At 46.2% G+C, this 71,089-nt stretch overlaps 3 protein-coding genes across 4 annotated transcripts; all 3 read right to left on the bottom strand.

Annotated features, from left to right (window-relative positions):
• Positions 1–29,852: 29,852 nt before the first annotated feature.
• On the bottom strand, positions 29,853–43,341 carry BUB3 (BUB3 mitotic checkpoint protein). Of its 2 annotated transcripts, XM_055814086.1 has the most exons (9): positions 43,196–43,341; positions 42,681–42,844; positions 40,305–40,499; positions 39,084–39,153; positions 37,567–37,718; positions 34,360–34,518; positions 32,771–32,948; positions 32,195–32,411; positions 29,853–30,189 (listed from the first exon to the last, which is right to left on the bottom strand). In XM_055814086.1, the coding sequence occupies exons 2-9, from the start codon at positions 42,687–42,689 to the stop codon at positions 30,180–30,182; spliced, it is 990 nt and encodes a 329-aa protein (XP_055670061.1). In that variant the 5' UTR covers positions 42,690–42,844; positions 43,196–43,341; the 3' UTR covers positions 29,853–30,179. The 2 variants fall into 2 exon arrangements, with proteins under 2 accessions (XP_055670061.1, XP_055670069.1); XM_055814094.1 differs by lacking the exon at positions 29,853–30,189 and having other exon boundaries at positions 32,191–32,411.
• A 1,337-nt stretch (positions 43,342–44,678) lies between these two features.
• On the bottom strand, positions 44,679–46,690 carry HMX2 (H6 family homeobox 2). Its single transcript, XM_055814106.1, has 2 exons — positions 46,124–46,690; positions 44,679–45,425 (listed from the first exon to the last, which is right to left on the bottom strand). Exons 1-2 carry the CDS (start codon positions 46,398–46,400, stop codon positions 44,878–44,880), a joined length of 825 nt encoding a protein of 274 aa, XP_055670081.1. The 5' UTR covers positions 46,401–46,690; the 3' UTR covers positions 44,679–44,877.
• Positions 46,691–53,791: 7,101 nt separating this feature from the next.
• HMX3 (H6 family homeobox 3) lies at positions 53,792–56,940 on the bottom strand. Its single transcript, XM_055794023.1, has 3 exons — positions 56,049–56,940; positions 55,206–55,870; positions 53,792–54,852 (listed from the first exon to the last, which is right to left on the bottom strand). Exons 1-2 carry the CDS (start codon positions 56,362–56,364, stop codon positions 55,263–55,265), a joined length of 924 nt encoding a protein of 307 aa, XP_055649998.1. The 5' UTR covers positions 56,365–56,940; the 3' UTR covers positions 53,792–54,852; positions 55,206–55,262.
• Between the last annotated feature and the right edge of the window lie 14,149 nt (positions 56,941–71,089).

Here is a 71,089-nt window from a genome sequence, read left to right on the forward strand (position 1 = left end):
TATATTTAAAATCTTTTTCCTTTTCTTTCTTTATGGCACAGGATATGCCAAAAACATTCCAAAACAAAACCTGATGTTTCTGTTACTTGCAGCCACCGCTGTATCCCACGGCATATGGGCTGCCACCACTACTAAAGACTTCATTATAACCTTTTTGCCTACAGCTGCCTTTCAAAAGCAATGAAAATGTCCACTGGGGCCATGAAAATTCTGCAATGAGATACAGTACGAGAGCAGTTTATTTCAGATTACCCCCAAAACTGACAAAGGGCTCCACCTCTCCAGCTATTTTCCAAGACATTGTCTGTGTCCTGACAGCAGCTCATATGCCCTTGTCTTGAGGAAAAGCACCCACAGCATTTTCCCTTGTAAATATGAAGAAAGAAATCTTGGAATAACAGGCAGCCAGCTAGGAGATCCCTTCCAAAACTATGGTTCTCCTGAAAATGCCACCAAACTGCACAGTGACCAGTGGTTTCTAGCTCTGCTGTTAGAAAAGTCCTTTAAACTATTCCTGCCTCAGTTACCTTCACTCATAACAGAGGAAAGGTGGTATCACCTTTTTCAAAGCAAGAGGAGTTTTACTACTGAAAAGTTACATCACTTTTGCTCTTTGCAGTAAAGATTAAATACACAGCAATCTCTGAACATACAGAGTAAGAAAAAATATGTTTGCTGTATCTGCAAAAATGCAAAAACTTTAAGAACAACTCATGCAAATTCTCTTAAGAAATAAAAATAACCACCTCTTCTCCCAAATCCAAGAAAGAGATTGGAATCCTGCAACAAAATTCAATGGAAAATTTTAAAACCACAATGTTCTTACTGGCTGTCCTGCTTGATTATGTATTAAATGATAAAGCGCCGAATAAATAGCAAGGAAATCCTACCCGAAATGCAAGCATTAAATACACAAGAAGGCGACAATGGATATTCCCAGCTATCTTCTTCATACAGGAATCTTTCCTCTGGCCACTTTGAAACCATGTAACATAACCTTCAAAGCAGGGAAGATGTGTTGTAGAGGTTCTGCTTAGCTAACCATGAATACTAATTGCAGGAAGAACGATCTGCCCGGGGCCGGAGGGCATGAGCTCAACCGAGGGACACAAAAGTTTCACGGTGCTGCTGGGAACAATGGAGCAGGGCTGCTCGGCCGCCTAGAACAGCCTCCTGGAAAGGGGACACCTCCCAGACCTTCACAAAACTCTGGAGGGTAAGAAGAAATCTTATCAAACTAGCCTTGGAAAAGATAGGATGAATAACGAGGGTTTTCAAGTGTGCGTATCCATCCCTTTGCACGTGCCTATCCCCGCACCGCAGGCAGCACTTCTGTTACTCCGCCGGACCACGCAAAACACAGCTGGCCCCCGTCCAGCCGAGCATCCTGGTTCCTCTGCTGATGGGAGGGACGAGCCACTGCAGCTATTCCTGTGGGATTATCAAAAGCTCAGCAGTCCCTCCACCACATCCCACTGATTTCTTCTTCATTGGGAAGGTCGTACACAGGGGTACCTCCACCGCAGAAGGCGGTGCTGGCGCTGAGCAGAGCTTTGGCCGCAGCAGCCAAGTCTGGATTTGTACGTGTGCACGAAGGAAACTGAGTCACAAGTCAGCATCGCTGCCAAGGAAACACGACTAACAACCATCACCAGGCCAAACAAAACACCAAAGCTACAACCCCATCGCACCCAACGTTTAGTAAATAGGACCAGATCTGTGGATACAAGATCTGCCCCAAGCCCTCCTACGGTCCTGCCTGCTCCTCTGGCCCAGAGCTCACCAGACCTGGACTACCAGATCTGCTAACTTCAGCTAGCCTAAGGTCAAGCTTTTTCCAGACAGCTTGTTCACCTCGGTCAAAGGGAAGGAGGTGCATCACTTGCTTTGGGACCTTCAGAGACCCTTCTCCAGGATAAAGCCTAGGAGCCCTGGTGGGGATGGCCACCTGTTAGCAGCATCTGAACTGAAACACTTCAGCCCAATGCCAGCTGTGGGGAGACGGGATGATACTCCAACCCAGGTGGAAAAAGGAGATTGACATGAAATTTTCGCAATAAATATGTGAGCCAGAGGTAAAGCAAACCTAGAAAAATCAGGAGCCAGTGAACTAAAACTGTTCTTTCAGCCTGTAGCCCAGCAAACAGAACGAGCAATGCAGTGACCTACAGGGATGGCCACCAGGTCCTGTTTGCTTGGTTTACCATAGGTTTGCCTCCAAGACCAACCCATGGCAAAGCTGGTCTGGTTTATGATGTCCCTGTACTGGCAGGTGAGACACCCGTGGTTAGTACCTGGTCTCCAAGTGCATTTTTAAGTGGCTTTCTGCACCAAGGGCAGAAATGGATGTTCTTTGCTTGGTAACTCAGGCGAAAATACTCTCCCTTTCAACTTGCAAGATGATGTGGCTGGCAGCTGCATTACGCACCTTGAAGCCAATAGATGTCACCATATCAATCCCACCCGCTCGTTAGGGGCTCTGCACGTCATGCAGGCAGGGCAGGACAGATGTCACATCAGCACCCTGCGATAACACGGGCAGTCCAGGCTCTGAGGCTGGGGCGAGGGGAGGAAGACAAGGCAGCTTTCAGATCTGAGGACACCAGCTCCAGATCACAAAATCTCTGGACTCTGAGGTGGTGGAAGGGTACTGGGGACAGGGGGTGGCTGTGTCCTTGCGCCAGTGTACGCTACACCCTACGAGCTGCTGCTGACGATGGGGATGTTGGGCTCAGTGGACCTTAGGAAGACAGCATTCATCTTTCTTACAAATGACTCAGTTCTGCCTTGAGACAAGGAATGAGCTCAATGACCTATTTTCTAGAGCTCCATTAATTTGACAGTGCCAGATGAGAGGACAGTTTTAAAAGGTTTGATGTTCCTAGAGGGAGTTGCTCTCATTGTTTCGGATTCTTCTGTCCAGCGTTCAGAACTGCAGGACTCAAAAGCACATTGGAAACACCTGAAACACTTCCACAATTTTCTAATGAGTTTAATAATAATACTACTGGTAGCAGCCGTGTGATGCCTGCCAACCAACACAAAACGGCAATACTATCAGGAAAAAAAAAAAGGAAGCTTCTATCTCTGGATCAGAGGATGTGGAAAAAAATCAGGGGAACTGTGCCTGGAAAGCCAGCCTGTAATTTTTCAAAAGCAATGCAAGTGTTCTCTGGACCTTATTTTCTAACATAGATTGGGATGGAATTCGCTGTGCCCTGGCTAAACCCTGCTCCCACTGAAAGCAAGAACAAACCCATGCTGAGTGCTTTTGGAAAGCGCAGCTATATTTTTAGTTTCCATTTGGGATGTCTGCAATGGGACTTGGGAGAAGCCAAAGCCAGACTTTCAGGCAATGACTAGGAAGTGAAGCAAACAAACACATAAACAAACCAAATATCCTGCTCGTCTAAAACAATACTAAAAGGGGTTTTGTTTTCTTTTCCTGCAAAGCTGGTGCTTGGGCAGAGAAACAGAGAGGATGGGAGAAGCTGGGGAGCAGAGTGTGTATCCCACCCCAGGAAAACCGTGCAAGTCAGTAGTTTTTATTGTGTAGGGCTCCTGGTGATCACGTAGGCAGATTAACGGACCAAGCCTGGCAGAAATATTTTGTGCTAGAGCTTTCCTATGAGATAAACAGCAAACTGGGAAGCACACTGTGACGACGCTGCCCACCATCAAAAGAACGGAAAACCTAATTAGAGAGAGAAACATCCTGGGATAAAGTCGATTCCCCTGACAAAACGTCCAGCTGCCCGTGGAAATGATATGCATGAAGGTTAGCGGGATAATGTTGTTAACTTAACCTGCTCAAACACATCTTCATAGAACTTTGCTTTTTATTTGTTATTAAGAAAAATTGCAGCTGAGGTTTTTCCTCGTTCCTTGTAGTACTTGGATCTGTACAATTGAACTACTTAAAATGACATTTATATGACTGCTAGCAATGGTTGATCAGTTAGTGTGACATGGTACAGATAAAAGCTCCAATTAGGCCTTAACTGTTTACTTAATAGAAAGACCTGTTAGGAACAAGAAGGATTGCCTGTTAGCAGAAGAACAGAACTTTTTCATATGGCAGATTATCAGTATTCTTTAGATTCACACATAAACAAGGCTGAAATGCAATTACATTTTCCACAAGGACCCAAATGCTTTTAACCTTTTCAAGGTAAAAAGAGAGGGAAAAAAAATGCTGAAACTGCTGTTGAATTAGGTCCAGCTAGCTTTTTTTTTTTTTTTTTTTAAGTTTTTGTTTCATTTTAATAATGGTTTGGTCTGTTTCACAGCCTGTGGCCTCTTCAAACCTGTTATTTTTAAAGATATAGCAGATGCTTCCTAAATGGAAAGGAAATTGTAATGATGCAAATCCCTATTCACATGATTTTCCAAATAGATTTAAGCACTACAAGCTGTATAGGGCAGGTGGGGTAGTGTTACTGACAACCAAAAAAGGTAAACTTGAATACAAATAGACAAATCAAGCACACGTGTTCGTTTGGAAGTTTGCAGTCAGCTCCCCAATCTGCATCCCAGAAAATAAGCTATTACCGGCATTGAGTGTCCTTCTCAGCATCAGAAAGCTAGAAATTAATTTAATTGCTGAACTGCACCTAAAATCATCTGCTTTAAACATTTCAATTTGGCTTTAGTGTCATCAAAATCCCAAATATGTTAAAATTCTAATTTGCAAATGTGCTAAATTAACACTTTGAAACCACAATATTTAACCTGTCGGCTAATCTGATGTCAAGTGAAAACAAGTCAAACAACACAGAAATCATATATGGTACAAAAAGCCGTAGCAATTTACCTAAAAATCTTTCGTATGTGGGTGCCATCAGGAATTCTGAAGTTTGGTTTCATCACAAACCCTATTATGTCTTTCCTCAACCCAATAATACATATAATCTGAAGGTTTTTTCATTTAGGAGTTTGTTGAAACATTCTTTGCTTTAGAAACATAATTTTGCGAACCTTTGCAGTTTTACATGAGCAGCAGGTTTGCACCCGAAAGCAAATTGGCTTCGTTTGGTGACGCACGCAGACATCACACAGCCCGACTGTGTGCCCAGTGCTGTCTTTGAGATGCGTGCTGCTCTGAGTGGTTAGTTGTCAGACTGGCCAGAATACTAGTTAAAATACACACACACCCCAATTCCTCTCCTCCCAAGTGTAATCTGACTTCATACCGACAGATAAGATGCTTCTTTTTTGGGGGGAATGGGAAGCAAAAAGGCAAAACACAACAAAACCCAAACATGCATTAGCTGGCCAGGAGTGATACTGGCATCAGTAGAAGGTATTCTCACATCAAAAAGGAATTACAAAAAAAAATAAAACATGGAGCATTAGCCAAAAATGTCACTTTACAGAGGGTGTTTATAATTGCTATTTCTATGTAATATTAAGATCTTGAAGGAAGCAAGCAAGACAGAAACTCAGCTTAAGGCTTTTGATAAACTTTTCTCAAAGCCACTCAGAAGAGGTTGTTATAAAAGGCAGTGAAAGGTGAGAAGTAACATATTGCTGTGGATCAGAAAGTCATTTGCACTGATCAAGTTCAAAGAAATATCAGAGAGACCTAGTAAGCAGATAAATTGACTACATGACAGCAGTGACAGCCAATATTGATGAATGCAAGGCACAGGAAAAGCCATTTGAATTCATACGGAGAATTGTCTGTAAACACACACCTTATACTAAATTACCTGTGTTTAAAAAAAAAAAACAAAAAAAAACACTATGCAGTACACAATCAACAGTGGTGCTAAAACCTTTTGGTTTAGACCATTGACTCTGTGTTCTTCAAGATCCTCGTGCAAGCTGGGGCTAAAAAATAACCTCTATTTTGCCATTTTCCAAGGGCCATAGCTGGCTGTACCGCTCTTCTTTGCTGAGCCACACGCCTCTGAAGGAACAAAAACAGTGACGGCTTCGTTTGTTTTTAACGTGAACATGGAATTGGATTATTGGTGTGTGCAAGTGATGATCATTAAAAAGTTGCGCAGGCAATTTTGGGGAAGAACAGAAACAGCACAACGAACGTCCATCCTAACTGCTCAAAACGAAGCCTGTATTTCACTCAAAGACCAAGTAAAACTAATTAACATCAAATAGTTTAGCAACAAAATCTTTAACAACTACAAGAGAGCTTTTGTTAACCAAAACTTTTTAGCATTTTGTAGTTTTTAAGCTGGAGGTGCCCAGGCAGACAATTCATATAATCTCATTAAATTGTTTTCCTATTCAGTAAGTTTGCATAATAATTGTAATTAAATATGTAAACAAGCAGTAAGGAAAATATAAACATTTACCTTACTGGTTAGAAACAGGTAGGATCCCAGTGCTCTGGAAACGTAGCACATCACATCCCTGTATAGCCAACCATATTTTCGTAGAAAATCTTATTTTTACTTTACTATTCTAGATGCAAAACAGCAGCAAAAACGAGGTCTACTACAAATGCAGATGTTCCTGCCATCTAACCTTATGCAAACAAATAGTTTCTAGCACATGTGGCATCACACACGGGCACGTAACCGTGGGCAGAATCAGGCTTGTAGAAAGGAAATAAGAGTCAAAAAAGAAAAACGTCTGTGAACTCTTGATCGGCCACTACAGACAAGACAATGTCCACAACTCGTTGCCTTTCAGATCTTGTTGTTTCCTCTAACATCTAACTAAACGTTTTCCAGCTTTTATTTATAGGGTTCTGTGAGACTGAATGTTTCTCTATCAAATGTAGCAATACCAACAGGAAATTGTTTTCTGGGGAAAATATTTGTGTTTATTTCAAATTTTATCATTTTTCATTAAGCAGCCTTAAATAGGAAGCTTACTATAGACAGAATTTACACATTTAGAAGGGAATTAATAAAGTTTGCAGTTTCATAACTTACGTTGAACTTGTATTGACAGGACATATTAATAGAACGTATTTAATCTGCTACAGCTGCTTGGTTTGTTTGGGCTTCTGCTTTTACAACAGATTTCGGACTGTTCCTTATTACCCTCTGGCATCTGAACACTGACAAGAGAAATGGCTTTTTGACTGAAATACGACAGAAGACCTCTAGTTCTAAGTACTTCTAATTAGTTTCTAATGTAATGGTGCCATTAATGGAAGGATGCTTCCTTAGCCTAAAAACCTCTTCCCAGAAAATTTTCAGGGAAAAGGGAGTTGCAAAGTCTGGAGCCGGTGCTGAGCTGGGGAGCAGCTTGGGTTCCCCTTCAGACTGACATGATTCACGACCAGCAGGGCTGGAGAGGCACCATCCCTCCTCTGGCAGCCCCCACCTTGCCAGGGTGGGATGCGAAGGGCCAGAGTACCCCCATCACAAAACATGACACCCAACTAATGGTTACAAATGTGTTTTCAAGATGAAGGAGGGGGGAAAAGGGCTTTAGAAAAGCTTCTATTCTACTGTATGGGAGAGCTTTTGTCTTTTTAAAGCAGCTTTTTTTTTAATCATCTCTAGAAATACCCCTGTTCAAGACTACATTAGAAACGCTGGCTCAAATAGCACAGTTCATTTCTTATGCCAAAATCAACAGCAGCGTTTCGCAAGTGGTGGCCAAATAAAACAAGGCAAGGATTAAATCAATTTAACACCTTCTAGGGTTTCTACCAAGCGCTCCTAGAGAAAAGCATGGTTTTGTTTTCCTGGCTGTCTGCTTCCTTCGGTCTCTCTCTAATTTCACCATGCCTTCTCTGCTGTGACTGCTCAGTGTTGTGAACGCAGCTGGGCAGACCCGAGACAACAAATCCCACCCACAGGAACAGGGGGCTGCATCCTCACCGAGAGGGAGATTGTGCCTGGGCTGCCACAAAGCCCAGCCAAGGAGAGAGCTGTGCAAGAGTCCAGCGGGACGAGGGGGCCGGGACCATGCCCCCATGCCCCAGCTCGCTGCCTGACGTGCCAGGTGGAGGTGGCCAAGGCTGGCACTGGGGTCAGGCTTCTCCTTCCAGCCTCCAGCTACTCCTGCCGCGAGCAGGAATGGGAAGGAAGGGCGCTGCTGTGCAGCGGCTCCGCCAGCTTCCAAAAACCATCTTGATTTTGTCTGTCACAGAGCATGTCTGTGCTGGGACAGCAGCTACTTTTCATAGACCCACGTTGCAATCACCAGCACCCACTAACTCAACCCCACAAGGCTTTCACCCTATTGGATAGCCATCTACTTAAAATCAGACACTTTCACATGCCACAAACATGGGCGTAAGCAGAGACAGTCTGTAATGACAGAGCACAGTAGTTTACTTCTTTTCACTTGATGCCAAAAGTAAAATAAGTCAGAATCCAGACCCAAAAATATGTGCAGTACCCCTAGTTTTCTTTAAATTCCCAGCAATAATAACATTGGCTTCCTTTTCCAAATGAAGAAATTTCCCAATATTGGCTCAGATGAGACATCTGGCTCTGTCCAAGTGGCTTCATGCTGATCCAGAGCATTTCAGTGAGAGCGGAGCCCACCTAAGGACGCACCTCTGCTTTCAGCGAGGTCTGGACCATGCGATCTTCTAAATGAAATCGTTCTGTGATTCGATACAAACGCAACATCAGGAATGGGTGACAACCTTTCCTTCATGCTTACTCAATGCAAAGACCACCAATACACAACGTATGCCTGGAATTTAGCACCTGCCTGGGCCCCTGGCAACTGAAATTCCTGATGTTATGCACTTCCACCTAGCTCTTGCCTCACGTTTACCTCCTGAGTAGGTCTGATAAGGTTCCCACTTCTTTTTAAAGCTGTCTTGGTTGAGGTTAAGGCACCTCTCTGCACCAGGGAGTAGATGATGAAGACCTTCCCTTAATAATGTGTTGTCTTTCCTTTCACAAATTCTTTTCGAAAAATACATTGCTTATCTGCATATTTAATAACATACTAACAATACATTCTATATATGTTAATTTGCTGTTAAAGAAACACTTTATGAATTAAGTGTGGGGGGGGGGGTAAGTCGGGGGGTGGGGTCATTCATGCTTGTTTCTTTACCGATAACACCTCTGGTTTCTATGAAGATAAGAATTAATACTAGGTCAACTATGAAGTTAGCTCTCAACATAGAAATTACAAAATATTCCCTCCCCCCAGGTGCTTATATCGTCCCTGTAAAGTTAGTTGGAAGGATTTCACCCCGTAGTTTGCGACTTTCTAAGACATTAAGAAATAAAGAAGCAAGTCTTCAGCAGGAACGCATAGAGAGCATCACCCTGTAGTCAGTGGAGATGGAGCCGTTACAGGAGCTGGTGATGTGAAATAGGAGCCAGCAGGTAACGCTGGCTCACCACCGCTGGAACCACCCCAGCCCCCCAGCCTGAGGGCACAACTCATCTGCTCTCCTGGCTTCTGTCCTCAGCACAGAGGCATGAGAAGGAGCCTTGACTTAGATCCCCTGAACACAACAGGAGGAAGAGGGTTTGACGAGTCATACTTGGTTATACACCAAGCAATGAGCCGATTAGGGCATGAGAAAAGGTTTTCCTCCTTTCTTCCTCGCTAGACCGAACCTCCCCTTGAGGCAGAAGTCTCTGCTTGAAAAGGAATGCACCGTGCAAACCCGTGCTCCAGGTAGTGCATTCGCAATGAGATGTAAAGTGACATCCATCTTGATTTAATGCGTCCTAAGAGCCATCAGGATTCTGAGCAGCACTTGGACACAATCCAAAGGTGATGATTATGCATTGCAGGCCTTAGAAACATGTCCCAAGACCACAGCTCTCTCCTTCCCACCAGTAAGTAAAATATATCCCAGAGGCTTCTTTTGTTATACAGCAATCAGGTTCTCCAAATCCATTTGCTGGCTGCAGTGCATCTCATTTCCCCGTTTCTTTCTCTTCCACCATGCTCACTGATTATATTCAGTCCTAACAGCTGCACCTCAGCCAAAAATCAAACTTTCTGCCGAGAAGCTAGGCTTCAGAGATGAGAAGGCGGCATAAGAAATATCAAAGACAAAAGGCAACCAAACCTTTTGCTCCTGCCTTAGCGTCAACATGATAAATCAGATCCAAGCGCTGCCTCTCACGCTTCCCTACGCTTCTTCCCACAAGTAATATTTGGATTAAACTAACTCATACACATCTTATTATTTTCTTTCAAGCTCTTAGTCTGGCTTTGGGGGGAAAAAAAGCGGGGGGAGGGGGGCGCAGGGATGTGGTTCTGACACTTTCAACCAGACAGAGCCGGCCATGGGGTAGCACCGGACTCTGAATTTCTTCTGCTGTAAATGTACCTCATAATTGAGTAAGCATAAGGGGAGGGAGGCACAGGTTTGTGTGCATCTGTGTGCAAGGGTACACATGAACTTTCCTCTTGTCTTAGCTTTAAACTGCTAGAGAAAATCTTCAAAATGGGCAACAGTCGCAATGCAATCAGACAGTCTGTCTGCAGCAGAACGATTTAATTTGGTCCTGTTGCCCCTTCTGAAAAATGATGTCGACAGAAGATAAGGAGACAGAGAGTTTAAAATTGTTCTATCAGAACCAGTTGCCTGTTAGGAAGCTTATTTGAGGCAATTCAAAATTGTTCAGTTTTTTTTATAAGGCGGTTGCCCATCAAGAAGACTGTTTGTAACTCAAGTAAAAGCTAAAATGGTTTACATAGCAGGAATAGGTACCGTGGATTTGTACATATTCTGTACAACAGGCCCTCGTGTGCATATTTCCCTTATCTTGTTTTATTGTTTCTTCTGTTTACTGCTGAAGTTTTTCCTTCCTGAGAGCCTGTTTATTAGCTGAATATAACAGGAGCTGCTTCATTTTTATTTTCCAAGGCAGGCAATTCAAATAATCTCAGAAAATTGTTTCCCTATTCAGTTAGGCTATATAATAACGCAAGACCAAATCTCGTCATTTACTAATGAGCTGAGATGGATTTACTAGGGGAAGACTAAGAGGCTGATATGGCTCTAGCTCATCCTCTTCAGCGCCACACAGAGCGGCATGTGCTTGGCATAGGGACCGCCATCAGCCAAGGATGAGGGCACTCATTACTAAATGCAACCATTCCCTCCTAACCCGTACCTTACGATGGTCATTTTATTGTTTTGATATTATTTACACACCTGTGCTTGTTCGTGTTAAAGAAAGTAGACCGGAGATACTCAGTGTATTATTCTATAAGAAGCAATGGCATTTGGCAGCATCCGTGCCCGGCCAGCCCAGTCCTCTGACTCTCTGGGGCATGTCTCAGCAGCTGAAGGAGAGCTGTGGGTAATGCCAGCCAGCAGAGCCTGAGGAGCTTTCTTCCCATCAGGAACTGGCCAAAGAAAAGAGGTGAAGCCAAAAGTCGGGAACGGCCTTGCACCCTCCAACCTTTCTTTGTTCGTTTCCTATTGCTGTTTTCTCTGTCCAGTTCCCTTTCAGTGGAACATCACCTCGAAGCTTTGGGGGGCTCACAAAAAAAAAAAAAAAAAATCATTATTTTGTTAAAAGTAGAGTTGGAAAGAGCAAAGCCAAAGTAATTAATCTCTTATATTAGCAGAGGTCTTTTCCATCTGCAGGTCTTTACATCTGAGCTCCTCCATTAAGTTCTTAGTAGACCACAACACCCAGATCCCAACTGCCACCAGCACTGTTCTTCCACCCGTCTTGGCCATCTGAAGGCAACGTGCCTCTGCTGAGCGAGGACTGGATAGAGACTTCTTTCAAGACCCATTTTGCATCTGCGCATTAAAGGGAACATGAACTGACGGAGGAGCAAGGTAACCCAGACAGCAGGTGTTTGCCAGAGTGTTTGCTCATGGAGATAATCCAGGGGCTGCGCTGCGGGACCCCCAGCCAGCCCCACTGCGGCTCCCTCACCCGTGTCCCTGGCAGGGCACCAAACCAGCCGGGATGCTGCCAGCACGCTCCCGCCCTGCTGCGATCACAGGGATTTCCACACCGACTCACAGAAAAATAAAAAAAATGCTCTTGTGGACCAGCTCTTCCTCCAGAAAATGTACTTCTCAAAGTTAACCAGTTCAAGGAAAACCCCTGCAAGGGCATTTCATCCACATAAACACAGACCAGCAGGTGCGACACCACCTCTGCTGCCTCATGAAATGTATTTGCCCAGAAATTAATGACTTCTGCAGAGCGTGTTACGTTACAGGCTAGCTAACCCCATCGGCAGAAAATGCAAAGATCTGTGCTGTCCTGTTGAACTAAGGCTGAGCATCTTCAACTTTAATGGAGCACGATTTGTGCCTAGAAAGGATAACAGCTATTAAGTAAAAGACTAATGTTTATCAACCGAAGTAATTTCTATTGATGCTTATTAGCCATTCAAGACTATATGGCCTACCCAGATATATTTTATTGTCTAATGCAATAAAATTTTCTGTATCAGATCTTACCATTCAATAAAATTGTTCTTTAAAGAAGATTCGTTTTATAAAGTTAGTCCACTAAAACTGAATAAGGCATGAGACACTGGTGAGGCCATTCAGATTCAGACCAGTTACAGACCTGTAACTCAGTTTGTGTGTAGATCGTAGACATCAGTTATGGGTTTGATCTGTGCATGTTTGGAATATCAGTGGAGAGACAGCCGTGAAAACATTATCATACACGCTGCCCCACACCGACATGTTCTTCATAAAGGGGGAGTCCTAGGTGGATTTTGTGGCTGTGAACGGCACACAGGAGAAACAAGGTACCAAAGAGCAAGGTCTCCTCACTGGTCAGCAGTCTCCTGTTCAGCAAAACAAGAGGAACTGTAGTTCCACACACAGGTTTGCTTTTAAGGACCTCACAGCGACGGTTGTCTAAGTTCCTGGTCAGTACAGCCACACCGAGCCAGAGGACAACTATTCAAGAAAGCCTGCAAATAGGGGCCAGCGCCTCCCTGATTTAGGGCAGCCCTGTGTCCATCTCCCTGCTCAGGGCTGCACCGGAGCCCCTTAATCCACCCACAGAGAGCGTGTGTAGAAGTGACATCAGCCCTTGGTCACCACTCCTCACGCCTGGATTTAAGGCAGCGAGCACGATGCTTTCTTCACCTCTTCATCCCTGAAGTCCTTAAGCATTTCCCTCCCCTGCCAAAAAGCTGAGTGCTGAAGGTTTCTCTATGACCAAGCACAGAGCAATGCCAGAATGAGGGAAGTGCAAAAGTGGCTCGCATAGACTCATGGAAAGGAACATTATTAGATCACCAAGTCCACCCTTTTTCAGAGGACAACACAGAATTTTGTACAGAGTATATTGAACCTAATAATTTGTGTTTGACAAAGCCTTGCAGCAAGAAGCTGAAGCCAGATCCATCCACGTTTGAAGGAAGAGCCCGGCTGGCTGCTGGAGCTTATGACAGAAAGGTGTGGCGGATTGCCTGGCTCTTTGCATTTCCAACCATGTCTGATCATCTCCCAAAGACTAGCACTAACCAAACACAAGTCATTTGCCTTAATTCAAAACAGGCTGAAGTTCTCTGTAGCCTGTTTTACACAGGATGACCTAATCAAGAAGATAACCTCATTCTGCACCTTATCCTACAAACATCACCAGCATATCCTATGGCAAAGGCTGCCACAAATTGGTGCAATATCACTGTTCAAGGCATGAACGTGGAAGAGCCCAGGGTCTGATCCTGCATCTCACAAGGCCAACGCACGCTTTTGTCGTTGGATTCAATGTGAGCAGAAATGACGCTAAGATGTTTCCAGTTCAGATGTCAGCTATTAATTTGGATGATGGTTATTTGATTCCAAAGAAAGTCAGTGGAATCAAGTTAAAAAGACAGAGATATATTCATATATCCTTAAACCGGGAGACACCACAACTCACTGATAACCTAAATTAGATTGAGCTAGTGCTATCTCTAATTAGGATCTTTCCCTATGAACAAGGGAAGAGGACAAAGTGAATTACCAAAGGAAGCAGCACATACATTGGCTCAAAACAATAACCAGAAATGTTAGCTTCCACGTCAAGATGTCAAGGATGGAGAAAAAATGTTTCAAAAATTATGCCACTAAGAAAAATCTGAAACTCTTCAGAATTAGAGAGACTCACTAGAAATGTTGGTGATATTTATTAACTAATTAGCTAAATGACCTTTGCGTCATTTATACACACAGTTTTCTTTCATAAATATTTCATGAATTACATGTAATTATTAGTAACATCAACTTTAGTGAATTAATTACTGCCAATTCCTATTAATAAAATGCATCTTGTAATAAATAATGTTAGTTTATTACAGAGTATTGGTCTCGGAGGTATTCACATCTGTCAGTTGCCTTCTACTTCAGGCTAAAAGAAAGGTAATCAAATAACTGTAATTATTGTACTAAATATATCACCGTTTGTTTAAAACGTCAATGGGAATGGATAAAGGCATTTGTAACAATCTGAACCGAGTATACTAATCCGCAGTGGTGTAAGTGCACATGACAGAGCGCCACACTGCCATCAGGGTACGGCTGGTGGCTGGGGCTAACAGACAGAAATGTCAACAAATGGTTATTTCTGATTTACTAATGGGGGGTCTGCCTATAGGCCTTGGCTTGGAGCTACTCTGAGAAAGTAACAGGGAATTTCATCTGATGGCTCCTAACGAGCCCTTGTGAAAGAGGTTGTCGTGGTTTAACCCCGGCCGGCAACCCAGCCCCACGCAGCCGCTTGCTTACTGCCCCTCACCCAGAGGGATGGGGAGAACAATCGGAAAGGAGTGTAAAACTCAAGGGTTGAGGTAAGAACAATTTAATGGGTAAAGCAAAAGCCACACAACAAGCAAAGCAAAGCAAGGAATTCATTCACTGCTTCCCACGGGCAGGCAGGTGTCCGGCCATCCCCAGGGCAGCCGGGCTCCACCACACGTAACGGCTACTCGGGAAGACAAACACCACAATGCCAAATGTCCCCCCCTTCCTTCTTCTTCCCCCAGTTTAGACACTCAGCATGATGCCGTATGGTATGGAATGTCCCTTTGGCCAGTTGGGGTCACCTGTCCTGGCTGTGTCCCTTCCCAATCTCTTGTGCACCCCAGCCCTCTGGCTGGCAGGGCCCAAGAAACCAAAAAGTCCTTGATTTAGTATAAACATCACCCAGCAACAGCTAAAAACATCAGCGATTTATCACCATTGTTCTCACATCAGAGCCAAAACACAGCACTGTACTGGCTACTCAGACGAACGTTAACTCCATCCCAGCTGAAACCAGGACGGGTTGCCACGTACTGACTGACGCTACCACAACTGGTAGCATCCGAACCAAAGTCCACCTTCCTCCTGCCTTGCAGATGACTACCAGGCTTTCACCAAGCCTGCATGCAACCTGCGATTCCCCAGGCTGAGGCCAGGCTGCAAGGCTCACCCTCAAGCAACGCTGCTGCTTCTTCACGCTGCCCCGGCAGGTGGACCCTTCCACAAACAGCTGCTCCTGGCCTGGCACATCTGGCAGGCACGGAGAGCAACCGTCCTGCCAGCTGGCTCAGCCGCGGCATAGAGTCCCCCAGCACAAACAGGGAGTTTGGGTCTGTTGATCGCTGTTTCCACACAAGAATAAAGTAAAGTTTACAAAAGTAAGTCTCCAGCACTATACTGTTCAGGACTGCTCATTGTACATATCAGCTTGCCCAAATGCTGGCAAGCAAGACAAGCTCAACTTGGTGACACCCATGAACATTTAAACCATAAATCACTGTCATTTTTCATGTTTTTATACTGAAGCCTTCCAATATGGTTTTATCTGAAAAGGACAATATGAGCAATTGGTATAGATTGGGTTCCCATCCTCTTTTACTTTTTTCCTTCATCAGATTCCTAGAGCAAAACAAAAAGGAAAACTAAGATGGAGACCAAAATGGAAAATCCAAACACTGTACCTCAGGAAAAAATAGTACTTGAAAAATAGCAAAACACGTACTGGTAAGCCCAGCCCCCTCTATCAGTCTAACTGACTTTGTTCCCTTTCTGCTCCCCAGGTGCATCTCAGCGGTTGCACACACCCCCTACACCGCGCTGCTGCGTGGTTACTGTGATTGATGCTTCCATCCCCAGCCAGCTACATGATGAAGCTGTTGTAATCCCTGTGCTACCATCCCTCAGACTTCTACTGGTAGGAAACACTACACAGAGAAAACTGCAAAGAGGACAGCAGAACTTCCAAATTTCCCTGAATTTAGCTTCTGGCACAGGGATATTTGCAATGCCAGCATTCCCATGGCAAACGTGGCCTCATCCCCCGAGTCTCTAGAGCTTCGTGGGAGCCTCTGCCAAAACCATATCCTTTGGTTCTGCCCTCCCCTCGACTGCTCATCATTTATTCTGAACAAATCCTGCAGTAATTCAGAAGGGGAAGGGATAATTACTGCTTGGACAGGAAAGCCCACTGTCTCAGGATCATCTTTCCCGCCCTGTGCCTAAAGAGGTGCAGAAAGCAGCACAGCTCAGCCTGCGGCACCCTGCTCCCTGGGCGCACCAGGCAGCCAGCCTGCCTCCAGCCCTCCTGCAGCGGGGGGCAGGCGGGCACCAGCCAGATCCCACCCACTTGGGAACTCTCTGTTCCCAGAAAATGGTCGATGCACCCAAATGCCTGGGACTCCGGACTCATCTCTTGTGGCGTAGGGACGCGCCTGGCTCAGCTCTGTTTGGGTACCAGCTCCTTCATCAGCGACAGTCCAAGAATATCGAAGCGGACTATGGCCACCTAGGAAAGCTTCCAGTGGGAATGAGCAGGTGACATGCTCAGGAGATCTTCTGGAGCCTGGGAAAAACTGGCAGATACTCCTGTTCTGGGGTCAGCAGCTCGACACACACCAGGCAACATAAGGAGTGCTTGCAGATTTGCAGCAGTGTGAAACGGTAGCAAAATAAGCCTGACTATTTTTAAATGTGAAAGCAAATCAGTTGTGGTGCTGATCATTACCTCCCATATCATACCTGCTACCTTGATAAAGCTCTGCACGTCAACAGTTGTGGCAGCATCAAGTCCTTCCAGCAGAGTTCACAGCTGAATGTGGGTCACCACAGCCGAGACGGGTAGAAGCTTCTCCACTAGAAGCTTTTTGTTGTTGTTGTTTTAAGAGAAAATTGCATATATTAGGCAGGCTTTGAAGTTACTACCAGACCGTGACAACTGGAAGACATGAGCAGAACATTAGAGTTTGTTTTAAAGACGAGGCAGGTGTTGACCTGCTCAGGTCTATCAAAGTGCTTTGGCTTTCAGAAACTTTGAGAAACTTAAGAGAAAGTAAAGCACCATCAGATTTAGGTACCTCCCAAAGTACTGCAGCAGTTGAGAGGGTGTTTACATTCCTCATGAATACCGCTTAACACAAGTGCACTAGTAAGAGAAGGCACTTTCTCAGAGCGTTACTTCTGAGACTGACTGGTAAGAATAATTCCCATCACCAGTATCATCTGGTCTGAGTGTAAATTCCTCTGTTTGGGTGCTGCCTTGGTGGGGTTTTGTAGTTGGAGCACAGATCTCCACCAGGACTTCCCAAACTGTTGTTGCAAAAGCAACAGCTGATGGACAACACCTGTAAATCGGACTTTGTATTTTGAAATTTATCTCATTGAACCTCGGTATTATAAGGATGTGGTTGCCTCATTTGTTGAAACGCAATAAGCTTTTAATGAATGCGTGTCCTGCCTTCCTGAGACTATTGAGGGAACGTTTTTACTCAAAGTTGACACCCATGAAGTATAACCACCAGGCAGCAGGTTCCCCTTCCCAGCAGGTCCGAGTCTCTGCTCAGAGCTGCAGCAGATGGAGGTAACCGGTCATAGCCAGACAGCTTGAAATCACGTAACACAAACGTACCCAACTTGTTTCTTTTACCCATCAACCTCACTAGGGCAATGTCTTAATGCTCAGGTTTCATTTATTCATTCCCTGTTCTTTGAGGTAGCCTTCCTCTATATTTATATACGGTGGTGCAGGCAGGAATAGGAGATTTTACCGCTGCATGGTAAAGAATTTTTTCAGGAGCTTCTTTAATTTCCCCGCACATTGTAGAATAGTACACTGCAAAATTGAGAGGCACATTTCTGAAAGTTTGAGGGAAAGAACTAGGAAGAAAATGGAGAAAATCTAGCTTAACGACTCTTTCAATTTTGAAAATTGCAATTTGACAGCAATCCTGTGGGCTGGGAAATAAACGTTCATGCCTTTGCCTCTATAGTCACTTGATTGATGTCAAATTGCTTAAGATGAAATAAAGAGTGAGATGCAGTCATATTTTTCCAGCTTCCTTCTACAGAATTGGGGTCACAGTATTTGGGATCAAAAAGTTATTTATGACATTTATTTTCTACCGCTGATTGCACTTTAGCCTCTCAAAATCTTGGTTTTATCATGAAGATGGGCCTTTATATTTAGAACTTCCCAGCACCATGGTTTCTTAGACAGAAAAAGTACACTTCTGATGCGGGAGCCCACCGTTTTTGAGACAATCCTTCCACCACTACACATTCTGATGCTGACCCTACAAAACTCTCAAATGAACATATCTGAAAGCACGTCGGTGGCTCGTTGACTTCAAAGAACGTACATGCCATGCAGTCACGTACAGGAATATATGTCTTCATATCAATAGAAGTTCTCCCATGGCCTCCTCTTACCAATACTTCTGTGTAGTTGCCACGATGAGCAGGGCAAGTCTTCCCAACTGATTGCAAAATAAAAATCTCTTCCAAAGAGAGCGAGCGAGCAACTTTGGTCACACTTTGGTGACAAACGTCGCCGTCCTTTCTCACGTTCCCGCCACAGCCATGCCTGCTAGACAACAAGGTTTTCCCCTGTACAACCAGATTTTTATCTTATTTTATTTCCTCCTGCAAGGTGAGTGCAGAGAGGAGCTGTGCCTTGCACATAAGGCCAGGAGTAACGTTTCTTGCGAAGGCGTTCAAAACTTACAACAATGCTGAGCCTGGCCACTCTATATTAATTTCAGCCTGCAGCTTTCACAGGGCTTTGCGGAGGAAATGGCTGTCATTAACGCCATTATTGATGGAGACTGATGTGGAGAAGGTAAAGTGACTTGCCCGAAGTCCACCGGCAAACCAGAGACACCCAGAACCCAGGTATCGCTCATTACCAGGCATCAAAAGCTGTACGGCTTATCTCAAGCCACAGCAGAAGCGGGGGGGGGGGGGGGGGGAGGGCAGAACCCAAGACAAAAAAGAATTAACAGGAATGCTGTGACCAATACCCTTCATATAAGTTTCTTGCACAAACAGGTGTTTATTTTACAATACTTCAAAAACCGGCCATAGTTTTTAGAACAGAATTAGATGTATAGAATTAGAACAGAAGCCTAGGCGGCTTCCTCATTTAGACTAAAAAACTTGGGTTTGGATAGCTAAAGGTAGGTGTGATAAATCCATCCCTAGATTTCCTATAAGAATTAGACAACTAAATGGGGTTTTTTAAATGGCAATTCAACTCCTAACGCAGAGATAAAAAACAATTTTATCCTCAGATGCTATTCCATTCATAATTTTTACAGCATTTGGAATTCAAAAACAAAAAAGCAGACAACAATCACCTTATCAGAATAACAGGAAGAAAATGAGACCAACAAAAGACAGGAAATTCAGAGTAATTAAAATTACTGTTGATTCTATTTTTACTGAAGTGAAATGTTGCATTATTGTTGTTCACTTCATGCATCCTACAGCTTTTCATTCATTCCAATACCCTAAATGTTATTCAAATGCAAGAAATTTAAGAAAGAAAAGCCATCCCGAACTGAAAACAAAAAGCCCCACAGCATTTAATATCAGAAAATGCCTAAAAACAAATTTAATTAGTCACCAAGGGGGGGGGGGGGGGGGGGCAGAGGGAAGTGTTACTAAAACTTTATAAAGATAATTACCTGATATAAAAAGCAAGTGACAAGACCATTCTGCATCGGATACTATCCAGAAAAAAAATTAAACCTATGTTTCTGCTTCAATACCATCTAATACTAGGAATTGGCAGAAAAACATCTATTCTATGAATAATAGCTCAACAGTCCCAAAGGACATCAATAAATGAATAAGAAAAAAAAAAAAATCTCAAGCCTTTCTAAAATGGTGCTAATGCTCCACTGAAACTTAATTTTATAATTTACTGGCAGTCAAGATGGCAGGAAATAAAATAATTTGCTATATATTCTGCACAACAAACCCGCTGCTTTTCCTGGGAAGGGTAATTATTCCTAAAAAAAAAAAAAAAACAAAAAAAAAAAAAAAAAAAAACGACATCTCATATTAAGCTAAAGTCTCATCAAGAAGAGAAAGAGTGCCTCATTACATGTAATTACCAGGGAATTAGAAACATCATTTAACTAAATGAGCGAATAATGCTCAGGATATTGAAGAAACTTGCCTGCACTTCTGCAGAGCACTCTAAGTCCCATTACAAAAATTGCACCTCTTTAATGGAATAATTTTAGGCCTTGTCTGCCTTGCTTTAAAAATAAAGAGCCTCAGAGAGGCAGAAAGAGGCTGAAACTACCATAAACAACTGTTGAAAAGAGCTGCAGAGTAGGAGTAGTCTCTACTGGATACCATGATTTAAAATGACTCATAATCTAACATAATCATGAAAATTAAACCTAAGGACTTGGGTGGGAGGATGGGAGAGAGGGAGGGAAACGAATTACCCTTTTTAATTGTACTTACTCAAGACTACAATGTATTTATAATTATACATTATAGATAACGGGTGAAATATTCTAGGTTAAAGGTAAATCTTACATAGAGGGATGAAAGGTTGCTGCATTAGAAGCCAGCTCAAAAAAAAACCAAGCCTATCTGCTGATAGATACTTACTGTCCTGCAATGCAATTCTTTTCTAACGGTAAAGAGTTACTAGGGGAATTAATAATGGCCACGATAATGCATTACATGCAAATTACATAAACCACAACCTCTATTTTAGGAATACCGTATCCGCCTGTAAAGGTGATTCTGATGCTGCAGTAACAAAAAACCTGGAAAATCTTGTTTGCCACCATTTTGACACAGGGGTTGATCCTGTGCCAAGAGAAACAAGGTTTTCCTCACTGATTTTAGCCAGAGGCATTGTCTCCAAGCCTTAAAGCAAGTCACTAAATTGAAAAGATCTCCCTCAAGTTCAAAAAGTTTTGGTCAGGGTATGATTCCTGGTTCCACATCACTCTCTGAGGAGCTAAATAACTGAAGTGGTGTTATAACATAAGTCCCACCAAAATGTCTTCAAGTTGATGCACAGGAAAAGCATCACTTTCTTTTTAATAAAACATCCTTAGAGAAATGAAAAATGTAGAGAAGTAAAACAAGAATAAGAGGATACATATCATACATCATCTGAAACATGTATGCTTCCTCTATTAAAATTTTCATCCTTCATTTCCTTCTCTCAAAAAAAAAAAAAAAATAAAAAAAAAAATCCCACACCATAGAGATTCTAGGGAAATAAGGGTGCCTCTTTCTCTACTGTAAACAGTTCCACAGCAGAACAAGATGTTAGCAAAACAAATACTGAAACAGAGGAAGAAAAAGGAACTCTAGCCCCAAAGTGTTGGATCTGGACATCTCCACTGAGTAAAGCAGGACAGCAGAAAATTGATGACTGCTGCTGCCTTTGAGATCATAAACATTTCAGGCTGCTTGCACAGGCTTGGTTTGCAATCAGAACAGCAAAAAAAAAAAATCTTTGGCTTTTTTTTTTTGTTCTAGTTTGGGATTTTGATGGTGATTTAGAAGACAGTCCAGAAAACAGCTTGTGAAAACATGAAGGTTTTACTCAATGTCTCAATATGCCTGCCACTTAGAAGTTATATTTGAATTATTTCCGATTGTAGGAATAGAGGCTGAATGAAATGTTAAATATTTAAACAAAAAATTGTCAGTGACGTGGGGAGGGAGGGTAAACAGAATTATTTGGAAACCAGTGAAATTTCCAGAATGTGGAAGAAGCAAGATAACCACGGATGCCAAGGGAGAAGGGACTGGCTAATGCGCAGCGTTAGATGACCAAGGTCATCTGAAGCTGGAACAAAAGCACGGGTGGGACCGCGTGCCCTGGGAGTAGCCCAGCGTGTAGGGAACTCCTGATGCTGGAAAAGGCACATGATGAGATGCACTAACCAGCACCCTCGTGCTCCCTGGCAGCCCAGCGGGCGTAAGCCCCTGTGTAAAGCTGCTGCATGCTCGGGGTGCGCACCGTTACCTTCTGCCCCGAGAGATGCAGCGGTGATGCGGTGGTGTCTCTCTGGGGGAAACAGCTTTTCAGGTGCATCCTAAAACTGCAGCATCTGAAATTTCAGTTGCAATTTAATTGCCATCAAGAACAAAGCGATGGCAAAAGTAGCCCTGAAGCGCACCAGGGCGGTGTGGAACACCAGCATTAGGCTCACCAAAGGGAATAAAGAAGGTGGGTTGCATCCTTTTGAACCTACGTGACCAAACTGCGACCTGCAGCGGGCGAGTCCTGACACTGCTAAAGGCTCTGCAACCTCAGCTACTGCTTAGAGAAAAGCCAGGTTTTACCCTGTATTTGGACACTTGCAAATAACGGCTGAAGTTTCATCCTATGCTGAACTGACCAAGATCTTGTCTATCATGGATACCTCAGCAAAAGGCATTGTCCTTACAAAGTAATTGAAGAAGGCTACTGGAGGGTCTTAACCTTAATTGATTTTTTTTTTTAATTCCAGTTCCCTAAGGAAATGAGATTTGTGCAATGAAATTGTCTCTGTCTGTCTGCCCCGTCCCCTTCTCCTCTCATCCCGCTAATAACTTCGGGACTGATTGACCAATTACAGCTGAGTTGGACAGAGGAAGGAGGTCTCGAAGAGATCAGATTCCTGTATCCCTCCTGAAAGCAGGCAGTCAAGCAGAGGAGACAGCCTTTAATAACGTGCCCAGGAGGGCTGGGCCAGGAAATAGACCTGGGAGAAGTTTCCTCCTGATTATGGAAGAGTTTAAGTCTGAACTTGATTTCTCAGGTGTCTGAGAAGGAACAACCACACCACCCAACTATGCAGAAAATCAGACTTTGTTCTGCGACTCGCTGAATTACTTATTCGCTCTCTACATCAATTCAGTTTTTCTACGGATGATCTCGATGCCAATACAAGAAGAAAGAAGACACGGTAGAGATCAGGAAAGAAATATGACTTTGATTTGCAATTGCAGCCTCCATATCGATTTCCACCTCCACCAAAAAAAGATGTAATTCCAAAAATTTCCTTCCCCACCCCATCCTTAAATATCTCACTTCTAACCCCATTATCTGCCTAATTAAATTTTGGATGTATAAAACTGTTAGACCCATCTTTCGGGAGACTGTACGCTTTAATCGCAATTACATGCTGCATATTTCATGATATATATCTTTTGCGTATAATTAGGAATAAAAAATGTAATCCCAAAAAGATGTTTAATAATTTAAATCCTGAGGATTTGATTAAAAGGATTTGAGGATTGCAGATGACAGGGAAAGAACAGTGACTCCATTATAACCAAGGGGGAAATTCAAGGATTTAAGCACTTCTTTTATTTTTCAAACCAAGCACTATGGTCTTAAAACCCAAAGATTTTAAACAGGAACGGATAGATACATTTCCCCAGATATATTCCTGCCATTTAGTTTATGGTATAGGACCAAGGTTTTTGCACAAAAAGCCAGATGTTTCATTTGAAAAGTTTGTCTACAAATATTTCTCACAATGTTTCCCTCCAAAATCTCATTAGCAGAAATTAATGTACGCTGACAGAACCAGGGCACTTCTCTTACCGCTCAGGCAGCATCACCTTCCAGCGATCGTGTGCTTGTAGGACCCTACATAAAGGCTTCATATGAAGAATCAAACAAACTCAATGTAAAAAATATAGACGGAAGAGAAAAAGGCAAAGTCACGTTCTCAAAACGTGTAACTTACAAATACAAGAGATATTTATACTGTCTTAATACAGTCTGTGTCACCAGTCGACATCTTTAAGTGATGCAGAGGATGGTATGGATTATCACCAGCAAGTAACAAATTAAAAAGTGCCTTTCTATGTTAAAGCAAATGTCAAAGAATAGGCTACGTGCTGTCATGGGACTGGGAACAAGGAGGCCTCTGTTACTTGCAAATACCCCAAGTGTTTGCCTCCAGAAAAAATATACCTGCAGCTTCTCAGCAGCTTTGCAGCAAAAGATGAGCACCCTACAAGGCACAAAGCTGCACGCGCAGCGCTGCAGCAGCTGCAGCCATCAGCTCCCCAGCAGAACGGGAAACATCTGTGTGGGACAAGAAAATCGATTCATCAATAAAGAGACATCAGAATCTGAGGGTGTGGAATATGGTAAAAAAAAATATACATATATTCTTGATGTCTCCACTCTTACCTGCTGCAGAAGGTACAGCTGTGCAATTTTTTTTTTTTTTTGAGCTTGACGAAGCACATTACAAATTCTCTGCTTAATACTTCTTAATAGTCTTTGATTTGCAGGATTATACTTTTTTCTGCCTAGATAATACTATGTAGAAACACGATGGCACATTTTATTACTATTTTTAAAAGCACAGCTTCTAAAAATGCTTGCACTTTCTACTTCCATCCTGTTACAGCTATCCTTCACTAACATAGTAAATAAAATCACTCTTTGTATTCTGTTGGAATCTCTTTATGCTATTTAGCAGTACTATGTATCAACCCAACAGCATATACTGTATCACTGTATAAGAAAAACTTGCATTTAAGCAGAGGGATCCAAGGATCTTAACTCTCCTTTAACAATTTGCTCTCATTTACCTTTACGCGGAAGCACTGTTCGTTCAGTTGACGAAAAAATTACATCAGAGGAATAAAAAAAAGATTCACTCAGATAACTCCCCACAGTAAGTCTACAGCAGAGGGAAAAAATTAAACCAATTATGTGAGCTAGGAATCAAGAAATCTGTTCAAGTCCTGCCTTTGCTCTGTGACAAGGAAATTTGCTTCCTTATTCTGTGCCTTTGTTGACATCTGCGGAATGAGAGTATTTCTTCTCTCTCAACCTTTGGCTGTCTTATCTATTTAGGGAACAAATTCTCAAGCCAGAATCATTTCTTACAACGCATCTGTGCAGCGCTGAGAACAAGGCAATTGTTGTCTTTGTTGCATTGTTGTCGCTGCAGAACAGCAGTGGTTTGCAGAAAATACAAGCAGAGAAAAAGCAACCCTTTCTTAATGTAATTATTAGAAACTCTTTGGCATAAGCGATTAAATTATTGTTTCATTTTTACTTGATGCTACCTTGCTCAGTTTTTACCAAAATACAGTGGGTTTCTGTAAGTGGGGAATTGATTCAAATACACAATTACATGCTACCCTGGCACACAAGAGTTGTTTAGTGCCAGCTGATGGTGAAGCTGCGAGCTTAAACTCCAGCTATCACACTAAGACTGATATACACAAAATATTTATATAGCCAGTAAGAACTGGGTACTCTGCTTTATTAGCCTTATACAAATTCAGAAATGCCTATGGAATGACTACACACACTGCATTTAGGAGGTATGGCGGTCTGGTTTAAGAGGACAGCTCTGAAGAGCTTTCTCCCAGCTGGAGCTCCCCAGCACCCAGAGGCTCCGGTGTGCCAGGTCACACGGACAGGGTGAGCTGGTGGGCACGGGCAGAGTCAAAGCCGAAACAAGTCTGTCTGTCCATGGTAGTGTGGGCCACGGAGCACAATAAAAGCCTGTGCAAGAATTTAAAAGTTTTATATTAAAAGGATTCCGTACCTCACTTACAAAGAATGCTGGTTTGCTGCAAGAGGAGCAACGCTGTGTGAATGGATGCTCAGAGACCAGTTTAGCCGCGTAAGCACTGCAAGTACCATCAGCACCGACTCACCTTCCCTGCCCAACGACGGAGCCAGTTAAACCCACACCGCTCCCGGCAGATACCTGTCTAACCTGTGCTGGAGAAATTCCACAGATGGAGATGCTGTAGTTTCCCCAGGCCACTCATTCCTGGGCTTAACCATCCCTACACTTAGAAAGTTTTTCCTAATGTCTACACTAATCTCTGCTGCAATTTAAGCTCATTACGCCTCGTCCCAGCCCCAGTGGACATGGAGAACAGTTTATTCCCTTCTACTTTGCAGGTAATCACAGGAGACTCTGAAGACCTATTACATCCCCCATGTCGCTATCATACGTTAGCACATTCGTATGTGCTTTCATGCTATAGGAAAATGTATGGTATGGTCAAAAACCGCTGCACATACAGCCTTATGAAATAAGACTTATTTCACAGAAAATGCCTTTAGCATATTAGTTATAAGAAAATCTGGGCGAGTCCTCTATTTGACTTTTCCTTGCTAAATTCTACCTACCTAAACGTATTACAAAGTATCACTTAAATACTATTTTGAACAAAGAAGCCTGACACATTTCAGAGCAAATGTCACATTGCTGGAGGACTAGAAGTTGTATCAGTTGCATATTGACTAAGAAATTACTAGCGTTGTGGTTATGATTATACTAAACAACATAAAAGCAGCTAATGGTGTAATCACCAGAACAGATGTCTGCTAGTCAAAAGAAATAGGTTCTGCTCCAGACCGCTAATACCAATCACGGACAGTGGACGTGTCATTTAGGCCAACATTTGCAAGAGTATCCCATGGTAGAAACACCCAGCGTGGGCATCCATCTTTAACAGCTGCACCAGCTGAATTACTGCTAAATTTAGCGCCTACATGACTCCAACTACAGAATATCCTTAATTTTCAAGGCAGTAAGAACTACCGGACACTTAGAAAAGCGTGAGGCTGTTAAGGAAGATAGAGCTAGCAATACCTACACAGCTTTGTAAAGGTCATTCTCGACGACATCGCCTCAGTCTCTGTGCAGTGCTCGGAGCAGGGACCAGTTTTGCTCCGGAAAACGCCTAAAGGACACGTCTTTTTTAACACACATTTATTATAACTGCAGCAGCAGCACAAAACATCACATCCGAGATGCAGCAGAGCTCCAGACCTGTATGCAGTAACCATACACTGATTATCTTGAAGTACTGGCCAACACAAAAAAAAAAAAAAAATACACTTACCAGCGGGCTTTTGTAACATTCGGGGCACAGATGCCACTTGGCTTTTAATACCACGGTGTTATGAGGCTCTTGTGAGAGACAACCCACGACATTTTTCCCTGTGAGCAGTCAACAGTGATTGATGACTCTATTAGAATGACAGCTATGACTCCATGTTTTCTGCATGGCCCTGAACACCGTCCAAAACTCAATGACTTTAAGGAGCTTTTTTAGATCTCAATTCCTCTGATCAAGAGTCGGTATATTGTCTTTGTTCAGCTGCTTGTTATACAGGTCAGAAAAGGCTCATTTTGTGATTTCTCCATCTTACGAACCTCTGCCTTGACCTGCATTTCTGAAAGAGCACTAATAAAAGATTAATCTTGTAAAAGAAATATCCCTACTCCAACTGCATATATCCATACTTAACATATGGTCAGGGCTATGGCTGTGTCCAACTAACATTTTTCTTCTACTCTGTTATGCCCAGTTGTCTCACCATCTTCCATGGACGCTTGTTTCAAGCATTTACATAAAACACTGATGCATCACAAGGTGTTTTCCTACTGTTTTTAAGCCAAAAGAGAACTAGTAAGTCCAATCCGTTTCCTCCTACACATCTTGGGCTTTGTGGACCTTTGTCCACTGAAGCGTGCCAATCTCCGTGCATCAAGCATTAATAGGGTTGGTTTTCCCCGATACCTGCCACTGAAGAGCTGCACAGGTGGCAACATTTCCAGGCTACATGTCTACTTTATTAAGCAAGCTTTGGAATGCCCTTAATTCTTTCTTTGTTTTCCTCTAAGTTCTCTAGCTCTTATTTTATTTTGCTCCCCACAGTTTACCCCCATAAAGCATCTTCTCCCCATTTCACATGCTCCTTTCTCCACATCATCACTAAGTCACCTTTTTATTAGTTCCGCCCTATTTCTGCCTTCACACATAATTTATTTGGACCCATCCTCTCTTCAGGTCTCTTCTCCACAAGCAGGGTCACTGTTGTGCTTTCAGGTAACAATTTATTTACGGGCTCAATCCTGTATTTTGTAATATTATACACTCTCAGCTGAGAAGAGATGAAGAAACAACAGATATAGTGTAGGTTTGCTCTGCAAATAGATACATATTTACACCTGCCCAAACACACACATTGTGGTATGGGATCCTGGAAAGCTTGACTGTGTTCTTAACACAAAGTCTGCTGTTTCAGCCTACAGTTATCCCCCGGACTAGGGATTCATCTCACTGTTTCTTTGCTAATCATTCTCACAGAAACCTTCGGTTCCCATGGTTAGGCCCCAGAGTTTATGTGTCAATGCATTCCTCAAACAAAAATATTGAAATACCCATCCACCAATGTGCAATCACTTCCTAAGCTGACATCAAAAACTGAACCTTTGCTCAACATCAGTCATGTACCCCCGATGCAAAAAAGCCAACTAAAAGTGGAAGGAGAAGGGATGATGCATGTCTATCAGAACAGAGGCTCAATGCTACTGCAGAGAGGGCACTGTTCATATTTTAAGTTGGGAAGATCTTTATTTTTTCCAAACCCATCAAAAACTGTTAATATTATCAAAGAATCTATAACTAGCTCCTGACAAACTATAAAATATTCCACATACAACTCATTTACTATGTCTGGTAACAGCTCAAGATCATTAGCTTTCCGCACACACAGAACCCAGCTTCCTCTCCATCACCACCTTCTTTGGAATGATCGGTTACTATTTTGGTTGTCAGCAAGTTTGTTTCCTTAAAGGTAATAAAGTACTCCCACTGGCTACACAGGCACTGATAACTCAGAAGAAAAGAAGTTGGAAATAAAGTATGAATCCAATCACCACTCCAAAATACCCACACCACAAAATCATCTTTGATAAGCCTCACAGGAGTTTTGTTCTGCCCCTCCTTACTATTAACTACAAAGTGAATACCTAATACTTAAGCACTCCCCAAACACTTGATACAAGCTACTATTAAGAGAGCAGCCTGACACTCTGTTCTGCAAACAGAGCTGGATGAGAGAGCTTTTATTGGTGGTACTAATCAGAAAGCATTTATCTTTATTTCCACAAACCAGTCAGGAATGTGCAACATTGAATATGTTCTTTTTAGCAGAAAATGGATTTGCAGGTTTAGTCTCTCAAATAGATCTACACTCCTGTTTAGAACACACACACAGTGTCCAAGTTGTTTTTCTAATACTACTTTCCCAAGACATTTTTAATTTGTCCAACTTCAAGCATCTTCTCACACCCACCCCCCACTCCAAAATCCTCAAGAGGCTGGCATAGAATCTGATCAGACTTCTCACCAGTTGGCAATATGGCAAACAAGATGTTCAAGAAACAATGTATTTCCATGGGATTTTGTGGCCAGAATGACACTTCCCTCTGGGGAAACCTCCTTTTCTACTTGTGTTACTCCAACTCTGAGCTACCAGGGCAGATCTGCAGCCTTGGGACAGACCACTCAGCCACAGGCTGAAACACTACATTTGCTCCTCTCTATCCTCAGTTCTTCCCACGTATCATTAATTTTAGACTTTTATGCAGTACGCGCAAAAAAAAAACCCACACAATGTGCCACATGTTCCAAGTTCTTTCCTCCAGAAACAAGGATTCTCCAGTAACAATCAAGTCACCGAGATAAACAAACCCACCTAATACAACTTTAGGTTTTCACAGTCCTGTGAAAACATTGCCTGTAGAGCCAACATCCCTGGGTAATAAAGAAACTACCAGTTCATCTCACTGGAAAATGAAGCTTCAGAAGTATTCCATCAGGAAGACCTAGAATTTGATTTCTTGCAGCTTCAAGGTTTGGTCTTAACAATTTGTTTCACAAACAGAAAAGGCTGTTACACAAAGTGGGGTTTTTTTCCAAAAAACCTATGGATATTTATTGAAGAATGAGACCACCACTGGAAGTTTTCATAATTGGATACTACAAAATATGGTAAGTTTTTATAAAGGACTACAGGACTGAACTAACGCAGCTAAGACAGCAGATACAGTTTCACTAACACTATAAGCAGGAAAGTAATGACAGATTAAGGCATTACATACTACAATATACAAACAAGTATTTCTTAGTGGAAAGCAACATCAGTTCAAAGATTGTTCTTCTCACTTCTATTTCATCTAGTCTTGGTAGAAGCAGGTGGGCACCTCTTGTAGAGAAAAAAAGTATCACCAAGAGTCTAAGTAGACCTGAAATAAATAAACGGTATCTCAGCAAGCAATATTTACAGTAATCATAAGCACATAAAACATTCAACATCCTATAAAAGCAGAAATATGTAGAAAGATTGCTTTCACTTGTACCAAGATACAATATATAATTATCTAGCGATCAAAAAGCTGATCTTGCCAAGTTTCCTTTATATAATATGGCACCATTTTCATGCATTTAAGAATGCATTCTGCAGAAATGCTGATTCAAATTAATATGCAAAAAGACCACTATGAAACAACTATTAGTCTTCTGTCTTAAGTAACTTATTTTTAGAATAAACCAGAGATGACTTGCACTACTGTAACATTAAAACATACACATCATTCTTAGTACCCTAAGGATGGCACAAGCAACTTGTAAATGTCAGAAGAGCATATAAACCTTGTTAATGTTTTCAGAAATTCATTTAAAGATAGAAACATGTCCAAAAAGATGCCTGTCTAAATGCATTGCAATTACGTTACAATTATTTTCCAAATACACAGATACGGTCTGTCTTTTCTCAGCTCATTACTGACTCAATTTGCCCTTCTGGGATCAATTGTTTGCTAATAAATAATTGTTTACAGTCACAAAATGATATTAAGGAGTATTCTTATTAGTTTTCCTTCTACAGCCTAATAAGATTCAAAACTAGCTGATTCCCAAGAGTCTAACCTTAACCTTGCTGTGTTTAACAGCCCAGGAAATGATGAACCATCTGTTTCAGAAAATAATGGAGGGCCAAGAGGAAATATTGCTTAATTGTAGATTAACCTCCTCATACGGCAGAATGAAGCATCTACAGAATTAGCAACCATAACTAGCAATGAACAAAAATTACTGAAAGCAGCTCTTACTACTACAAGACCAATAGCAGCATGTATTCTTTTATCACCTTTTTTCTTTTTAAACCCTCCCAAATGTATTTAACAAGTACAACCTGATTTTAAAAATAAATTTGAATTATCATCTTTGGAAATTTTTTTTTCACTTGAGGAAGCCCCAGAAATAGTTCTGGTTTTATTTTTCCATGACTATCAAAATTATTTTAAAACAAACATCTTCAGATGAGAGATGGTGTACTTACTCTTCTGTAACTCCCACCTCACATCGCCACAGCGATAAAACAGCGGCTCTGAAGCCGCACACAAGTCACTTGAGGGGGAAAGGTCTTGAGGTTTTAAACTCAAGAACTTTGATCACTCGTAAGTGTCTATCTACATAGCCACTTAAATACTGGACAAGGGAGGCAACCAGATAAAGTGTAAGACAGTTTGAGTACTAGAAGAAAAAATTAGCAATGACAAACCACAGGAATCTGAAAATAAGAACAGCAGCTCCTGTGCTACCATAATTAAGAGTAGTGCAATTCTGCACCATGACAGCAATTTTTCTATGTAACATTTATGCCAAAGTGAGCTTAACAGAACCCTTTTACCTTCATCAATCAGTTTGCCCCATTTTGACAGCAACGATGATAGAAAAGAGTGTTATCAGAGGGCTGCAGCAAACTCCAATACGCAGGAACCAGGAAAGCTTTTCCTTGATTTTACAGAACCCTCTTAGAACAGTATCTAGATTCACTTCTGACCATGACAGCTGGGTGCACACTCAGTGTGTAAAGATTTCATTAATTCTAAGTTTTAAATATCCAAATACAGTAACATTTACTCAAATGAATCACTCTTGAATTCTTCACTTAATTCCTGAAGCAATGAGCTAGCAATAACTCCACACCTTCATATAATAGCACCTATTCAAACAGGGTAAGAGTTTGACATTCTTCTCCTACTAAACAACTAAGCACAATTTTATCCATCAGACGTCTATCAAGCTACGGATATTGAAAGCTTGGGCGAACAAGATAAAATCAAAACCAACCCTCTGTCAAGCTGCACTATCTACTGGCATCAATAATGCTATTCATGAATTTAGGAAAATTAATAAATCTCAGGATGAATGCTCAGAAAGTCTCAAATACAGGTGAAGCATACTCACTTAGGTTTTGTTTCTGCATCTGTCACTTGGCGAATATAGATACCATCTTCAGGATGTTCAATGTCATCCATTTCATACATATATGAAGAAGCTATTGCAAGGGTAGTTCCATCATTGCTGAAGGCAAGTGATGCTATGCTTGTGGGATACCGGTGGAACTGACAGAGCCGCTTTTTATTAAATGGATCCCAAATATTCACAAATCCATCGGAACCTCCTGAAAATTAATTTTTAAAAACTGTCTGTAAGTTATAATTGGGAGAACAGTAAGAACTGAAAAGACACAGCAAAGGAAAAAAAAAAGAAGCAAAAGAGAAAATTACCTGGAATAACTTCGTCAGTAAAAACACAGGGTTATAGAGAGTTGCATAATTCAGTAAAGAACACAGTATTTCCCAAAATCTTGTTAAAGCAATTAACTCTCTGCATCAAATAATTTTAAAAATCTTGCTCACCACAAGAAATAAGATTAAAATGCTTAAAAAGTAAGGGCATACAAAGTAAAGGCTGACCTGTTTAAATAAAAATTAAAGGAAGTGATGCAACCATTAACAAAAAATTGAGGATCTACTCTACCTGTAGCAAATGTGTTGTGGACATTATGGAAAGAAATAGCATTAACTGGATAAATCTGCTCGATGTTGTTTTCCTTCAAACGGTGACATTTGAATGCGTATTTCTTCTTCTGGATTTCTGGACTGGGATCCAAATACTCTACTGCAACACGACCTTCAATAGAACTTAAAACATAACCCTACCAAGAAAGGTTTGCGTTACAGATTTTAGAAGTTTACAACTGGCGAAGAGATTGCAATACAATTTATCTTACACCTCTCTAAATTCAAATAAATTAAATGTAAACAGTCAAACTGCGTACAACCAGAAATCATTTGTTATCACAGATCTGTGGCAGCATCAATAAAATCTACTTCTAAGAAGTAATGCAGAAAATAGCTTTGAGAGAGATCTCATTGCACCATGGTTTTAAGCCGACTGTGAGACTCTTCATTACCCCTGCAGGTCCAAACACAAGTTGATTTGGGGAAAAAAGTGCTAAGAGTTAAAAACCCTTGTTACAGGCCTACCTATCCCCCAGGGCCCAAATATCTGAAATATTAGAGATACTCACATAACTATTTCGTTTCAGAATTGCAGGAAAATTAGTTCAGAGCTTTATACTAGCAACTAAACACTCAAGCCGAAATAGTATTTTCAGTGAAACTTGATTATACATGGTGTTCACTTACCCAGTTAATTACAGTCCCGACTTACAGCAACCTGAGATGCTTTTGTTATAACTTTTGAGTTAAGTCCATAATAGATCTTTTCAGAAATAGGATTGTAATGATATCTAGCTATAGCAAGGTTCTTTAAAATCCATAATACAATACAATCTGGAAGATCAGCTTGTTTTACTATAACTAGAACTGAAAATGGACAAAGCGTTCATGCCTGTTCAAGAAAAAAGTAACTAGGTCTCACAATTCCTGTACTATCACTACGTACATGGGAAAATTCCCTTCCAAATTAGTTTGTCAGAAAAAGCTAATCTTCTTGCTTTACTTCAGAAAGAGAAATACCACAGATATACTACGTTAACCTACACAGAACAGCTATATGATCATCCAAATTGTACAATTCCCCCTAGGTAATGTATCATAGGTTCTTGAGTGCTTGACACAGTTAAAAAAAAAATATATATAAACGACATTCATATAGTTTTAATCCTGCCCCTGTACACAGTCTGTTGAAGAATCTAGAGCTGCAATGCATAAAGGCTGCTGAGCCTGAATCTGCCTTCCTCTTTTCTACTGCAACTTGGGGGTGGGGGGTGTTCTTTTGTTTTGTTTTTTAATTACATGTCAGCATTATGATGCAGTAAATTTAAAAAAAAAAAAAAAAGGAGACAAAAAAGTGAGAAAAAAAGTGAAAACATAATATGCTAGTAAGTCAGTGGGAAACATTCCTGAGCTGCACTATTAAAAGAGTTAACCTGGAACACGAAGCCTCAACACCACTTTTTCCCCTCTCCCAGAGTCTGATTACAAGACTTTGAAGATAAGAATTTTTTTAAAAATTAAAGATGCAGAAAATTTGAAAAGTAAGCCATCATTTTTCCTGAAGAACATTCAGCAGAAATATAATTACAGATATTGCTCCCATACCTGTTTATTTGGAAATGCTCTGATACAGCGGGTTTGGTATTTCAGACTTGATTCTCTTCGTTGCTGAACATAACCCATATTCCGCAAATCCCACACCAGCACTCTCCGACCTGCCGTCCCCACGATTAGTCTATCTCCAGACACAGAAAGCGTGTACACCTTAAAATAGTTAATTATAACAACACTTATTAGCCTGGATATCTGCTGTTCTTTGTAGAAAATAAAATGTCAGCAATATGCAAGAAGAAAACTGGTGACATATACAATAAAGTCTAAGCAGTTGCGTGCAGCTGGTTAGTGGTAAGACACTGACACACCATTTCAAAAGCTCACCCTTAATTCTGTACCCTAGCACATAGCGGGGGGGGTGGTGGGGTGGGGTGGAAGTCAAGCCTAATGCAGTCCCATGCTGTTTATAACCACTTTAGGAAAAAGTTTAATATGCATATGCACTTGTGCAATTCTAAATTTGAAGTACATTTGTTCAGTTTCTAGTCTCCAGATCTCCGTGATATCTAAATAATCTTCCACATGTGAGATTTCTTCCTTTTGTTTGTATTACCCATGTTTGAAATGCTACGCATGTACAGAAGTACTCTGTAATTCAAAAGGGAAATCAGTATTATTCAAGTTTTCCTCAAATTATTCCAAGCATTAAATGCATTTGATATTTCAAGGCAAGAGGAAAACAGATACAAAGTAATAGGGCAGGGCGGGAAGGGCACGGATATTGGAATTCATCTTTGCTTGGTATGCACAGTTTGCATTCCACACTATCAAATCCTAATTCTGCAGTTTAGTCCTACGATACAGCATCACACATTCTCAGTTTTCCTCCATCTGGTAACCATGTTTTTGTTTTTAAACAGAATACTTCAAGCTGAGCTTCATGTTAATACAGTGAAATAAACTGCCAAGAAATCATTAAAAAAAAACCAAAAATAGTACTTCATATACTTTAATAAAAACAAGTGAAATTGAAGGAAACAATATGCTTGACATCACTAAAAAAAAAAAAAAAAGAGACTATGGCTTAGAATTTCAACTCTACTCCAAAAATTGGCTCAGAGGTTCTAATTTTTGACAAATTCCTCATGAAAATATTCAGCATATAAATCATTCTGTTTCCAGCTATTAGCTGGGATTCAGTTAATCTGGAAATATGTTTTAAAAAAAGAAAAAGAAAAAGAGGTTTAGTCAAAAACTCCATGCTAGCAAATTAGAGTTGTTGATACGCAAGCAAGATGGAATCCAGCTACCTATAGCTGTGCTGTCACTGAGCTGCGAACAAGAACAGACTGTAAGAGTGAGCTTTCAAAAAGTGATCTAATGCAACTAAATACACAGGAAACATATTGCCTGAATACACCTCAGATCAAGAATCACAAGTGTAAGAGATCTGGTATCTTGCCAGAAGAATTCAATTTACTTTTGGCACATGCTTGTACAATTTCACTCGAGCACCTAGCTTCACTTTCTGGTTCTCTGATAAAGCGCAGTAAAGCTCTTTGGCTCTGCTAAGACTGCACTGAAATAGCAGACAAAACTTTCTCTTTATTTGCTATAAACGTTTCTGAAGAAATTATGTTTTCAAAAAGTTTACTTCTAATAAAAAAATCTAAGCGAACAGGTGTGTATGTGTCTGGGTATATGTGTACATATAGAAAAAAAACTGCCTTTAACCAATCCAAATTCACTCAGCATACATTCTTGCTCTAAAACGTGATTATTAAACTTCCCTCTTCAGATGGGAAACCTCTTAAATGTTCACACAGGAGTTACCCAAAATTCCTGATGACCCCAACTGCCAAATTCCACTTACATATAACAAGAAAACTTTAATCCAACAGCAGTTACACATTTTAGCAAGACATTTTTTAAAATCTCCCTTTGTTACAGATGTAACAAACTATCCAAAAATATTAACATTATATAAAATGTGTTCGTATACATGTATGGAAACAAAGGCAAAAGAAACATTAAGTATCTTAAATCTTCTTTACAAACTGATGTCACACCTGTGAAGTAAGTATTCTTTCTACACCATACAATCATAAATCAAATGAAACCATTGTCATGCAGTTGAGTAGATGTACACATTTATCAAAGGCGGTATTAAAAAATGACATAATGAACCTTGCTGAACCAATAAGCAGCTTGATTCACTGTGGCTGTCCATTATATGATATTTTGTCAGCAATTTATCACAGTTCTTTACATGCTACGTACACCTATAAATCACAACTAGAAATAACGCAATTACTTTATTCTGAACAAAGGTCTTACCAGAAGTACATTCAGCTATGTTGGAACAAAAATGGTAGCTATTTAGATGTAATAGGAAATGTAATGATGGCTCATAATTAAGACTTTACAATATGATGTGACAGAGCTAAACTAAATTTAGAAAAAGGTATAGGCAAAAAAATATTCATATGCAAAATTATCCAGCAACCCAGCCTGGGTTTAGGAGTCTATGAAAAAAAACAGAAGTTACAGTTCTGTAATTCTTTCAGTGACACCACTGTAAGCAGTATAAAGATTAACACACCATATAACCATTAGAAAAAGCTTAAGACATAACATCTTTATTTCTCTTGGTTTCTCCTTAGCACAAAGGATTTTAGTATTAGGAGAATGTTCGAGTTTACTAGGCATTAGTGCAACAACAGGTGAATTACAATACAAGCAATTCTGTTCAATCTTTTTATACAAGTGAAAAAATACTATTTCAGGCAACACAAATGCCCTCCTACTGTATCTCCACACACATTTCAAGACAACCAGACCCTTGTTGCTTTGAAAAAAAACCTGCCAGGATCCGATACCTCTAAGAACCTTAATTGTAATATGCACTATCAACTTCCTTAAACCAATTATTTTTAGCAACTTCATCAATTTCACGTGCTGGTTTTGTTAGGTTTTCCTTCCTCCAGTTTGTTTTAAATTATAAGATTTTGGTCCACCACAAGCAGTAAGAATTAAATTATGTTCTCCTATTGATGAAAGCTTGAAGCCTTAACCTAAAAATCACAATGTATTTGAGTACCAATATATTAAAACGCAACATTTTCACAGCTTAAAAACTATTAAACATAACTTTCTAAATTCAATTCAGTTTAAGACAGTGTCCTATATGGTCATGTTTAACCAGTCACTGGATGTATTATTTAACACATCACCTGGATTACAGCATCCAATACATACCTTTTCAGGTTGAGAGAAGGTTCCTGCATTACAAGGAGTTCTGGGATCCCACAGTTTAACTGTTTGATCCCAACTTCCAGTCACCATGACATTCACTTCTGGGCAATACTCAACACACCTGATAGGAGCATCATGGGCACCAACAAGGTTTTCTGTAAGAAAGTACAATATATTGTAACTTTACTGGCTCTACAAACAGTCAGGATGTGTAGAATAAAGAATAAAAAGAAGGACACACTACTGCAGTATGAACACGCTATTTTCTGACATTCCCACATGTGTATTGATATGCTTGGAGTCCCATTAAGGACAGTTCAGTCTTCAGAAGCGTAACTTTTTCTAAAATCAGAATTGTTAAATTTAAACTTATGCCTCCTGAGATTATGAAAGGAAGTTAAGAATTTCAGGCAGCCATAGAGATATCTTCAGAGGTACAAAAAGTGTTCAGTATCCAGGGGTATCACCACCTTTGCTGCAGACACTAATACAGAAAGCCACTTAGGCTTGTCTGTATTAACATTATGACAGAAGAAAGGAATTTGTATTACATGTTCTTAAAAATACTCGCATAAACACTTCTAGAAAGTCATCTACAACAGAATTATTTGACCTTTTTCATACTATTACTGTGCACACAAGTTTGTCAAGTCCTGGCTATTGACTGGTTCTGGGGACCACATTTATCTCAGGCTGAGATCTGCTTTTCTCTTTAACAAACACACAAAAAAAAAGTTAAGACAAGCTAGATCCATATTTTGCACCAATGTGGCCATGATGACTGACAAACTAGAAGTTTTATATACATTCTGCCATATGTGTGAAGGATCATTCTAAATATGTCTAAACCACAAATCTTTGAAAAACAGCAAGCTCAGTTTTAGTTCAGCTTCGCTAATTCCCCCTACCTGAGACACAGTAACCTATGGCAGGGCAGTATTATCAGAAATCCAAATCAAGGCATCCTACAACAAGCACCCACCAAACTTTCTGACAAACTGCCAAACATTTGCATGCTTTTAGGTGGCACTTACTAGGGCCACCAGTTATTCTGCTAGATAAAGGCACATATGATGTGAACCTCAGTCAGTGTGATGAATATATAGCTATTTCCTTTCCTTCCATTTTCACGTCAAAATAAGTAAATAAAAAAGAAACACACAATTAAAATACGTCAATGACTACTCATCACAGAAAACATTTAAATCCTCAGATTGGCAGGAATAGATTCAGCCCTTCTGTTAATGGCATTACAGCACAATCTTCAGCTACACAACAACGTACACTGCCTTGTTCTGCATCTCAGTGATCAGAAAGGGCTTCACAGCAAAGGAGACTGCTGAACACCAACACTGACAACTTAAATCAATAGAGGTTTATAATTAGCATCTACAAACAGCTACTACTTAAAGCAAATATCCCCCACCTAAAAAACTTAAAACCTACTCTGTTCATGTAAGTATAGAAATCTGAAGCTTAGGCCAGTTGTTGAGTCCACTTACACAATTCCATCTGCTTACCTTGGTCCGTGTTTAAATCATGCATTTTCAATTGCTGATCTAAGCCCCCACTCCAGGCATGGGTAGGATCCTATAAAACAAAAAATTTCACTTTATGACATGCATTAAGTTTCCCTGGCTGCTATACATTTAATCTCCTAGGCTCACAACAACAGACTTGCTTTCAAGAGTTTTGGGAAGATGAGAATTAAGAGACAGGAGTTAAGATCTGGCCCAGATTAAACAGGCAATTGGCAGAAGCTTCAACACATTAAGTAAAGCACTTTGAGCTGTAGGATTTTTTTTTTTAATTTAGAACTAAAAAAAATATTTTTTAAAACGCAGTTAGAGGCTATACCAAATCAATCCCATTTCCCTAACAACAAAGGACATAATACTGTTTTTCAAATGACTGCCAACCTAAGCCAGTTCCATCTAACTGAAGTGTAATCCTTCTAAAACTACTGTAGAAGCTAGATACCATTTGAGAACCTGTGTGTTGATCCACAGTATGATACTAGTTATGTGCCAAAATGTTCAGTGACAAAAAAAAAGCAGCACAAAATTTAAATGCTTCCTTAAAGCATTCAGTAACACATCAAGATCAAGTCACTGGAGGACATGTGAGAATACAATGAAAACAAAACAAAAAAAAGATGCTAAATGAAACCCTCTACTTCATAGATTATAGCAAAAAAACCAAACTTAATAAATAATTAAATAAACCAACCAACCAATAAACTTAAACCGTTCAGAAGCATTTTTCAAATCTAAGGCACTAAAAACACAGAAATCAAGTATCTGGTAAATGGCTCACTTGGAATAACGCCATGTTTCCAAAACAACCCAACATGAGAAGATTAATTGGCTATGGACATTTATTGTGAATATGATATCTAACCATATACTACCAGTACAACTATTTGTAAGAAACACACACACTATTTACCATACCATTGCAGAAACAGCACAAGCCAGCCCAAATTCCTTTTACCTACCATTTCTGGTAGAAATCAATTACTTGTGTGCCTGTACCCTTTGCAGGAAATACCTGTATTTAGGACTAGAACAACAGTCATTAACGGAAGACGAACTGGCAGAAGCAAGCTTTTTTTTTTTTTAACCTGGATTTCAAGTAGTATTTCACTATCCCTTTAATTCAGGGGCTGACAACTTCTCATGGACCTTGGCCACTATACTTATATAACATAATAAAAAAAACAGAAAACACCTCACACTTACATAAAAAGCACAGTCAAGGACAGCTCCTGAATGTTGATATTTGAGTCTCATTGTGTTAGCAGGAACATCATAGAGCCGGACAGTTGTGTCCCAAGATGAAACAAGCAGAAACTGAGATGTATTTGGACTAAACTTTACCGATGAAATACCATCATCTGGAGTTTGATTTAGTTTGAATTCATTTGATCCCGTCATCTGAAGAAAAGACAGCAACACATAGGTATAATTTTAGTAACAACAACAACATAAGCCTAGCAAGTTGACTAGTTAACTGATCCATCTTAAAAGTAACTTAAGAGCAAACCTGAAAAGTTTACCACCTTTTACACAGATGATGTTCAGAACACCCAGATTTCTGACACACTCTCTAGAATTCAAGATAGTAATCCCTGGCCAAAACCTCAAATTCCTCCCCCTACAGAGAGCTTTTAAAATTAAGTATCAAATATAACATGGAATACACAGTACAAAAAGTTTTATTCTTGTCATCTATAAACATAGATATTGTTACTTACAGATATATTTTCCCCAACTCTAATGTGTGGATGTATTTTTTAATCTAAATATTTGTAGTTACTATGAGCATCAAGAAGTTAATTAAAAAACACACGCAGGCAGAAAGAAATCCAATTTGAAAACTCGAAAAAAAGTGTTGATTTCTTCCTGATTTGGTGTGACTGTCATACTTCCAAGAATTGCAGTTGGAAAATCTTTCAAGCAGTTCTGGGCTCTCTGCAGCTTTCCTGTCCTTAGGCTTCCGTAAGTGCTATAAAACATTTCCAATGAAACAGCTTTAAGATTTTTTTCTCCCCCTCTTAGGAGTCTAAAGAAGGTCAGATGAAAAAAGAAAGTTATGCCCTGTGGGATATTGGGACGTAGAGCAAACATGTAAATGTGATGTGATTACAAAAAACAAATATAAACAATTCAATGACAGATCAATGACTCTGTAACAGCAGCACTCATTTCACAGAACTAGTTACCTATATATACAAGAATTCAAAGGAGAGCTGACGCCATGAACATCAAATTTCCACTGGGAAAACAGTGCAGACCTGTTTTCTGCTCTGAAAGAAGAAACTGTTCACTATACGTACACCAACAAGACCACCAAAACTTTAAGGCTTCAGGAAGGTTTAACAGCACATTTCCTTTACGCTAAAAGGACAGAGAAGTAAATTAGCTCAGATTTTCTGTAAAACTACCACTCCTAGATCTGTATGTACAACTGCACAGGTTAAGCTTAGACCTCTGAGAATAAATCTAGAAAGAATGAGCAGATGAACTAGGACAAAGTTCAAACTTAGTGCACAATTATTCTAGTTCAGCACTTATCAGTTACTAAATCATCAAACTGTACAATGTGAGTGCCACACATTTTTACACTAGAAAAATTTCTTAAGTGGGAGCTTTGGTAGCTGTTCTGTAAGATGTTGTTTTAAATAAAAAAAACACTGTAAACACAAAGTGCTATTTCTGCCTTTTAAACATGAAGTGAGAAAAAAATTGTCCGAATAGGAAATAAAAGCTTCTTTCTTAACCGCTTCTTTCAGCTCTGCTCTGGGAATACTCGGGCAAAAGACAAGCAGGATTGAGTATTTGCCATGCATATTTCTACATGAATACTATAGAGAATTCAGCAACACCTTTATCACAATTTAAACAGTGACATGTATCCCAGCAAGTATTTCAGATGGACATACAAAGATACAAAATCTAAAAGAATTCCAAACAACTACAACAATTACAGTGGACATCTTAATTGCCTTGTCTACCTCCAGCAGAAAACCTCAAACAACAAAAATAAGGATTTGAGGCACGTGGTACAACAGTTACTAACCAGCCCAAAAGCAATCAACTAGCAGCACTCCAGCAAAGTTAGTTACATCAAAAATATTGAAGGATCTCCCAAAGGTATTTTTTGTGGAGAAAAATGGATGAAGTATCAGAATTAAAATATATCCTACCTTTTACGTATGTTACAAAAAAAACCACAACTCACAAAGAGCTCTCTCTACACATTTTCACAAATGCAACCAGGATTGCCAAACAACAGCGATTGTTGTGCCCACCACAGACAACAAAATCCTATTAAAATGTTCAAGCAGCACAAGGGATTAACTCATAAATAAGACATTATAGGGGAGACACACGGTGCTGATACTGCAATGCTGACTTCACTAAAAGGGTACACTTCCGCAATTCCATCATTCCCAAAAGCTCTTTTTTACTGAGCAGATAAGAAATCAGTGCTTTTATAGTTCCTCTTAACACAGCACGCTCTATCATTCAGCTATATGGTAAGCGTTACCCAAACAAAGCAAGCCGCTTTGCTGAAAGCGTCAGATGTAGAATGTAAGAATACATTAAAAGTACCGTCTTCATATTGGACGAGTTCCTCTGCTGCCCCACACAACGCCAAGGAAGAGCTTTCTTACTGCAGCAGCAGCGGATTACTGAGGCACGGCGGCGTCAGCGGCACGATCGCTCTCGCAGCCCAGTCCTGGAGAATCCCGTCGGGATGCGGGAGATGCTGCTGGCTGCGGCAGGAAGGGAAGAGAGTGAGACAAGGGCCCGAACGCCGAAGGAGGGCGGAGAGGCTCCGGCACCCGCAGCCCCACCGGGGCACGGACGCCAAGCCGGGGCGCCCCGGAGGAGGGCGGGGCGGCGGCAGAGGCCGCGGCGTCCGGGGCGGCGGAGGTGAAGCATCAGCCACAAGCCCAGGCCAGAGGAGGCCGTCCCCAGGCCGCGGAGCCCGCTTCGCCTCAGCGCTGCCCCGCGACGCAGCCCCGGCCGCACCACACAAGCCGCCGCGCCGCCCCACGTACAAGGCCCTGGCCCTGACCCCGGCCCCAGCCCCGGTCCCGGTCCGGCGGGGAGCCCGGCCTCACCTCAGCGCTCCGCCCTGCCCGCGCCTCCGGCCTGCCCGACACCCGCCGCCGCCCGCGCGCACGCGCCCCCCCGTTCGCCCCGCTATTGGCCGGTTCGAAAAGGCGGAACTGTGCGTCCCGGCGTGCCCCGCGCGCCCGCCGCTCCCGGCGCGCCACCGCGGGGCATGCCGGGACGTGTAGTCCGCCGCTCCCGGCGCGGTGGGAGGGGCTCGGGCAGCCGCCTCTTCCCGTCGCTCCCGTTATCATCAGCGGCTGCTAACGGCGGTTCCTGGGCGGCGGCGGCGTTGCGGCCCCCCCGTGGGAGCCACCGGCGTCCCGCGGGAGGGGCTGCGGCGGCCTCCCGCCCGCCCCAGGCTGCCCGGGGCCGCGGTGGGGGCGCCGTCCGACTCGCCCCTCACGGGGGGCGGTGGCAGTGGGCCCGGGCCCCGGCGGGTCCCCGCCAGGCCGTAGCTCCAGGCCCGTGCCGCGGGGGTAGGGCCAGGGACCCCTGCGCTGCGATAACGTTCATGGGCAAACCCGAAACACCGGTTATTCCCGCTGAAGCGGAGCCCGGAAGGCGGAGCGGCGGCACGGGCGGCCGGGGGCCGGTGCTCCCCGGGGCAGCGGGGCTGGGCTCACCCCGGCCTGGCGCTACCGCTGGGCCAGGGCAGCCGCGGCTGCAAAGGGGCTGCGCGGCGTGCGGCACACGGTTGGCGCCGGGAGGGCTGTCCCTTCCCACGCGTGGCGGATCACCTTATTTGTCCCTTCGGATCTTTTATTTCTCTTTGGTTTATTTTCGTTTTCACTGCTACGTGAACGCTCTCTCGTTATTGCTGCTGGGAGCACCCCCGGCGCTCGGTACGGGCGGTAGCGGCCCGTAAAAAAAAAAACAAAAAAAATTGTTTTGTGTGTGTGTGCCTGTGAAGGATTGACTCCGTCCTCCGTGGGGAGGCAGCCGTGGGCGCCCCGGGGCGAGGAGAGGAGCCGCTGGGCGCCGGGGCCGGTCACCGGGGGCTGCGAGCCCACTGCCTGTCACCGCGGCTTTTAGCAAAATACTCCGTAAATCAGAAAAACCGTCCCCGTTTCCGAAACCGCTTCTGAGCGTTTGAGAACGGCCCTTCATCCTCCAACCGAGCGCGGGGGACCGAGCTCACGCCGGCCCCGCGGGGCCACCGGCAGGGCTACAGGCAGGCCCGCCCGGGATTCCCGGCAGGGAACGAAAGAAGGAGCAGGAGGCAGAACGAAGCGAACCCTCGGTGTTACACGTCGTTTTCGCTCTCTCCTGCATCGATCCCGGGCGCCGCGGGCCCTCCGGCTCCCCGACAGGCCCAGCCCGGCTGCCGGGTACCCCCCGGGCCCGGGGTACCCCCCGGGCAGGGCAGGGCAGAGCATCCCGGTGCGAACACGCGATCGAGCTGGCAAATTTACAAACGAGGCTTAAAACGTTTTATTTTTTTTTCTTTCTTTCTTTAAAAATATTTACAGATCTGAAATAATGCTTTTTTAATTTTTTTTTTTTCAAGTGGCAGGATAGCAGGAGGGGGTGGGGGGTGCCCCCGGCGCCCCGGGCTCTCCGTTTGCCCGTCCCTCCCATCAGTTTCGTTCCTCCGTCCCCGCGGCGGAGGCGGGCCGAGCCCCCGCACCGAGCCCCCGAGCCGGCCCCGGCCCCGACGGGGCGGCCGCGGGGAGGGGAGTGCGGCAGCTCAGTAGTCGATCTTATTGTAGAGGTTGTAGAGCGGTAAGGCCGAGAGGTTGCTGCCGGGGTAGTAGAGAGGGGCGGGGAAGGCGATGGACCGGGGCACCGGCACTCGGAGGAGGGAATTGTCTCTGAACACCAGCGGCATCCCCACCAGAGTCTGCGCCGAGGCGTGGGCCATGTTGGCCGCCTCCAGCTCGGCCGAGAGCTGCCGTTTCCACTTGTTCCTGCGGTTCTGGAACCAGGTCTTCACCTGGGTCTCGGTGAGCTGCAGGCTGGAGGCCAGGCAGGCCCGCTCCGAGCTGCTCAGGTAGCGCTTCATGTCGAAGGTGGACTCCAGCTGATAGACCTGGCTGCGGCTGAACACCGTGCGCGTCTTCTTCTTGGCGGCGCCGGCCTGCCGGTCCCCGCCGTCGCGCTGGCGGTCCCCGCAGGAGGGCGAAGCGGGTCCCAGCGGCTTCTCCTTCTCCTCCTTACAGTCCTGCTGGGGGGGCGAGAGGAAGGGCCCCCGCTCCCCGCTGCCCGCCGCCGCCGCTCCGCTCCCCTTGGCGCTGCCTGCAACAGAGCGACAGCGCGGGGGTCGCACGGCGGCCGGCACCGGCACCCCCGACGGCCGAGCCCCCCCGCCCCGGCTGTGCGAAGCACCGAGGCGAGGCCCCCCGGGCAGGCCCCCTTCGCCTCCGTTCCCGGTGGAAGACATCATCGACGCCGGGGGAGGCCATCCGCTTCTGAGCTATCCCTGTCCCTCCATCGGGTGGATGGACGGACGGACGGACGGACAGGTGGGTGTGCACGCCTCGGTGAAGGCACCCGAGTACCAGGCCGGGGCTGCCTTCCTATCCGACACGAGCCGGCAGTATTTTACTTTATAGCATTTCATTTCACAGACCGTTTAGTTAGAATTAATGCTAAAAAATAAACATCTTCCTTCCCCTTGCCCGAGCGCTGTAAATAAGCGGTATCTAAGAAAACGAGCGTTTCCCATCTCATCGCGCCCCTTCGAGAGAATCAGCCCCTGGTGGGGTGGGGAGGACAAAAAAAAAAAAAAAAACAAACCAAAAAAAAAAGCCAGCCACCCTATTTCCTTCCTCCCCGATTCAGCCACGGACGGCGCAAATACGCGCTGCCCCAACAGCAGGGAGGGTGCGACATGCCCCCCCCCCGGTGGGGGCAGGGCCGGGGCCGAGCCCTTCGCGGCCCTTCCCGGCGGGCCCCGTCCGCCCCATCCCATGCCGCCCGGTGCCGGTACTCACCGAGACAGGTGAAGCTGAGGGGCTGGTGCTTGTGGCACGTCTCGGCGGGGCCCTGCGCCTCGGGGCAGAAGCAGCCGCGGTGTTTCCAGCTCTCCTCCGGCTCCTCGTCCTCCGAGGAGAGGGAGAGGGTCCGGCCGCGGGCGGGCCAGGCGGTCGCCCTGCCGCCGGCCTCCCGGGGGGGCTCGGCGCTGCCGCTGCCCAGGATGGACTGGATGGTGAAACTGGAGATGGGAGCAGCCGCTGGACAGCACTTGCTCGGGTCTTCTTTGCTGCTCATCCTGGGTTCATAAGAAAGCAGAGGAGGGAAGCTCTCGCTTTAGAGGGGCTCGGGGGACCGGGGTGTGCGGGGGGGGGGCCGGGAGCCGTCGGGGGGTTTGTTTTGGGGGGTGTTTTCGGCGTGCCGCTGCCGGCTCTCCCCGCGCCTGCCCAGGCGGACTGCATGCTCCTTCCCCCGCGTCCCTATTGATCTGCGGGCGGCGGGCGGCGGGGCTTCATTTGCATGGAGGTGGCCTCCGCCGCGCCAATCACGGCGGCGGCGGCCACGGAAAGTTTGGAAACCCGCGGGGGTCCCGGGGAAGGGGGGGGGGGGGGCCGCAGCGGCCGGCAGGTACCGGGGCCGGGGGGAACCCCCACGGGGTGCTCCCCGCGGTTCCAGGGGCTCCTCTGACCCCGCGGCCCCGGGGGAGGGATGCTGAGCGGCCGCCGTGCCGCCTCGCCCTCCGCCTCGACGGGGAGGGGGGGGGGGGCGGGGGGAAGAGGGACGTGAGCTGAATTCCTTATGCTGACCGGGGAGTGGGGGGTGTTGGGATAAACAGCTCGTGCATATCCGGGGATCTTTCCCCCTCTGCTCATCAGAGGAGGGAAAAACAACTGTTAGGTGTTTCACTGGGAAAACCTGCGAGAAACGGGGTTTTGCGCTGCGCTGCAGCCGGTAACAAATGTCTCGCGAAACGCCTCCTGCGCTTCCTTCAGCGCCTGCAAGGCGCGGGGAGCGGCGCGGGCACGGACGGGACGTGCTGCCGCATTTCCCGAGAAACTTTGTCGGGAGTCGGGGTTCTTCCCCTCGGGGGGAATAAATCTCAGCGATCGCGGCTCTTCCCCCGCCACCCCGCCCTTGGAAGGGGAGACCCGCGGGCGGCAGCCGGTGGCCGGGCTGCGGCAGCAGCCGCTGGGTCACACCCGCCCCCAAGGGACCTGGGGGGCAAGGGGCCAAGAGCAGGAACCCCACCGGGGTCCTCCACCTTGCCGGGAGCGCACGGAGCCGCGGCTGGGCCCGAGGGACACCCCAGCCCCGCCTTGGCCGGGGCCTGGAGCCCCCTTCACCCGGGCCTGCCCCGGAGAGGCGAGGCGGGGGCCGAGCCCCGACGGCTGCTTGGGGCGGTGGACTGGGGCCGCCCTCTCCCGGCGCCCGCTTCCCCGGGAAGCCGCAGAAAGGAGCCCCGGTAACGGGGCCGGTGTGGGAGGCATCACCCGCTCACCGCTGCCCTGGGTGCCCCCCGCTCCCCCTGCCCCCCCCCCACCCGCTCCGCCTCCACTTCCCCGCTGCCGCGGCTCCAAGGGGGTGTATCCCCACCCCGGCCCTCCTCCCGGTGGGGCCACCCGTGCCCGTGCCCGTGCCCGTGGGCTGTCCCCCAGCCCGCTGCCAGCCCCCGCTGGGCGCCGGCGGCTGCGCCCCGGCCACGCCTGGAAATATCGTTGATGGGTAAAGACGGGGCGAGTTGTGCGGCTGGTTGGGCCAGTAGCCCCGCAGCCCACGGGCCGGGGGGCAACAGCTCCGGGAAAACAGCACCTGGGGGCGGCTGCAGCCCTGGGGTACGCCTGGAGAGGCAGCCCGCGGAGGGGAGCGAGTGGCAAGCTCGGAAATCCCGATGTTTTTCATCGCATTCGTACCCAGGTGCAGTACCCTTGGCCTTGCCAGGGGTCCGGCACCGGGTGTTTAACCCCGGGTTGCCCGCGCGGCGTGGGGCAGGGGTCCCACCGGCGCCCGCCGCCCGGCTCCAGCTGTTGATTCCCCCCCTCCCCGGTGCGGTCGTTCCCCCTCTCCAGAAATACACGTACACACACACACACCCCCAAAAAAAAAAATCGGGAAAAACAAAGAATGAGATGGAAATATACAAATCAATAGAGACAAATGTCAAGACGTTTTAAAATGACATTTTCATTAACTCCGAGTCACCATATTATGTCTGGTATATTGAATAAAGTACTTATAATATAATTAGGTATAGCGAGATGACGACTGTTACCCAGACCAGCGGCATAATCTTTAACTACTTAACTACTTGATAGACTCATTAATGGACTAATTGATTAGGAAAAGTGTTCCAGCTCCTCCTCTCCCTGTGAGGGGCAGGTGCTGTCCTGTTTTACCACATTAACCTTTTCAGTGCTTTTCAACAGGGTCGCGACACATTACAAATGGTCAGCTTTAATCATGATGTCAGCTCATTAACCCGGAAAGACCCCGCACTGAAATACAATTTAAGAAATCGTCCTTCATCGTGCTCTGCCGCCCGGCTGGCCCCGCATCCAGGCCCCAGCACCCCTCCCGCGGGCAGGCGGTGGGGCAAGGGGGCTCCGGGGAAGAGCCGTCGAGGGGACCAGCCCGGGCTGAGGAGAGCCCCTGGGGGCTGCCAGCCGTCGGCTCCTTGGCGGGGACGGGCCCGGAGCAGGGAGGGAGAGCGACCGAGGAGCAGCCCCGTTCCCCCGGCAGCCCCGCGACGTGACCCCGCGGTGGCACTGCTGGCCTCCAGCTGCCGCCCGGGCCGGCGCTCCTTCCCCTCGAAGCCCACCGGCAGAACGGTGTGCCCCCGGGGCGGCTCCCCACCCCCACGGAGGGGGTCCTGCCCCTGAGAGCCGCGCCGGTGGCCGCGGCCGGGCCGAGGGGACGCTCCCGGGGAGGGGAGCTGGATGCGGACCGGGGCGGGATGCGCAAGCGCTGCGGGCAAACATGAGCTCTGCCCGGCCACGGCGAGAAAACGACCGAATTTCCCTGAAATGAATATTTCGGGCGAAACTTGGAAAACGGTCGCTCCGCTCGGGAGGGAGGGAAACCGAGGCGGCTTCTGCGGGATGCTCGCCCGGGAGCGAGCCGGCGGGAGGGGAGAACCGGCGGGCCGGAGCGGCCCAGCCACGCTCTCATTACCATCCGATCAAATATTCATCAGGGCAGGGGCTGGCGGCCACGTGAAGGGTTTTGCGTGGGGGCAACCCGCGCCTGGCTGCTGCCCCCCCCTCCCCCCGCCTCCCGCAGCCCGTCCCGTCGGGGCACAGATGATCAAACGCCGCGGCAAAGATAAACTTTGAAAGACAGAGCGAACGCTTAAAGTTTAGATCTCCAGATTATTACAATGCTCGATATTAAAGTGGCCCTGAGCAAGCTTTCAAAGGGAGCCTAATAAAAATTGATCTCCGCGGCTTTTGCAGCACTCGGAAAATAGGCTTGTTGAGCGGCCGTAATATCGGGAGAAGGTTCCCTCTGAAATGACAGATGAAGTCATAAACAAGTTTGATCTTGGAATCAAGCTTCGATAAATATTAAACACAGTCCCCTTTACACGTGTGGATTATGATATATGGCGCGTCCAAACTTTAAAATAAGGAAATACCAGAGAAAATGATCTCAATAAATTTTCTAAGTATAAACGTTGATTATGTTTCGATTTTCATTCAAGAGCCTCTGCTGCTCGTTTTTTGGTGCAAATGACATCTCGCAATAGGCTTTTGGGGAAAAGGGCTCCTTATTTGAAAAAGAGAGCCCTAGAGGTGTACAATTTATGTAATCTGTGGCTGGAAAATGAATCGTGTAATTTATTGGAAAACAGAAAGTCATGAAGATTGGATCAGCATAGCCTATCCAAGGCCCCCTATCCATCAAGTTCCAATTAACAACCTAACCAGAGAGCTTTAATGTGTTTCCAATCTAGTGGCCTGATAGACTCATCAATTCCTCTGGGAGAAATTAAGAAAATCGACCGCCCCTTGGCGTTGTAGTGTCATTCCTTTCTGCAACTATATGTCAAATTAAAAACACAATTAAAATTTAAACTGTTTCAATCAGAGGGTGCCCTGCAACCTATGTTTCACTTAATAGAACTTTGATGAAAATCTGATGGTTCCACTCCATCATGAAGGCGAATAGAGCTGAGGAGAGCAAGAGATTCTTTATATTTATTTAAAATATCGGAGCTCAGGAGAGCCAAGACCAGGTGACCAAACCTGAGGGAAGCGAAGGTTTTATTCGCGTCGAGCTGCCGCTTTCCACGCCCGGGGAGCGCCGCGGGGGCGCTCCGCAGGCTGGCCGGGCGACACGCGTGTCCCCGCGGGGGGACGGGCGCCCCACGGCCCCTTCCCGCGTGGCAGGGAGTGGGGCGAGGGAGTTTCAGATCGGAGACACGGCGCCGATCGGGAGGGATTGGCTCATTTGTGCTGGAAAATAGGCACGACCAGCTCGGGAGAGTCCCGAAGGGCCCGGGCGCGGGCACCTCTCCCCGGGCCGGCCCCGGGGGACGCGGGGTGGGGGGCTGCCTGGGGAAAGGCTGTAGGATCTGCCCCCCGCTCCCCCCCCCCCCCGTTCGACTTGGCATTGATGTTAGACAGGTTTAGACCTCTCCGTCGGGCCGCTTGACGGGCTCCGCCCGGGGATGCGGTCCCGGGGCGGCGGGAGCTCGGCCGCCGCTCACGGCGCGGAGCGGCGGGAGGCTTGGGCGAGCCGCTCCCCGCACGCAGGGGCACACGCACACCGGGACCCTTCCCTTTGTGTGTGTGTGTCCCTCCCCTTTCATTTTTGAGGTGGTTCCGACCCCTCGGACTACCCTTTCGGGTGGGCGCCGGTCCGCGGGAGAGGCCCGGAGCGGCGGGGACGGCGGCGGCGGGTCCCACCGCCCGAATCCCAATCCTGCGGGAGCGACGAGGGGGATAATTTGAATGTGCGAGAACAAACCAAGGTCATCAACACCGCCGAAAGAGCGCAGGAACAATAGATTCATTTGAAACAATATTTTACAGACGTTTCGCGATCAATATGAACTGAAGCATTATGCTGTACCAATCTGTTAATGCTCTTAATGGTCTTCTCATTCCGTTAGCACACTATACCAAGTCGATAGAGTAAAGTGATTATTACAGAGACACTTGCAGCATATTTGAAAAAAAAAAAAAAAACAACAAACCAAAACCAAAACCAACCAAAAAAACCCCCCATGTATTTCCACCACTGTTCTAAAGCAAGATTATGCCCTCGGAGCGGGGAGCGGCTCCGTGGGTCCCCACCTCTGCCGCCCGTCCTGCACGTCGCAGCCACCACCGGCAGAATCAAACATTCCCCACCAACCTGTACCGGAAAATTTGCAAGTCTTCGGATGAAAAAAAAAAAAAAAGAAAAAAAGAACAAAAATTTACCAACCTCCCAAAATGGCTCACCGGGAGCCTGCGGCCGCTGGAGCGGCCGAACCGCCGGCACCCCGGTCCCTCCTGCAGCCCTCCGGGAGGCAAAACTCTTCTGAATCCCCAAATCTGGTGGCCGGGAAGTTTATATCTTCGCCCCCGCTGTTTGCTATACACAGCAAGCCTCTATTTACTACCAAATAAAAGAAATACATGTATGTTTCGACCACAAACAGGCCAGCTAGTTCTGTTCAGACAAGCTCAAAACAGTGGCCGAGAAGAACCGTGTTATCACTTGAATTGCAAACAAAGGCAGAGATTTGCCGAGCGGGCTCGCAGCAGTAAACAGAAGTGGCCGCGGAGTTGCTAACAGCTTAGAAGAACGAAACAACTTTCTTTGAATCGCACCAACCTCCCTTCCAAAGTGTTTGGGGTTTTTTTCTCTGCCGAGATTTCCCCTCCGCCCCCCCATCGCTCAAAGCGGTTGCTTTCGCTCCATCCGAGCGCAGCAGTTGATGCGGGCTCTCCAGAAACTTTAGGCAGGGCTGGAGGTGCGGGAAGGGGTCTGGGGGGGGCGGGGGTTGCCTTGACTTTGCCTTTGCCTTGCGGCTCAGCGCGGCTGGGAAAGCTGGATCTGCTGCAGAGCCCAGGCTCGGTGGGCATCCGCTGCGGAGTGCCGTCCGCTCCCGAGAAGGGAGAGACTACACGCCTGGCTTCCCGTTTCGCCGGAGCATTGAGGGATAGCATGGCATCTGGGGAGACTTTTGGGGGGCTTGAAAAAAGCCCCCTGAGCGCCAAGCTGAGCTGGCTGCGGGTGCGGACAGAAAGGAGCATCCCGCGCCGGGGGCTCCCTGCGGGCTGGGGAGGGCCGGGGCGCGGGGGATCGGGCTCCCACTCCTCAGCCCACCGCCCAACTTTCTTGAGCGGTTCCACAGCCCGTTGTCTGCTGTCGAGTCCGCGGCGTGCCAGAGCAGCGAGAAGCAGAAAAGCTGGACTCTGGGTTTGATTGTTCTTCTTCTTCTTTTTTTTTTTTTTTTTTTTACCTTAATTAAAAAAAAAAAAAAAAAAAAAGCAGCTGCTACCCGAGCCCCATCAACCCCACCAAAATCAACCTTCCCCTGAGAAATGCCCCTGACGGCCCCGGGACGAGCAGGACGGGCCGGTACCCGCTGCCCGCGCCGGGCCCAGGGTCCCCGCACCCGCGAAAGGGCCGCGCTGGGGGGCGGGCGGCGGGCAGGAGTCGCGCAGACGGGGGGCAGCCGCGCTGCTGCCCAGCTGCACCCTCCTCGTTGGGGAAGGGCCGGGGCCGGCCGGGATCGTTTTCTGGGCACCGACCACAAATAAATGAGTATTTTTTCTTTGCCGTTTGATAACATCGTGCTACCGCGCTGTGAAATGGAAAGACGTATTTGCTATTACAACAATATTTTTAATGAGCTGCAAGCGACTTGTCCCAAAGTTAGTACTGCAAACAGAAAAGGCATCACTCTGTTTGTAGGCGACACAGCGAGCGGCGTATTTTGACTCCGAAAGTCTGTTTATTTTTCATTTACGACCCATTGCCAGGGTTTTTATCCCAAACGAAAAGAAAACGCAGGATTATCTTTTCGCAACGCTGAGTTTTATTTTGATTTTTTGGCCCGAAGTCCTGCCCTGGGCGCTATAAACACGTCGGTTCGGGCCGATCTGCGGGAAGCGGAGAGCGATCCTATCTCGGAGCGGCCCTGCCCGGTGCACTGCCACGAGTGGCGGCTCCGGCGTGGGCAGAGGGCGCAGCCCCGGGAGGGGGACGGGACACCCGCGGGTGCCTTTGGACAAGCCCCCCTGCGGCAGCCCCCCGGAGACGGGGGAGAAGGGGAAGGGTCGGGCGAGGGGAGGGGGGGGTAGAGGAAGGGAAGGCCAGAAGTTCAGGGGAAGCTCCCCGGGGAGGCGGCCCCGCGTAGGAAGGGACCCCCCCGCCCGCCCCCGCGCCCTTTCCGGGGGGTCCTTGCAGGCCTGGGACCCCTCGCTTGGGGTTGCCCGACCGCGATACCCCTGGCTGCGGCGGAACTGGGAGAGCCCCCCCCGCCCCGTCGAGTCGCTCCCCATCGGAGGGGGCCTGCGGCCACCCGCTCCCGGGGGAGCCCCGCGCCCCCCGCCCCGGCCAGCGGCCCCGGCCGAGCGCGGCCGCAGCGCTCCCGCACGGCGCTGGCCTCATCGGCTTTTGTTTTGTTTATTTGTTCGGGGGGTTGTTTGTCTGTTTGTTTGTGTCTTTTTTCTCCGAAGCCACACTTAAAAAAATGATAAGGAACGGGTTTTATTGATTTTTTTTTTCCACCACAACATTAAGTTTATAACAATATAGGCTGTTTTAAAAATATGACCGATCCCTAACAGAAAGCGAGAGGGCAGAGAATACAACCGAAAGGGGATTTTTTTTTTAAATAAAATAAAGAAACCAACCCAAACCCATGGGAAGACAGCAAACAATTGTCAGACAACAGGTGAGCAGACACTAAGACAGAGAGAGACTAGAGGTGCCCACTCCTCCCTTGATTTCTGCCTATTAAAATCCACATACTCAATGGACTTTAGAAGAAAACTGTACATCATATCAAATAAATTAAAATTACCCTAAAGTTGATTGTCCTTCACTTAAAGCGCCCAGCTCACCGAATCTCCCTTATTTATTCGCATAAGCCGGGCTGATGTTTATTCCCATGCCCTGCTCCTCTCTTCTCACTTTCCTTCGCTTTTAATTCTTTTTTATTTTATTTTATTTTGTACAACATGAACGAACGCAATTATACAATGCTAAAAACCCTTTCCTCACCATTCAAATAAAAGCAGTGCTTTAAGAATCGTCGTACAATATTGCACAGTTCAAAAGTACAATAATAATAATTATTAGAATAATTAGAATTACAAAAGAAAGCAAAAAGGTACAGATTTTTTTCCCCCAAAAGAATACCGAGAAAACTTTACAAGGGAAAAAAAAAAAGACCAACAAAACAAAACCAACCCAACAGCTAGGAAAACAAGAATTATAAACAAGAATTAAAAATATCTAACTAAACGATAATAAATAAGGGTCACTCAGAGCGTGCGGGTGTGATTAACCGTTCGCTTTGAGGCTGTATTTCTTGCTCGTTATAAAGTCCCTTGACGAGAAACCGAAAGGTACAAAACGTGGGAAAGCAAAGAGGCAAACTGGTACCGGGGCGTGCTTAAAGGAAAAGCCGCGGTCGATGAAGTTTGAGTCACGACAGGATCAGGAGCCTGAACAATTTGGAGGCAGGAGAGGTCCGGAGGGAACAGAAATTCAGCTTCCCGTTAGCATTTGGCAAATCTCGAGGAGTAGCCTGGGATCATTCATTTTTTTACTATCATCCTTTTTTTTTCTTTTTTTTTTCTTTTCCTTTTTTTTTTTTTACAAAAATAAAACTAAAGCCACAGAGACCATCGCGATTTTTGTCCACGTTTACAAAAGGTGTGACAGCTCCAGGGTTCTCTACAAGTTCCCGCTTTCATTTTCCTTATTTTCCTTTCCCTCCCCCCATTTTTTTTCTTTTCCTAATTTTTTGTGACTTTCCTCCTAGCACCACCCGCCGAGGGGTCCCCCCCCCCCCTCCCCCCGCACCCCTCTCCCTCGCCCCCCCCGCCCCGCTTCGCAGACGCCGGCCGGGTGAATCGCACGAGTGGCTGGAGTACTTACAGGCGGGCCGGTGACTTGCGCGCCTCTCCGCGCCCCTCCGCGCAGCGGCGGCCGGGCTCAGACGGGCCGCAGGAGCGGCACGGAGGTGACCACGGGGTGGGAGTAGTAGACGGGGTGCGGGAAGGTGAGTAGGGGCTGGGTGCCGGGGGCTCCGCCGCCCCCCGCGCCCCCCTCCGCGCCCGAGTTCTCGTGGTAGAGGATGGGGACGCGGACGATGCGCTGCGCGGCGGCGTGGCTGAGGTTGGCCGCCTCCAGCTCGGCCGCCAGCTGCCGCTTCCACTTGTTGCGGCGGTTCTGGAACCAGATCTTCACCTGGGTCTCTGTCAGGTGCAGCGAGGCGGCCAGCCCGGCCCGCTCCGAGCTGCTCAGGTAGCGCTTCATGTCGAAGGTGGACTCCAGCTGGAAGACCTGGCTGCGGCTGAACACCGTGCGCGTCTTCTTCTTGCGGCAGGGCTTCTTCTCCGGGCTCTCCTCCCGCTTCTTCCAGTCCTCCGCGCCTCCCTCCTTCTTGGCCTCCTCCGAGTCGCTCTCCTCCAGGACGATCTCGTCGGGGCTCTTGGAGTCCAGCTCCTTCTGCTCCCCCTCCGCCTTCAGCAGCGGCTCCGGGGAGTCGCGGTCGGTGCCCGAGGCGGGGGACGAGTCCCTCAGCAGGGATTTCTCCGCGGCTGGAGGGGAAGGACGAGGGAGTGGGGTGGAGGGAGGAGGGGAAAGGGACACAAAGAGACACCTTCACCGCCCGGCCCCCGCGTCCCGCCGGGGGAAAAGCGGGACGAGCCGGCCGGACCCCCGCGCCGCCCCGCCGCCAGCCTCCCCCCACCCCCCACCCCCGGTCCCCGCCGGTACCTTCCGTGCGGGGCAGGTGGGCTCCGGCCGGCGCCAGGGCGTACGGGTACCACCAGGTCTGGGCGCGCTCCAGGCAGTGGGCGCTCAGGGCGAAGCGCGGCGCCGGGATCTCGAAGCGGGGGAAGGCGAGGTCGCCCACCTGCGAGAGGGCGAAGCCGGCGCCGTCCACCGCCGCCTTGCCCGAGGGGGCGAACAGCGCCCGGGGCTGCTTGGGGGCGGCCTTGGGGGGGCCGCCGTTGAGCAGGTTCTTGATGTAGAAGGACTCCTTGGGGGGCGCCGGCGGGGCGCTGGGTGGCTCCTGCCCGGTCTCCGGCATCCTCCGGTGCCCGCCCGGCTCCTGCCCGCCGCTGGCCCCGCAGCCCGCGCCCGGCGCGCAGGTGGCGGCTCCCGGCGGCGCGGGGGAGAGGCGCGGCGGGGCGGCGTGGGAGCGCGGCGGCGGGGCCGGCCGGGGGCCCCTCGCATGGGGGGGCGGCAGGGCGGGGGGCCGAGGGGACCCGCGCGGCCCGCGGCACCGGGGGGCTGCTGCGGGCAGACGGAGAGCCGGGGTCGTCGCTGCCGCCGCCGCCTCCCGCCGCCGCTGCTGCTGCGTCAACCTGGCGCCGGATGCTAATGATGAAATCAAAATGTCATCCAAGTTAAACGCGGGGAGCACGCGGCGATTGGGCACGCACGGTGGCAAATGGGATCGGGCGGGGCGGCGGCCGGGAGGAGAAGGCTCCGCGCAGCCCCTGCCCGCAGCCCCGCGGCCCCGGCCCCCCCGCCACGCGCTGCCGCGGCTGGAGGCTACGAGCGCCCGCCCGTTATTGGCTTTATATAGTCCAATTAGGCAGCAAATGAGGACGGGGCTATTAGCACAAAGGGATCCCGGCGCGGCTGAGGCACCACGGGAGCGGCGGCGGGCGAATGGCACGGACGGCGCCGCTCCTGCCACAAAACCTCCCCTCGCCCCGCCGCGCCGCCCCCCCTGCCCCCCCGCCCCGCGCCGCCGGTAACAAAAGCCGCCGGCGTCGGGGACGCGGCGCGCTGAGCCGCGCCGAGCCGTGCTAGCGGGCCCGGGAGCCGGCGGCACCTCGCCACCGCCGCGGGGCAGAAGCGGCCTTGCGGGAGGCTGCGGGGCGGCGGGAGGGCTGTCTCCCAGCCGCGGGCCTCCCCACGGAGCCCCGCCGCCGCCGGTCCCCCTCCCCCTCGGGCCGCGGACGAGCGGCGGGACACGTCGAGCCCGCGGCGGAGGGGCGGCGGGGCGGGGGCGGCCACCTCCCGGCTGCGGCGGGTCTCCCCGGGGCCCGGCCCGTCGCCCGCCGCCGCTCCGGGGCCGGGCCGCGCCGCCCGGCACAGGGCGCCCCCTGCCGGGCCGCGCCGCCCCCGCGGGAGCGCCCCTCGCCGCGCGTCCCGGGCCGGGCAGGGCACCCCGCGCGGTGAGGCCCGGGGCCCCGGTAAGCGGCGGCGGGGCCGGCCCGACCTCCGGGGGTGTCCGCCCCGCCGGTACCGCTGTGCCGCCTCCGGTGGTCCCTGGCTACCCTCGGGCACCCGGCTGGGCCGGGGGTGGGGGGCGCCTGGAGCGTGAGCAGCGTCCGGAAGGGGAAGGTAAAGGGAAAGGTAAAAGGAAAGGTAAAAGGAAAGGAAAAGGGAAGGGAAAGGGAAAGGTGAAAGGAAAGGGAAAAAGGGAATAGGGAAGGGGAAAGGAATAGGGAAAGGAAAGGGAATAGGGAAGAGAAAGGGGAAGGGGAAGGGAAAGGGAATGGGAAAGGGAAAGAAAGGAGAAAGGGAAGAGGAAAGGAGAAGAAAGGAAGAGGAAAGGAAAAGAGAAAAGAAGGAAAGAAAGGAAGAAAGAAGGAAAAGAGGGAGTCAAGGGGAGAGAGAAGAGCGTATACCAGCCTCTCAGCTCTGCTGTGCTTTTACACATTTGGAATACGTGTGAGCTCGCCCTGCGCACATTGCTTCTGGCGTGTGCGGAGCTACAGGCTCAGAACTGGGTGCAGGTGCAGAGGGGGCAACAGGCTCTACACTGAAACATTCGAATGCCCTGATTTCTCTTGCTATTCCCTTTTAAAAACACCCACCTGGCAATTTGACATACAATGTCTTTGATCTGAATGAAACTTCTCAGTGTTTGCAAGACACTCCCAGGAGTTCTGGTTCCCCCAAAACATCTGGGGTTATAAATCTTGTGAAAATTTATACAGACCTAATCATACAGTATTTTTGGCTGCAACTGGCACGATAGTTCACATACCTTTGGTGTACATAACACTTTTCAGAGCACCATCTCTTATGTGACCGTTTCTAAACTGTTATGTCATCGTGAGGAGCAGTTTAGATAAACAGGGAGGTGCAGAACTGAAAAATCTGCAAAACACATCTTGGGAATGGGGTCTCAGCAGTTTATCGGAGTTTACAGCAATGTTCCGCTTTTGTTAATAACTGTTTCACTTAAAGGCGTCAGGCAAAGTAAAGCTCATCAGGAATTTTTCTAAGAAATGCTATTTCAGTTGAAATACTCCTCAACTCTGGGGTAAAGTGTACAGAAAAGACGAACGACAGAAAACAGCTTGTATGCAGAAAACAGCTGGCAGTTGCTGAAGTAGGGCTCTTGCCTATCATATGAAGACCTGGGCTAAAGGTCTATTTTATTTGCAGCTCTTATATGAAAAGTCAGGGTTGTTATAGAAGATCCCAGCGCATTTCTCCATCTCAGTGAAGATTTTCATTTAGATATGAGTCACCAAAAAATTCTGTATTGAAACTCCCACCCTTTTCCATCCATCTTTCACTGCTTTGGTAACTATGAGGTCCTAATCCCTCTGGAGTCTGTCAGGGTAAACAATCACTCATGGCAGAAAGCCAAGCAGGGGACAAAAAAACAAGCCAGCCTCTGAAGATGTTAAAAGAGACTTCCACTTTGCAACTCTTTACTGAAAAAAAATAAAAAAAACCAACTCACCAAAAATCGTACAAACCACCAAAGCCCAAACAAACAAGCAACGTTCTAAAAGAGCGTTTCTACACCTCCATCATTTGTGGCCCATAGGTTTCTCACATATTTATGTATTTTATTTATGCCCCCCCCCCAGCAATATCTGGACATTAAAGACTGGTATTGACCATCCCCCATGCCCTGTGGTGATGGAGCTGGGTGGATTTTGCTGCAGTCTTTCTTTATTTCTGTTTCTAGACCCGTGCTCGTACCATTCCATTGTAAATAGATAATTATTATTTCATTAGTGTTCCAATTCAGAATTAATTGGCTAATTTACACACGGATCAATTGTATAAATGTGATGTTTGTGATAGGTGCTTGATATGATTTAAAGTAATTGTTTATTTTCAGGTTTTGGCTTGCATTGTATTGCAAAGTGATTTATCTCCTTATTTATCCTGTCTCAGCACTGCCTCTTCTTTTTCATTATTTTTCTAAAGAGCTACACTCTTGCTAAGCTGAAGCGTGAGCCTGTACTGTGTGATTCGGTGGTGCCCCACTTAGATCAGCTCCAGAATGCCCTCCCTGCCCCACAGCCTGCTGATGGTACCAGCTCCCGGCACACCGTGCTGGCAGCCCTGCTCACCGGGCAGGGGTTACCCCCTGCAGCCCACATCACCCTATTTCACACAGATTCTTGTGCCATCTTTAGAGCTGTCCGCCCTGAGCGTCCCCCACTGTAACCACAGGTGACAAACACCTGCCACTTTGAGGTCTCTTTCCTCTTTTCCATCCTGAGGGGCTTGAGGAAAGTGCAGCGCTTAGTTTCTTTGCTCCTTTGTTGGTCCAACTGGGAGCACGTCTGGCAGCCCAGCGGTGGGGGGACTGCAACCAGGACCTGCAGAGCAGAAGCAGCGGGGTTTGCATCTGCTCCTGCTCTGATGGGATGTTTTGGACAGTGGCAGGACCTGCTCCTGCACAGCCTGCCATGACTTTGCAGAAGGTGGCACTGGCCAGCCAGGAGTCCCCCCCTAGACCAGCGCCCTCCTCTCCTGTAGCTGTTTGCAGCATTTGGCCTTACAGCAATCGCAGGGAAAGAGTAACCCATTAAAACACTACTTGATTTCATGGCTAACTTTAAACAGTTTCTTCCACAGGGAAGTGCTGAAGTACCTCCTTGCGTCAGGATTTAGATGTTCAGAGGAAGGAGGAAAGAAGGGATGAGAACACACTTAACAGCTTGTCCCACACAGAAACACTCCTTTCCCAGGCAATTGAAATGAGCTCTTCCACCACCAGATTTTAGAGCTGCTGTTACGATGTCCAGGCAGCTAAAAACAATTTTGTGAATGTCAAAGATTAACTACTGCAGAGTTTGAGCCACTGTCAATGGCTCTCCCCTTCCTACCGCAAACCATTAAATACTATCAGGCCTTTGTAAAATCTGAGTTATTCAGAAACATTGCATTTCTCTGTCATTATTTCAATTGCTTCTTCTGAAACACATGATTGGAAACAAACAGAGGTTACCCAGAAAAGGGGATGCTACTTTCTCATCAAAAGGAATGCCTCTTGCAGGATGTATTTGACAAGGATGTTTTATTCAAGGCTAGAAAAACTACAAGCGAGTTATGCTTCGTAGCCAATCTCATGTTTCACTTGGCTGAGTGTGCTGGGATGTATGTGATGTGTGTGGGTTCAGAGGTATTTTGGAACAGTTGAAGTTGTTCCCTTTTTTTTGTGCCTTTAAATGGAAGGCTTTGTTAAGTCTCTGTTTTCTGGTGGGTTCCTGGCAAGCTGAGAGTCTTTCCTGACAAATATCAGAACCTCATAGCACTGTGAGAAAGCAGGTTGTTTAATTTATGAGACTTTTATTTCTGAGGCTCATCAGAGTCCTGCATCTGACTTACTAAAATACCATTTTTACAGGAAAAAGGAAAAATTTCTAGGCTGTGATGTTTTTGTGAAACAAGTGCTGTTGCGAATTCCATGTATTTGGAATAAATCTATGGGGACAGAATTGATGGGCAAATGATGTGATCTAAGTACAGTCTTCATCTCACACAGCACTACACACGTGCTCTATATAACATGATATGATGCTCTGAAGTCATCACAAACTCATACAACATATCCTTCCCTTTTGTCATTGTGATCTGCCCACTAGCCTAATTTCTAGAAAGTACAATCACCTTTGTGTTGATATGAGTCATGTGTGCACAATTCATCACTTTCATAAGTGAGCTCACAGAACAGAGGTCAGCTAAATATACTGGAGGAAGTCTCTTATGAAAAGTATCACTGGAGGATTTCAAGGCAGAACATGTTCTGTTCTTTAACATCTCATCCAAATGTAAGCTTTACTGTAACCCATCTTACCTGGTTCAAAATATGACAGGACAGAAATGCCCAAAGAATGATGGATAGATGGTTGCTTCGCAGCTTCTAAATCTGATGGCTGGTGCTTATATACCAAGTTGTAAACCCTGAGGTATCACGTAGAATGTAAAAAAAAAAAAAATCAAAATAAGCTGTGTAAACATCAGCACTGGTGAAATCCTAAATAAGCAGATCTCTTTGTGGCCACAAATAGCTTATTTATGAAAATCCACGAGTGTCCTGGAATCACACCTGAAAAGTGCTGGATATTTTCAGCTCCCAATGAAATAAAAAATTCCTGAAAATCTGTATGGTGAATGTTTTACTGGCCTGGCTAGATAAAGCGGTGTTGTAATCCACAGTCAGCCTTCAGACCTCAGATCCAAATTACCCATTTGCAGTGAGCCAACAGAGAGCACAGTAGATCCAATGTTTCTGTGCACAGCAGCTAGACGATGTGCAGGTTTGGGAGTTCTTAAATAATCATTGATTTCAAAAGTGTTACAGCCCATTGACTCAAAAATCAGCTGCTTATAAAGACTCGTGTTCATATCAGAGATCCTTGGCAACTGTACAAGAGTCATGCCGAACATACATACTAAACACTAGCTGTATTTTGAATTTTATTTAAAGATCCTGAGCTCACCCTAATTTCCCTAAGAACTTTTGTTATAAATGGCATGACAGTCCGAACCAGCTTGTTCTGAGTCAGCAGATCCCCAAAATAGCTTGCGGTTTTGCAAAATAAATGAATGATGGGGCCATTTTGTGCTTCCACAAGAGCTTCTTTGTCAAGACCTAAGTGTGCTGTGCACTTATTAATGACTCTGTCTCGCCTGCCAGTCCCCAGGGAAGGCCAGTCCTCAGGCAAGCTCAGTGCTGCAGGAATCCCAAGAAGCCCAAGTGATGTGCACACCACAGGAAGCTCCTTCTACCTCTTTTGGCTGGGGCATCAACCACCTTGTCTTCAGGTATGCAGGCAGCTCAGGTACTCACATCACCCCCACAGTGCACAGATGCTGTTCTGCCAGCTCTGCAAAACAGAACAGAGGAAAAAAGGTTCCTGGATTTCTTTCCACATAAAGTTTCTGTACATCCCAGGGAAAACCTTACTCTAGACAACAAAGCTTCTTATTTCCTCTCTCTCTCTCTATTACTATAAGTGCTCAACCCCACATTAGAATGATAAACCATCAGAGGCCAAGAAATGACTGCACTGGGGTTAGATTTCCTTCCTCCAAAGCCAAATTCCAAATCATCCTTCTTTGAGTCACAGCTTTATATTTATGTAGCACGCATTGATTCTTTTTTATATGGTTGAAAAATTAGGAATGTATTAGAAAGGCAAGCATTATGCAGAAAATATTTTTAATGTATTTTAGTTAACCATTAGCAATATGCATCAGAAATTCGTTGTTATTAAACTTAATTAAAGCAATGCTGGTGGAAAGTAGTAGGACTACATGCACTGTTCTGCAAAACTTCCAACACTCAGCTTCATCAACATCATTGCCATCACAGCTACACTGCTGTCTTCTGCATAACAGGAGATTATCTTGGGCATTAAGCCACAGGGACCCGACCAGTTCAATTCTTGCAGTCTGGAATAGTGGCTTGGAACTCATTCCTCATGTACAGATATGAGAAGTAACCATGAAGCACTAACAAGGAACCAATGATGACTTTTTCACTTTACTTTACATTAAGTAGATTTTTGGCTTGTCGCTATGGATCCATGAATAATATCAGAAAAAAACAAGGAAAGGGGACTGTGTATGACTGAACACCTTGTTCAAGGTGGTAGATAGGGCAAATAATAATAATATTATGTATGACAGAAAGCAGAACAATTTCAGCTTGGCATATGCATGAAATGTAATACATTAAAGTACTGTTGAGTACCTACAGAGCAATAGAATTCACAAAATAATAATCCTAACATATTAAGCAAACACTGCTCAGCAGCCTGATGTGTGTTCTTACCATGTGCTGTCACTCCCAGAGTATGACATCTAAGTTACTTGTGTAATGCTGTCATTAAAAAAAAAAAAAAAAAGTAAAAACAACTTTTAATATATTTCCATTTTCTCTAGATCACTGTTGCCTCAAATATTCCCGTTGGGAGAACAGTATACAGTACACATCATGGTGCCATGAGAAGTTTGTTAAGTATTGGCTGTGCTCGAGAACTGCAATGGAGTGAAGAATAAAGGATACGCTAAAAGGCTCGAGGGCAAACGTGCCGATGATGCCTCCGCTTTCGGTTTGTGTGTTGGTTTATCGGCAGCGAGTGTTGGTATGAAGGAGAGGGAAGGTAGGGCACTGTCTCTCTAGTTAGAGATTCTGATCTTATTCTGCTCCAGAGACTGTACCTGTAAAGCACTGAAGCTGATCAGAGATTGCAGAACACTGATCAGAATTTCCAGATGTCCTTGATAATGCCCTTCACCTTCATAATCAAGCTCTGAAATGATAATGTATCGATCAGAATGCTTCCCAGCAGTATGGCACGCAGAGGATTATTGATAAGCAGCTCTGAAATCTCCAGGTGCCGGGGCAGGGGAGGCGATGACAACAGGAACGCAAAGCTGCCCTGATAACCTTTGCCTGGGAAACTTGGGCTGCACGCAATGCGCTTATGGAAGTGTTTGCGCTTTTGTCTGGGAAGAGATTTCCACCTAGTTTGTGGAGAATTATTGCTACTATTATTGTACTGATAGTACTGATGCAATACCGATACAACGAGTAGCTGCACCGCCGTGTGCCGGCCCACGGGTGCCGCTCGCCCTCGGCCCGAGGCGCGGCCCGTTCAGCACCGCGGCCAGCGACGGCAGGCGCGGGGCGGTACGCGGACACGGCGGTGCGCGGTGCGGTGCGCGGTGCGGTGCGTGGGGCGGTGCGCGGACGCGGCGGTGCGCGGACACGGCGGTGCGCGGTGCGGTGCGCGGACACGGCGGTGCGCGGACGCGGCGGTGCGCGGGGAGGTGCGTGGGGCGGTGCGCGGTGCGGTGCGTGGGGAGGTGCGTGGTGCGGTGCGCAGGGAGGTGCGCGAGGTGGCGCGCAGGGAGGTGCGCGGTGCGGTGCGCGGACACGGAGGTGCATGGGGCGGTGCACAGGGAGGTGCGTGGTGCGGTGCATGGACACAGAGGTGCACGGGGCGGTGCCAGGGGCTGCGCGGGGTGGTGCGCAGGGAGGTGCGTGGGGCGGTGTGCGGACATGGAGGTGCACAGTGCAGTGCGTGGACACGGTGACACATGGACACAGCGGAGTGTGGAGCGTCTTCCCGCGGGCCTAGGGGGGGTGGGTCCCATTCTGCACCCCCAGTGCTCTGAGCAGCCCTGGCTGACAGTGCCGTGAGCAGGCTGCAGGGCCAGAGCTCCTGTGTGCTCCTGTGGGTGCGGAAGAGGGCACTGAACTGCTGTGATCCGAGGGGCAAAAACTGGAAAAGCTCCAAAACAACAGAATAATTAGCTGTGTATAAATCCTGAGGTTTCCAGCTAAAATCAGAAAACCTTTTGTTACAGGCAAATTCAAGAGAATTACATCTTGGTTTGTTTTAATATCCAAGCATTTTATAAGAAGACATGGAAATTGTTTCCCTTTCCAACAGTGTTGGCACATTGCCCTGTTTATTCTCCCATCGGTTTTTTTTGTACTTCTTAGAGGTATATCAAAGTTTATGTAGTATGTGTAACTTGGAGGAGATGGAAAAGACATTGGCAATATTAATTGTTTCATAAATAGCATCAGATAGGATATGCTTTTTATATCCTTGGTTTAAACCTTGTTATTGAAAAACCAATACGCTGCCATTTGTTTATACTTTTCTTGGCATATAAGGCAGATATGTTAGAGGGAATGAAGCTAATAAAAAGCTATGGGCAGCATTTTCCACACTCAACTTTTAGGCATGGCCTCTTTTTCAAAAGAAAATAACATTTTTTGAACATTATAACCATTCTATCTGTCTGTAAAAATGTATGAAGAACCAGAAACTGCAAAGGACTAAATAGAAAGGACCCTTTTCTTTTAGGTGAGCACTACTTCACACAAGCAATTCCACCAGCTCCATAGACCTAGGTCCGCGAGTAACTGCTGATGCAGAGGGATGAAGGGCTCCACCAGCCAACCCAGCTCAGCATGAAAAACACCTCCTTCCCGCAGTGGTCTCACCTGGAGCCAAGAAGCTGGTTGCAGAGCAAGGGGTCCTGAGTGCAGAAAGAGGAGCTGCAACCTCTCCCAAAGGCAGCGCGTGTGATAGTTTCAGATCAAGGAAATTGTCCAAATTTTTCTCTGCAAATTAATTACTGGAGATCTTGCAAAAGTTTTTCATCCAAGCAATGGTAAAAGAAAATCTTGAGAAATTGGTTTGCATTGCAAGCATTTTACTCCTTGCAGTCCTTTTATTCCTTTTATTCAGCATTGTAGTTCCTGCAGGAAGGAACAAGGAGGTAGGTTATGGCGGGTTTAGCTCTGCTTTCATTTTTAAAAGTTTTTTTATCATGTTTTACGCGGTGTCACATGCAAAAGAAATACAATACCTGCACATCTTTTAAACAAGAGTTTCAATGCCATCGTGTTCTGCTAAATTAATGTTATAGTGCTAGGAAGATATATAGCATAGCAAAAACTGAGGACTGGACTATAGAAACTCAAGTGAAGAAAGAAGAAAGAAAATGAAATCTTACCACTCAATATTCCTGGAAATTTCATAGAAATTTGTGAAAATATGCTATGCATATTTTTTCATAGCATGAAACGGCTCCACTGCAGTCTTGAGTCACTGCTGCACAACACTGAGACCAACAGTAATCCTTAAAGCACTTGCCATAGGTGCTCCCTGGGTTTTACCTTGACCTATGCACAAGGAATGTGAAGCCTGACACCCTGGTTTTCAAAGCAGCTCTACATGGATCATCTTCTACAACTTCAGGAATGTTCTGTGCAGATACAAAGATCTGGTCCTGTGGTAAAGGCATAAAATTAATTACCAGAGGGAACACCAAGGCATGGTCCTTTCTCTATTTCATTTTAGCTCCAGAGTGGAGGAGGCTTTTGCTCAGCAGCTGTATCTATTCCATACCTATTTGTTGCTTGGACTACAGTAAATCAGGAGTATCTGACTGCTTCAGCACCTCTCAAGCCCAGGTGTTTTTTAAGGACGTGCTGCAGAAAAGCAGAAACCAGCTGAAGAACAGAGAGGAAGAAAAGCTGTAGCAGGGGCACTGGCATGATACATCAAAGCCAAGCAGAGCCCAGATTTTTTATTTGCCTCCCAGGCAGCACAGCCAGGGAGAGTCTCTGCACACCCAGACTTCAGAGGTACCTAGTGCAGACAGACAGTCACTCGCATGCATGGAGAAAGCAGAAAGAATAAACGCTGGCTGGAAGGTACTTTCACTCATTGCCCAGTGCTTATTGCAGTTTAGCCTTACGATGCATGTAGTAGTTGTACTTGGGACCAGATGAAGAAGACCACATTGGTTTCAGGGGCTGGAGTAGATGTCCTCCACCTGGTGTCTTCCAGTGACCAGCAGGAGTGGATCAGTCAGAGGGAAGAGCGTTTGGGCCACCCAAGAAATAGTACATTTTACAGAGCCATGCTTCACTGCAATTTCAGTCCCAGAAGTGCTGCAAGAAGTGATGCTCGGAGCACGGCCTTTTCCAGTTGCTCTGGAAGGCCTCAACAGAGATCAAGGGAGAATTTTTCTTCATCAGTGCAAAAGCAAATGTGATAACTAGCAGCCTCCGTGTAAAAGTATTTATCTTAGTCATGTTAATCTCACCATTAGACTCTGATTTGTTGGAGAACAAAGTGCACGCCATCCGTGGTGGCAAGGCTGACACGGCAATATGCTTTTGCCACTCGCATCTGTTGAGATAATCTGAAACACCAGAACCAAATCCCATTTCCAGCAATGCACATGCTCACCTTTCTCCTCAACCTGCCAATTCTAATGACTCGCAATTAAATAAAGGCCTTCCTCGTGCTCCGGGTCTCCCTGCCCATGCTCCCTCCGAGGCTACGGCTTTAACTTTGCCCTATCACATTCTCACAGCAGCAGACTGTTATGGCAGGAGGCAGGATTATGACTCATCATGTACTGTGGGAAGTAATGATGATCCAAAAAGCAAACGGAGGTGGGCAGTGAAGGAGAAATCACTTATGCAAATAGAAATATTTTCAATAATGATCAACAGCATGAGAAAGAATATAGGAAAAATTACATTAGGCAGAGGAGCTTCATTTTTAAAATGTTCCCTAAGTGCTAGAAATCTTCCCATCTTCATTTTTCCCTTTAAACTCTGTCATTTGTACAGCCTATTAACCTTTAACTTTATGACTATCCTAACGTGAAATACTGGCAGCATTTAAGTCTGAGAATACTAGAGACCTACCTTCCTGGTTGGCAACAGAGGTGAAGCACTTTCTTTTAAATCAGTCATTTTTAATATCAGTCATATACACACAGCATCAGAGACACTATTTTTAGATTCACGTGCTGGTGTTACTTATAATAAATGCTCTACAGACTCCAGTTGTCTTTCCTCAGAGGTCTTAAAGTTCCCCTCTTGTCTGTCCTCTCCCAGTTCATCACCCTAATTGTAGTCTTAAATTCTGCTCAAAAGTAAAAGAGCAAGTCAAATCAAATCACTTCCTTCAAACTCCTTCTTTCCTGTTTTTACAAACACAATGTAAAATTAATTATTTGTGTTTACAAGAGCAGCTGGGGAGTTGAGCCGAGGCTGGGACTTCATCGTCTGAAGCACTAAACCACTGTTACTCCGGTCGTTTCTGCCCTGGAGACCTGGCAGTCTGGATGGGGCAGGGAAAGGAAAGGTGATTAAGTGACTTCCAAAAGGTGGTAAAGACAAAGTGGCTCATCTGGATGGTGTGTGCTGGGGCCGTATCGATTACACCTGCGGCAGGGGATGTAAGCGGTTTAACGTGGAGCTTGTGTGGTTTTAATTGTTACCATTATTTCAAACCATAAGAGTGACAAGGGCTGCTCAGACCTGAGGACAGGAATTTCTGTTTATATCTAAATCTCAGCAATTAAATAGCAGCTGGGGATGACAGGGGACGATCCACTGGGAAGCTCCTGGATGGCTGCCCCTCTGCCAGCGAGCGCCTTCCTCCAGGGCTGGACATGGCCCTACTGTAGGGCACTGCCATGGCCCCGAAAAGAGGTGTGGGTTGGAAAGAACAGCTGAAGCCGCTACACTGACGGCTGAGAATACGTTGCCTCAGAGCCGAACTGCCAGAATTCATTTACACAAAGTCCTCCCTTTTTCCCTTACTCTTTCAGACTCGGCAAACCTTTAAAAAGATCAGTGGGGAGTCCTGAAACAACACTTAGAAGCGAGTTTGCCAGGCAAGAGCCTGTGCCTCTCTCCTTAATCAGAAAATACCCAGCCCCAAGGAGAGAGATGGGGCTCGTGGTGGCCCCCGCTGCCCAGCCCAGCCCCCACAGCCGCATGTATGTCCCTCTCTGTCAGCTCCTATGTACAGAGCTCCCTTCTTGAGTGAAGGACGTGGGCAAGGGACTCGGAGCAGTGCTAGTGCCGGCGTATTTCAGCTGTGCCAAAGGTTTGGACCTGGAGGTTTCAGTTTCACTCTGATGCAAAACTCTTTCTTGAGCTTTCAGTTCTAAGAAGAGACAGCTAGAAAAAGCAGATCTCTTAGGGGGTCTTCTGCTCTCAGGACTGTTCTCCTAAGCCTGAAAAAGGTATGGCTTCTCCCCCTCTCACACTGAAACTGCAGGCTTGCTTTTGTAGGAGTGATCAACCACCAGCCCAGGCTCAGCAGGGGTTTTGGCAGGCTTTTTGGCTGTGGATCAGATTCAGCCGAGGAAAATAAATACGTGGGACAGTTAAGGATTTGCACAAGACTCAGTCAAAGGAGGAAATGCAGAGTTAAGCTTGCTCTTGCATCCCACATGTACCCTGTAGCCTGTCCTTCCTACTTACATGAATGGACTTACAAGGTGGTAGAGGAAGCAGACAGCATTTATGTTGGTGTCTACAGATATGTCTAGATTTTGCAACAGACTCCGTCCAAGTCATCCAAAAGATGGAGTCCAGCACGCCGCACCGGCAGGCTGCATGGCGCAGGGCTTTCCCTGGGTGATGGCTCAGGTACTTGCAGGGACAGCTGGCACGTGCAACCGTGCTCTGCACAGCCAGCATGCCCACGTGTGGCTCTGTTCGCAGGACCTGCGCCACCTCCTGCTCTCACACGGCCTGAGGAAGGTCCCCAACACTTCAGTGGGATTTAGCCATCTCATCACGGAGCTGCTTTTCTAAACTCCAGCTGGGTTTAGAAACATGTTTAATTTAGGCGCGCTCTTGGGCCCTATTGATTTTAATGTAACAATTATATGTTTAAAACATAGCATGTGTTTAATTGCTCTGGTGTATAGCGTTAAGCAGACTGATGCGGGTGCTTACATGCCTTGCTGACCCAGCGCGTGGGAAAGCAGTGCTGCATCAGCCCCACAGCAGGAGAATCAAGGGGACAGCATTTGTCCCAGACCTGAAATCAGATGATCCCAAATTCTTGTTTTCATTTTGGAAGTAGATATAGATTCCTAAAAGGAAGTGAAGTATGAATTAATTTGGAAGGGAAACTATGTAAAGCCTCTTGTTCATTTAGCTCCTATTCTCCGTTATTTCATTTTTGGCATTTACCTAAAGTTTTCATCTTTCCAAGTCTTGTTTTACGGTTAGTATAAGGCCAGCCTGAAAGATAATATATTGTGACTGTTATATTATTTATTTCAAAGCCAAGTTATTGATTATTGCACGCTGAAAATGACAAATGGCATCTGAGAAAGGCACGGTCAGCGAGTTCTATTAAAGAAATGATAGTATTGCTCATGGATTGTTAAAAGGTTCAGTTTAGGTACTTTATAGGTTTATATCCATCACTATTTAATGACCAAATGATGAAAAATACGAGTCACGGGAACAATTTCTTTCTGTTGCAGTTTTACGTTTAAGCAGTTAGCAAAATAAGAGAATTTTTTGTGCTAAGGGTTTATGCACCCAGACCTTGTAGCACATAATCTACTTGATTATTTTAAAGGTGATGATTTAATACAGGTAACTTTTGAGCACCTGGAGCACGCTGGAGTGGATTGAATCCTTCCTCTGCAGTGCTGGTACATACATGGTGGTGGTGGGACGCAGGCAGGCAGGCAGGCAGGGTGTGTGTGGGTGTATTGCATTACACACCCCACCAAAGCATCCCACATGGTGCCAGGCACCTGGAGGAGCCCCACTGACCCTGCAGAGCTGCACGTCCTGGCCCAGTCCTGTGCCAAAGCACAGGGAAATGCTCATTTCCCCTGCGAGCCACTGACAGCGTGTTCCCACCAGGCAGGGCACAGTAGTGCAGGGTCTGGGTCACCCTGGAAAAGCAAATAGACATGAGTGAGTAGGAACCTGTCCCAGGGCAGTCCTGGTGTCCCTGGTTCCCTTTTCTGAAGGAACCAGAGCAGGATTTGGCCTATTTTCCCCACATTTAACCCCACAAGCTACAGCTGGAAGCTCAGCAAGCTTTTTTTTTTTTTTTTTGTCACAGGTATGAAAGGCTCTCTTTTCACTCTTATTCTCTTAGAGCCATCTGTTCGAAACACTTTCAAAATGACGGCAATTAGAGATAAGAGCTAATAATGCTCCAACCTGCACGCTGAGAAATGCCATTTAATCACTATTGGCTTGACTGGCAAATAAGGAGCAG

This window comes from Falco peregrinus, chromosome 1 (genome assembly GCF_023634155.1).
Source record: "Falco peregrinus isolate bFalPer1 chromosome 1, bFalPer1.pri, whole genome shotgun sequence".
NCBI classification, from domain to species: Eukaryota; Metazoa; Chordata; class Aves; order Falconiformes; family Falconidae; genus Falco; species Falco peregrinus.

Excerpts from the sequence above, each read along its gene's own strand:
- BUB3 (XM_055814086.1), bottom strand. Across the intron at positions 37,719-39,083 it reads TGATTTAAACACGGACCAAG|AAAACCTTGTTGGTGCCCAT; the intron begins GTAAGCAGATGG and ends ACTTTCTTACAG. Across the intron at positions 32,949-34,359 it reads GAGCATTTCCAAATAAACAG|GGTTATGTTTTAAGTTCTAT; the intron begins GTATGGGAGCAA and ends CTTTCTTGGTAG.
- HMX2 (XM_055814106.1), bottom strand. The coding sequence starts at position 46,400 with ATGAGCAGCAAAGAAGACCCGAGCAAGTGCTGTCCAGCGGCTGCTCCC. Across the intron at positions 45,426-46,123 it reads CCTCAGCTTCACCTGTCTCG|GCAGCGCCAAGGGGAGCGGA; the intron begins GTGAGTACCGGC and ends GCTCTGTTGCAG.
- HMX3 (XM_055794023.1), bottom strand. The coding sequence starts at position 56,364 with ATGCCGGAGACCGGGCAGGAGCCACCCAGCGCCCCGCCGGCGCCCCCC. Across the intron at positions 55,871-56,048 it reads CCACCTGCCCCGCACGGAAG|CCGCGGAGAAATCCCTGCTG; the intron begins GTACCGGCGGGG and ends CTTCCCCTCCAG.